This window comes from Colossoma macropomum, unplaced genomic scaffold (assembly GCF_904425465.1).
Source record: "Colossoma macropomum unplaced genomic scaffold, Colossoma_macropomum, whole genome shotgun sequence".
Classification (NCBI taxonomy): domain Eukaryota; kingdom Metazoa; phylum Chordata; class Actinopteri; order Characiformes; family Serrasalmidae; genus Colossoma; species Colossoma macropomum.
Window position 1 is genome coordinate 15256518 of NW_023494786.1, and position 67053 is coordinate 15323570.

Genomic DNA, 67053 nt, shown 5'->3' on the forward strand with positions numbered 1-67053 from the left:
TCATCTTTTGTTTTCTTCTTAAGTGTTGTTTTGATATGACTCAGTATTGTATAGGGTTTTATAGGACAAGTGCGTTTAGAAGCTAAACGCTGTTATCGCACCAGCCTTGGAGCCAATGACGTGTATGTGTGTGTATATATATATATATATATATAAGTGCCAAGTTTTTACTGGGCCAGGGTGCGGATTTGGAGACCTCTCTGGGGGAAATATATACCTGCATGAAACACGTGCATGAATTTTGTAATAGTGCAGCTTAGACAATAAATATAGGATCATACGAAGTAAATTAGTCATACATAACGTAAAAATATGTTTGTTCTTTCACTGGGTGAGGCGGTGGGGTTGGGGTAACTTTATAGTGGACGAAACCAAACATTCTAACAGGCCAACTTTGGGCCGCCCCGTTGTAGCTGAACTGAGTAACCAGGAACACTGTGTGTACTACCACTGTGAATAAACATGTGGTATGTAGGGCTACATAATGACATATTTGTCATTACAGAAGTACTGTGACCAGCAGCCAGTGCCATAGGTACAGGAAATAGTATTTCAGCATTAAGCTTACATCTTTTACTGTATTTTATTTTGCACCAACATCATAATTTCTAAACTTTGTTTGCTTTAATAAGAATTTCATGACTTTGGTCAACTCAAATAAAAAGCAGGACAAGTTGCTGTACTAAAATTATTTTATTACAGCCAATCCTCTCTCCATTATTCCTCCAACACAATACAGTACAAGCAAAATAGTTCATCAAACCCTAAATGTTTTTTTTTTCTCTGATTCATGAATACTTTAATATAATCTCAAGCCATAATCTTTTTAGACATTCAATAACATGTTTCACAATCTATACAGTTTGATACAGGTTACATATGAATTGTAGTGGTGATGCTCAGCCAGAAGACAATGAATACTGACATTAATTTTTACAGAAATGTACCCCTTCCCCTTTGACTAGCCTCCCCCCCCTTGACATTTTACTCCTTACAAGTTGGCAAGATAAGTGTTCTGGTCCATCAGATATGCTCAATTAAATAACCATAGCTGATTTCTCTTGAGAGAGGAGACAATGCAGTAGTGACTGGGCTTGGCAGCTCTGGGATGGCACAGTGTTCGACTGAAGGTTGAACCTTCAATACATTTAAAAACAAAAAAAAACAAACAAAAAAAACAACAAAAAATATAAGTATACACTTCATACCTGTATTTCTTATATATCACTATTACTTACACATCCCCTAAATTCAGTCAGTAGGACAAAAATAACATTTCTGATGAATCGATGCTTAATCCAGGTTGGTGGTGGAGATGCCTAGTAAACAATAACAAAGAAGAGGAAAAACGAAGTCTCTAATGTCCCTTAGCACACAGGATAACATTTAACATCAGACCAAACTGAACATAATCCCCAACAGTTAAATAAGACACTACTACCCTGCTATAAGAACTGTAACCTTTGCTGATGGGAGAGGTTTAAACTGAAGACTTTAGCTATCACCACTTTTCTGCAGAAGGTGCTCTTATAGTTATTGTAGAGCACAGTGGAAGCATTTTATCCAGAGACATTCATTTGAGTAGGTTTTACATTGAACACAATGGAGAAAACGTATGAATCAGGAGGAGGATGGCAAGTGCAGACTCATTGCTGCGAGGCAACGTCTGAACTCTTTAATGGAACTGGGTGAACTGAAAGTGTGTCGAGGTGCAGTGTAAACACACGTAAGTCCCTGAAGTCCAACTCCTGGAGGCCCCTCAGTGACTCTCCACCTGCATGAGCAAATCAAACAGTTCATATCTATCAATATCTTTCTTTCTTTCTATAAGAGAGGTTTCACATAGATGATGTTTTAAATCTATCTTAATGTACAATATGAACACTCCACACTCAACTGTGTGGATTACGTATCTGAAGTATTAGTTCAATAAACTATCAATAAACATCTGTTGTTTTAGAGGGGGAGGATAGCTTTTGGTATGAAAGGGTTTAGAGCATAAGCTGAAGAGACTTTCATATAAAAAAAAAATACCAGTGCCTCATCTCATTTGTCTTGCCTTGAAAGTGAGAGAGCATTCTGCTTTACTCACAATTGCACAACAGCAAAACAAATAAAACACAAGGGAAAAAAATTAAAAAAACAAAAATAAAGCGCACATCATAGTCCATTTAAAACTCTCTCAGGGTGAATCCAATCAGTCTCCAAATGAGCTCCACGCAGTCACAGTGATGTAAATGAAACTGGCTGATTTGGAGGACTTAAAACAAATTCTGTCCAAGTGTGTTCACTCATCCATCAGCTCGCACACTGGATCCAGGCAGAGCTTTAGTGTAATGCCAGAGAAGCACATAAAGAGGAGGAGGAGGAGGAGGAGGTCAGAGAGAAAGGAATGACAGGGGCATCAGCAACACCACTCATGTACCCAGAGCTCCGCACCCTGCAACCAGCTCCACAGAGGACGAGACCAAGAGAGGAAGCGGGAAATATGACGACAAAACTAGCACTCCCTGCCATGGTAAGAAAGCATTCTGCTCGAGCGCATACTCACGCCGAAAGCTTTTTAAAAACATTCTGAGCATTTTGTCATCATTTTTTGGTATTTACCTCTGGGGCAAAAAAAATTACTTGTCCCATGCTCATATGTAAACTAACCATTCATCTGCCTTTGTTTATTCTGAATGAGCGCATACTCCCATACAGATCTGCTCATTTACATTGCTAAGCCTGCTGTCATGGCCTTAAAGACTAAACACAACCAAAGAGAAATCCTTGTGTTCAAACCTGCATGCATTCTTTCTGTTAAACCAGATCGCAATGCCCTGATGTGACAACTTGGGAAACTACATTCATACCAGTTCTCATCCGCGTTTTTCTTGTTTGTACTGAAGTTCATGAGGATACAATCTTAACAACTATTCACTGATCACACGTACACAAGCCGTAAACACTCAGACAGACATTCTTTTGTTCTGAACTGTTCAGATTAACCAGCCACACTATTTGGCCATGAAATGTATAAACAGACTGAACACTCACTTGTTGACAGAATAGTACCTGTATTTGGCGATAGTTGGATATTGTTGTAGATTTCTAAAGCTGTGTTTCATTCTGTAGTCTGTGTCTTAGCCATATTAGGACCTCCTGGTATACTTATGTTTTGACCCAATATTTTTGTACTTCTACTCAAGTTGTTCTTTGGGAATGTACTTTTACTTTTACTTGAGTCATTCTTTTACCTAAGTATTATTACCTTTACTTGAGTATGAGTTTAGGCTACTCTACCCACCTCCAATGAAGTCGCATTAAAATAAGTACCTACTGAAAATTAACAAATGTTACACCAGTTACTCAAACTGTGGCCTACTACTGCAAAAGTAACTGAACTACCACATTTGACAAAGCTTGCTGGTTTGCATGGGGTATTTTGGTGATGTTGCCAGGCTTACTATGTCAATTCAAAGTGCAGCAGTGTTTGTAGCAATAGTCAATAGTATTTTGGCCCCTTAATGACCGTATAATTAGGAGGATCTACGATATTCTGAGGACAAATGTCCATACGGCAGAGCATATTAGCTTTGGGAACTTTTTGTTTTCCACAGGGTGCAATAGCTGTGATTTTCAAAAATGCCATTCATTTTTCTCATAGAGTAAACCAGCTTGGACCTGGAGTTCCTAATATGGGTGTGACACCGACGACAGAATGATGAATCAACTTCAGAGGTCTAATAATCCAGAGGTTCTGTATCACTATTTAACATCCCCATAGACAATGTACACGACACAGAGTAAAATCGCAAATCCCATTGAAGACAGTATTTGTAACTCAGGCTCATGGCATTTTTCTCAAAAGAACACAAACTACATAAAGTGCTCCTGCTAGGCAGCTTTTAATAAAGGCACTGCAAACCACAACTATGCTCTCCAGTGTGTGATAGAATATAGCAAAAAAACCTTAGTCTATATTCAGATACACACCTTCCTCCATTCCATCTAAACAACCTGCTCTAGTGTGACACATTAGATTCAAATGCAAAACTACTGTCCATTCATAAAGTCCATATATCTTAAGAGCCAGTTCACTACCCTTGTAGTTGAATGAGGTATGACTTATATTAGTAAGCTGTATGGGAGAGCTTTGTTTCCGGTCTATGTAAAACATTCAGACCTATGCATGTATGTACTGTACACTGAATACATACATGCATTAAAAGGCACTGACTGAACTCATACCTGATCTCTTTGGCTAAATACACTGCTAACCGAGATGGCAAGGCATTTATGAAGAAAATAAACCTGATTCACAAGTAAAACTAGTCATTAAAAAAGTATCAAACATAAGCGTAACTCGATCAGGACAAAATGTTAATGACTTGAACTCTACTTTCTCCACCAAGGTGCTCGACTCTTCAAACTGACAGCTCAAAATTTTTTATAGCGTTTTTAGACCTTGGAAGTATATGAGGGGGTAAATGTTACTTTGGTACATTAACACTGACATGTAAGGGGAAGCACACCATTTTATGAATAACTAAAACTACATTCCAAAGCACTGATAAACATATAATGTTTCGGACATCAAAACTGTCCTCTTGTTCTTATTCTACAAACACTAACAGCTGTAGCTTTCTATCACAGACAAACAGTACAAAACTAAGCAAACATCTGCAATCTGTGACAAATGAGATTTTTGCTCTTATTGGCAACAAAAGTGCAGTGTTTAATTCAACCTAGATCCAACTGTAATCTTAAAAAGCCCAAACATTAAAAATGCTAATAAATTCAAAACAATATGTAAAATCTCTGGCAGTATGGAGTGCATAATGGCACAACTATTACATGGGAAGACTACTGTTACTTTTTCCTTTCTCACCTGCATTAGAACATATACTCTTCATATTAAAGTTGTGTCTTGATAAAAATAATCCCTTCTTTATCTTAATTCTTTCAGATAAACTACATCTCAAATGCCAACGTAACGTTCCAACTCAACATTCATGTCATTTTTGGAGCATAACAGCAGGCTGGCAATGTGACAGCATGGGAGCTACGGCATCTCCAAGTCAGGTTCAGCTTGGCAAGAATATAGTTTGGGATAACATTCAGTAACACTTCTGTGTGTTAACCTATGTTGTCTCTCCTTATTCTTTTAAAACCATCAATTCAATGGATTTAAGTTGTAAAGACGAAGAAAAAGGAGTCACATTGATTGAGCTTTAAGTGAGCTGAGAAGTGTTACAGACACAGATGTACTCTAGCTCTGCATGTGGGCCAATTAACTGTCATGTAGATCTAGAACACCTATTAACCTGAGCAACATTTATCTATACGTCACACACATAGCTGCATGTGGAAAAGGGGAGGAAGGAGACAGAAAAAAAGAGGGGAAAGGGATGAACGGATTAGGGTGCAGTTTGGCTGATTCTTTCTGCCTGGTGGTCCCCTAAACTGTACGTATATATGTTTGTATGTGTATATGTGTAGGGCTGGCACTGGTACTCTGGTATTTATGTGTAGGACAGGTGGGAGCTGTTGGATATCTGAGAGGTGATGCTGGTGCTCCTGCTCATGCTCTGCTCGCTGTGCCCCCCTGAGGTGGTCCTCCTCAGCGCCTGGGGGCTGTTCCGCATGACCATGCTCCCGCTGCTCTTTGGCATTGCCCCCAGGGGCCCTCCTGATGCGTGGTTCCACTGTGGAGGCCCCATTCCTCCCTGACTAGAGTGGTAGTGGTGGCTGGAGCCTGAGCTGCTGCTGCCCCAGTGGGAATCCTGTGAAGTGGATGAGTAGCCCTGGGCCTGCTGCGGGGCCCAGCTGGCTGGTGCTCCAGGGAAGCTGTGGCTCAGCCCCTCGGGGGAAATGTTGGCCAATACCATGTTGCTGAAGCCCAGACGCATGCTCTCTGAGTCGAAGGCCTCGATCTCTCGAGCCTGGCGCTCCAGCAGGCTGCGAATGCGCTCCGAGCGCTCGTTTTGCAAAGATAGCATTTCTTCCTCAATCTGTGAAAAGCAGAGTAGAGGACATTACACTCTTCATTCAATGTCACCATGTCTTCCATTTAAGACAGGCAGCACTGAGCACATGCATAAAACTCAAGACTTTGGGAAGTCAGTCAAAAGCACAGATGAGGTACAACTATACACTAAAATCAGGTACTGTACTATACTTGTCCATATGGGAGAGATTATCCTACTGTCAGAGACTCTGGTGTGTTTTGTCTCTTAATGTGGCAGGAAAGGGCTGTTTGACTAGCAAACAACCAACCACAGACCACTGTTTATGTCTGATAAGTACACACTTAAAAAAGATGGTTCTTCAAGGGTTCTTTAGTAAAGAAAATGGTTCTACATAGAACCATGAACACTCAAAGAACACTCTGCGTGATTAAAGGGTTCTTTGCATCGTGAAAGGGGTCTTCAGACTGATGGAGAATGCGTTTTATGCCCTTTACTGCCCTTTTGAAAAGGGGTCTATATAGCACCAAAAAGGGTTTGTCTATTATGATGTTAAGCCTGTAACAATGGAAGAACCTTTTTTTGTACTATGTAGAACCCTTTTCAAAAAGCTCCTATATAGAACCATTCTTCATCAATAGGAAGAACCCTTTCACGATGCAAAGAACCCTTTAATCATGCAAAGGATTCTTTGAGTGTTCATAGTTCTACATAGATCCATTTCCTTTACTAAAGAACCCTTGAATAACCATATTTTTTAAGAGTGTAGCCAATTTTTAAAAGAGGGCCAGAAGAAAAACAAACCTACATGAAACACATTTGTGTCGGCAAACACTAACCATACAGTTACATTAGGAGGTGACAAGTCGCTTATGTCGCCTCAACTCCTGTGACTGCTTGTCATGTGTGGGAGTGTAATGTTACACAGTCGAGCTTCTGACAAGAAAACATAAAAATCTGTACTACACATGTATTTCCATTTTGTTTATAAGTTTCTCTTCTAATTTTAAGTGATGGAATAGGAACGAAATGCCGATAGGAACAAAAAGTTCAGAAATACACTGGACCACAGAGTCTGATTGATTTGAGAATTCGGTCTGAGTCAATAATTTAGATTGTCACTTCATGTCATAATCAGCACCAATTAACAACTCACTACAGTTGTAGTGTTGTTAGTAAGCTTGCAGCATCATGATTTTGTTTAAATATTATTTTGTCAACATATTTTGATCAACATATTATGAGAACACCAAATTGTGAACTCAGTATCACGAACCAAATCAAATCGTGGGGTGAGTGTTTTCTTAAATCCCTAGCAAACACAAAGTTAGAAAGCTAATAAATGATTCAAAGCTAAACAGATAAAACCTGCTGCACAGAAGTGTGTTCGCATGGATGTGCAGACAGCTGACAAAGATGACAAAATTGTCATAGTTGTGGCCAGCATAATGTGCAAAAGATATGAAGTGCACTGTTTACGTGTGGGAGGAGCATCAGATGCCAAGAATAAAAAGAGATGAGCAAGTTTGAATATTCTAGTTCGGCCAATTCTCTGCGCCCCTCTGCTGTTTGGTCAAGCTGGCCATCATGTTAATTTGTATTCTGCATCTTGGTGCATGTGTCTGTCTATGTGGGGATATAATTACTCTGGCATTACTCTTGTATTCATATTGAACAGGTATATCTCCTATTGTGGGTCCTAAAGCCAGCCCTGGAGAACATGGTTTCCATGTCCTAAGCTTTATCACCATGTACGTAATGAGTGTAGAAAACAGTGCAGGAAAGGACATCAACAGGACCATAAGTTTTAATTCCATTTTAATTTAGGTGTTTAATGTGTGCTTTTTGTGTCTATTTGTGGGTGTGTGCATGGAGTGGGACAGACCTTCTGTTCTAGCAGGGCTCTGCGCAGTGACACTCTCTGCTCCAGCTCTTTTCTCTCACGGTCCTGCTGTGCCTCTGTCTGCATCTTAATCTTACTCTGATACGCATTCAGCAACTCTAGCTCCTGCTGCAGCTGCATCCGCAACACCTGACACTCAGCCTCCTGTGCCTCATCCAGTCTCAGCTGAAGGATAGAGGGAGTATTTACATTCAGTTACATTAACCACAGTATATCATAGACGGCACTGGTAGCCTAGTATCTGTGTCCAACTCACAGCTTGTGTAGAGAGCATATCATTGATGGAGTGGTCGTACTGCTCCGCAAGAATGGCCAGCTTTCGTGTCTGCTCCTCCTTCAGTCTCTTCAGCATGGTCTTGTGGTCTGACTTGGGCGTATTCTCAAGGAGGTGGTTCCTCAGGGCTTTGTACTGTCGTGTTTGAATCTTACACGTGTCCTGGAATTGCTTCTTGATCTGGAGCTCTTTGGACTAATGAGAGAACAGTGAGAGAGGGTTGACATTAACTACATAACAAGGCCAGGGAAAGTACAATGGCAATCTCACCAATGGTTCAGTATTAAGCTAACCAAGACTGCTAGTCTAACAAAGGTGTAATGATGTAAACAGCATGGATTGTCATCTTTCTAATACAGTCTTACTTAACTGGGCATGATTAAAGCATGCGGTTCATGCAGATATTAGCTGGATATTGCAAGATAGATTTGGACATGTAAAAGCATAAATCCCTCATATTGAACATTTTGTCAGAAACATCATGTAATATTTAGATGGAAGGCAGAAAAGAAAAAAAAAAACAATATTTTCAAATGGCAGGGAACTCATAAATGTATAAACTTGATGAGGGTGCATCTCCTGTACATGAGATTATAAATGGACGGGCTATTGTGTGCGTATAAACTTACTAACTGATAAGAGTCTAAACAAGGGACCCCTGTTCCACATGATCAGGCCTACTGAATAAAACTTTCTTCTGTTTTGCCACCTTTAAATTTACCACGTGTAAATATCCTGCTGGATTACCTTGAGGCTCTTGGGCTGCTGGCGGACCTCCATAACGTGCTTGCGGCGCAACTCTCTCTCCCGGCGCTTGTTGTACTCCATCTGGTTGTTGAGCTCGGTTTGGTGCTGTAAACGGATGAGTTCAGCCCTCATCTTCTGGATGGTGTTTAAGTGCCTGAACTCCAGCTCCTGCATGGACTCGTGGTGCCGCAGCAGCATGGCATGCTCCAGGTCCTTCTGCGTCTGCCGCTTGTTTAGCTCCTTCAAAATCCACAAAAAGGAGAAAGACAATATTAGATGGACGTTACAGCGAATACTCACTGCAGCAGAGTTATAATAATAGGGATGTTACTTCTGGGGTAAAGCTGATACTTTAGTCACTCAGAACAGAGTTGTAGCCAGACAAACTTGCAGTCTTCATTTCTAAATGACTCTGCTGAAGACTAAACCATACCATAATATAATTTCTGAGATAAGATGCCTGAAAGAGGCACGAACAAACAGTGGTGTTCATGTCCTCTTTGCTGTAACTACTAGATGTGTCCAACTTTGATAAACAGTGTTCTTTTATTGTGATTTAGCAGAAGCCCAGGCTGGCTCCACTCACCTCTCTCACCAGATCCTGCTCCACATTATGGCGAGCAATAAGGATGCGCCGCTTGAACCTGCGACACTCAAGCTCCAGGTACTGACGCTGCCTGCGTAGAAGGTTGGCTTCCTCCTCGGCCTGGAAGTGCTGGATGTTCTCCTTCTGCTTTGACAGCCACTCTTGTTTTTCCTTCTTTGGCGTGGACTGATTCTCATTTAGCTCCTGCAGAAGGGAGAAATGTGGAGGAGTTGGAATTGTGGAATATATGCATACATACCATATTAAATTCTAGGACAGTTTCTTCAATACCAGGGCAATAAGACATTTTATTGTTATCGTGACAAATTACATCACATCATGTGAATATGGTCAGTAGCTAAAAACTGCATGTTTCTTTTTAAAGAGAGCATAATTAGGCCTATTTAACTTCATTTTAATTTAAGGTCGAGCAGAATGTAAACGCTGAACAAAAATCATTTTATTCATAGTTCTTGATAGTATGTTAGGGTTGCACCGATACAGTGTCAGTGTCATCGCTGATACTATCGCAGTATCGCTGTCGGCGATGGGGATACGGATGCCTACGACCAAAACCACAAAGCAATTTCTGATGTACATGCATGCTGACGTACATGTGTGCTTAACAATTCGGCGGTGTGGGTTGACAAGCAGCAGTAAAAATGCTAGAGAAAAATCTGCCAGTGTTTCATGGAAAGGCTGTAGTAGAGAGTGATACATATGGAATTCTTCCTAAGCTATTGGTTTCACTGATATGTCACAAATACATCCGCTAATGCAACATACAGTGTAAAACAATGTTAGCGACTTACATGAACGGCTGAGTCATGCTTCTTTCCGTAATCCCTCACCTCCCGCTGTGTAATCAGTTACGGTCTGAATTAATGTTAGTCCAGGTTGTCATTATGGTAGCCTTTAGTCTCGGTTTAGCCTTTAGCATATCAGCCTGCTAGCTGGACATGTGTGTACACTAGCCCTGCCAGCTCAGTTGCATCACACAACTGCATCACCTCGCAGCCTTTTGCTTCAACAAAGCCGAGAAATCCACGGCTCAACTGCTGCTACTGACAACATGAAAGACTAATATTTACTAAACTCTGGGAGAGGCTGGCACTCTAGCCAGAGAATGTTGCCAAGCCAGAGAAGCTGCTGCATGCTTACCATGTACAGACCACAGGTTTATCTATCTGTTGTTTAATTCTGCTTTTATTATTTTGCATAATAAAAATATTTTAAACAGTGAAACTGTATCAATATCATGACTTGAAAGCTAGTTAGGTCAAATAGAGTAGGAATCGGTGTTGATACTTGGTATCGGTCGATATTCAAGAATTAGGTATCAGTATCATATATATGATAGGAAAAAGTGGTATCGGTGCATCACTAACATTTTTTATATGTGACACTACTGAGGCTTTTTTTTCGGTTTCTACATGGCAAACCTCACAAAAGCAAAATATTGTCATACTTATTGTGTATGACATAAAAAATGTCTTCAAGTATGGGATATTATATTTTTGACTTATCACCCTCCTTTATTCAATACCATAATCTGCAAATATTATACTGTGCTGTAATTACCTATTATTATACAGTGACAATTAAATAATTAAAAATCTGTTTCAGTATTCCAGTCCAGATTTTTACATGCGTGGTTTTCTAACCTCTTTGAGCTGCTCCTTGCGTAGTTTATACTCGCGTTTCTGTGACTCCAGGAAACTGCTGAGCTCTTTCTTCTGCTGGCTCTGTATGTGCTGCTGGAACTTTTTCTCATCACTGGCAAAAGTCTTGGCCTAAAAGTGGAAAACAGAGTAAAGAAAAAAAAACAAACAAAAAAAACACAGTGGACAAACGTTAATGTTTGTATTTCTGCTGACAGAACAATGATTCACAGTGCTATAGCAATATATAGAAGTGCTATAAAGTACATCTTTCTCCATGGTTGCCTGGTGCTTCTTAACAAGCTTGTCCATCTCAGCAGTGAAACTGCTCCTCTGGCTCTCCAGCTCCTTGTCCAGTTTGAGCCTGTGTTCATCCATCTCTGCCTTCAGCTTGTTCTCCAGAGCCAACAGCTGCTTCTGGTGTTGCCGTCTCATACGCTTGTACCCAGACATCTGTTCTCGCAGCTCTGAATCCTGCTCATGTTCCTGGATCTGACGTGTCACCTAAAACATGCACACAGGGCTTACTGAGAAATCAAGCATTTTAGCTGTCACTATCTTTCAGTGTTACACATAAAAACCCAGTGACTTCAATGATAAATGGCATAACAAATGACTGCTCACCAGTGAGGCTGTGCGGAGAGTGGCAAAGTGCTCTCTGTTGCGGTACTGACGGCGAGGGGTCTGTGCAGGTGGGGACTGTGCCTCAGAAGGCTGGTTTGGAGACTCAGAGTCCTCCTGATAACTCTCCTCCTCCTGCAGAGAGAGAGCCAAGCAAACAATGTCTAATCGGGACAAACTCACTTAGATATGACAGACTGCATTTTGCCCTGCTTTGTTTTTAACGACCTACAATTGCATTTGAAAATTCAGAATCATATTAATGTTATTAATTTATGTAATATTAGTAACTAATATATATATATATATATATATATATATATATATATATATATATATATATAATATATATATAATATTTTTATTAATGACTTAAAATATTTTATTCCTTTATTGATATGCTTTACGCTAGACACCTGAAGGTATTTCAAGATTTTCTGGAGTTCCAAATTTTTGCAACACTGAAATGTAACGGTCAAATAACTTTATTGTAATTATCCCTTTATAGTAATTTCTGGATAAGTTATCAGCCTGAGATTTGATTACCATGTTTAAAATAAGTCATTCTAGATCTTACTTTTATTATAATTTTATTATCAATGTTTTGCAGTTTTATCAGTCATTATGAAATCAACTACAGTTCTGTTGATCATTCTGGACACGTACATTTTTTTCACAGTTTCCTTCTAATCAGTTGAAATTGGTTAAATTGTAGAATAGTAACATCATAACAGAAAAAAATTATGCACACATCTGCAACATTTGTCTTACTGAAAGCAGAGATCCTGAATTTTTGAACACTAGTGTAAATTATCAGTGTCTGTGCACCCACCGGTTTAAGGTGAATGACAGAACTGTTGGACATGACCGTGTGGCCTCCCTCCATCAGGTCCAGTTCGCTCTTGTTGTCCTCAGTGGCGTCAGGTAGGCTGTTGACGGAGCTGCTCTGGGAGCTGGCGCTGATGGACATACTGGGGATAGACTGGCTGCTGCCCACACTGTTCACCGTGCCAGTCCGTCCTGCGCTGTGCTCTGGTTCCTACAGAAACACACAAACACATTCATTGAAATTACTTGGAGAGCCTGAGAGAAGCTGTGCAAACAGTTATGATTAATAGAATGTAGCTTAATACTAGAGTTGGGTTTTGTCTGTCAATCTTTTTAGGAATCAGGAGAAAGTGGTTTGATTCTACTGCAACCAAAATTATTTTGCGGTTTCGGATGTTTTGCTCCATGAAAGACAGATTTTTCATCACAAACATTCTAATCTGACAAAGGCAAACAATACAATCTTGGTCAGTTTCATTTAACAGTTTAGTTTCAGTTGGACTTAGGCTTGACTTAAATTAAGGTCTGGCAAAATGGAGCTGAGGTTGTGAATGCTGATAAAAATGATACCAACTGTTTTTCATTTTAGTTAAAACTGTCAAGCTATGATGAAATCTCTCATTAGCATGTTTCCCGCACTTGATTAGTTAGACTACAACTAGACAAAGGCCATTGATTTAGCTAGCCAACTTAATTTGATGTTTAACTAAATAAATGTAACTATATCTAATAAATAAAACATGTAACCTATTTGTGTTGAATTCTCCTTTGGCCAAAGCATTACAGTGGAAGTCAGGACCAAAAGAAGAGGAAACAATTTTTTATGTTTTTAATTTCACATTTTTGATGTAATAAATGTCACATTTTTGGTGAAATGTTATTTTTTCTGATACGCCCTAAAGAGTTTTTTGCAAAAACTTTTAAAATCTATTTTTATCTGGTCATTAACATCAAAGTATACAATTCATTTTTCTTGCTGTGTTGAATAAAGTATCAGTTTTGGAATTATTGGAATAGTAAGGCCACTTCGCCTTGCACTTGATAATTTCCCCACTCATCACCATATCATAAAGTTTAGTTATTGAACATATAAATTGGCCATGAAGAAAACAATACATACAGATGGATTAAGGAAGAGTAACGAGAGGGATAAATTCTATTTCATGTTGCTGTTGATTTGCAGTCTCTTGAAATGACTGACATTACGCATTTGTCATCCCCACTTGGTACTTTGGGGGAATTAAGTTGGCGCTATGATTGGTCAAACTCTTCTTTTCTTTTCTGGAGGGCTAGATGCTGCTGCCTCTTGCTGTTAGACTTGAGTACTGCATGTGCACAAGCGAACTCACAGGCGTCACCGTGCGTAGTTTAGAGTGACAAATCGTACCAGCGTACTTTGAGAATGCGTACCTGAAAATGCATATTGGCAGGTCTTTATTTAGCCTAAATGTACACCTTTGTAACTACGTAGAGCGTGACACATCAGACTAAAAAGCACAACAAATGGTTGTGCTTTTTCAAACAGTTCAAACAGCTGTCATGTTAAGGGCCTCTGTTTTATTTTCTTAAAACACAAAAATGATTGCAAATGTAGACTGTTAGAAAAATTCGACATGAATTACAGGATCAATTGATTTCAATTTCAAGCAACTGAAGTTGCATGACAACTTTACTTTTTAAAGCCAACCTGAAGAGAATCAGAGAGAGTCAGCATACACAGTAATTATGATGGCTAACCTCTTCTTCCTCTGGTGCCTCTGCTGCAGGCCCATTGTGCGCCTCCGGGAATAGAATCTTCTTCATTTTGCGGTACTGCAGATTGTCCAGCTCTCTCACAGCATCTTTGGTGCGCTGGATCAGGTCCATCAGCACAGACTCGGCCCGCTCGCGCAGCACAAAGGCATGCTGCAGAGAAGATTTTACAAATAGAGGAAGTGATTGACTTATCCTTCTTATTTAAAAGGTGTTATCAAATACAGTAACAATGATAACTGGCAAATGCTTTAAGAAATCATACTACAGTATTACAAAGCATAAAACAAGAACAAGATATCTATAACGTGCACTCTAGTGGACTATATACTGTGGAAGAGTCTCAAAATAAAAAGCATAAATTTCAGTTTGCTCACCTGCAACAGTTCCTCAGAGGTGGGTCTGTCCTGGGGCAGTTTTTGAAGGCAGGAGTCTACAAAGTTTCTGAAGTAATCCGTCCTTGAGGGGAGAAGATACAGTGATTTTTAAACAACTGATACATCAATTCAACACAGAGCTGAAGACCTAGCTAAATAATGCATGGCCAAAGCATGCATACACTCAGTTTGAACTGCAGAAAATCAATATGCAATACACTCACCATTCACTTGACTGCAGTGTTGGGCTCTCGTTCTGTGCTATATGGTATAAGGCACTCATTGCGTTCATGTTGAAGAGTGGAGGTTTTCTCTCCGCTGCAGAGAAGAGAGGTAGACACAACTGAATAAATGCCAAAGTGAGAGAATTCACAGAAAAAAAGTAAATGCTTTAAAAATTTAAGCAAATAGCATCAGACAAACACAAACTCACCTAATTCAATACAAGTTATACCCAGGGACCAGATGTCAACTTTGCCATCGTACTGACCCTCATCCATAGCCAAGATCACTTCTGGGGCCATCCTAAGAGATAGACACAGGGTATAGAAGACAGCAGTACATTTGACTCACATATCACAGCAAACAAATCAGCAACTCTCCACACAAATGCCTTCCAAGCTAGATATCACAGATTTGACTTGTTAATCACATCAAAATCTGCAAAACACTCATCCAGCAGAATGCATATCCCTGCTGGACTATGCAGTAGAGATATGCATGTTGATTTTCGAGTGTCCATAACAGTTAATGAACAGATATTCAGTTAAGTGCGGGCAAGGACAAAAGGCTTTGGCTTACATTAGCATATTGCAGATATTACTCATATTTTACAAACAGGGTAAACTGGTACACTGCTGCAAGTAGACTTAAAAAACTCAACAGCACAAATTAACATTTAGCAGCAAACAGAGGTGTATTTTTAAAAATGTTTTACTTTAAATATTTCTTTTCACTATTAAAAAACACACATTGGCCATGAAGAGGTGGAATTTAATTCCAATATTAAGTTTTGAGTCACTAATCGAGGCAATAAAAATGAATGTCTTGCCTACGATATATTTCCTTCTTCAACTGAAATAACAAACTATTCAACAAATGAGATAAATTAATATCATGATACATTTGGCAAGGGAAAAACAAGGATAAGATTTCAAACTCTTCCACTGGCAAAGAACAAGGGAGGACTTGCAATCCTCTGCCTAAAGGATTATTACATAACAACTCAATTGAGGTACTTGTTTAGTTGCTGTAAATCTGACATCAAGCAAGACAGAATGAAATTGGGGAGAAAATATCCAGGAAAGTTCCAATTCAGGCTCAGCAAGAGGATAGAAGACTAATTTAAAACTTAATAGAAACAGGTTAAAAGTGGATCAACACATCTTTATGGCTAAATATCATCACCAAGAGAGGTCTGCTTAAAGAGATAAAGATTTTGAGATGGTGTGCTTACGACCCCAAATAAGTTGGATATGTGCTATAAGGGATGGTCTAGTCTGGGCCATCCAAGACTAGACCATCAATAGTGACTGTTTTAGATTTTTGCAAGTACTTCATCACAAACAGTTTTATGAAAGAGGGCCAAAATGGCATTTGAAAACAATTTATTAAACGTTTTTATTTGTGCCTACAGAGCAGATTCGGGGCTTAAAGTAATTTCAAGAATATACAGGAGAATTCAGGAGGTTAAAATAGCCATCTACATAATATCATACATAGGATATCAAGTTCAGCTTGATGGAGAGTGTTTGGCTGGAAGAGTCGTAGTAGATACTTTATCACACCTGTTCAAAAGTCTTACCACTCAGGTTCTTCCAGCTGCTGGAGGAATTGTGGCTCCCAGGAAGCCAATCACTATAATTTCTTTTGGGCCTGTCCAGAAGTAAATATTTTCTGGCGTAAGATTCATACAGAATTGGTGACTATATTCGGGAAAAAAAAATCACTTTTAATTAGAGGCAACTTCTTTTTGGGTTCTACACTCTACAAATAGAATCTACAAATATTTAAACTTAATACTTATTTGGAATACTGAGTGTTGTTGCTAGAAAAGCAATAAAGAAATGGCTTAAGACAGGCAACTAGATGTAGAATATTATTAATGAAATCTTTGTAACGGAAAGAATCATTTTCTCCATGATGACTGCTGTTGTACCATTATGTGATTCCTAATAAAAAAAAAAAATGGAATGAATGAATGAATGAATGAATGAATGAATGAAAAATCCTCTGGTTGGACAGATAAGGCTTAAGTGACAATGAGTCAATGAGCAAACATTACTACTACCTACTCACTCACATTCTCAACAATGAGCCCCTGACAATGCACTTACATTAAGGTACTCATGTTTTGCAGTAGTAAATATAACATACTTACTTAATTGCAAATAAGGCAAAACTATCGCACTTTACATCCCTGTTAAAACATAATGTTTTTCAGTGAATTGTTGGTACGTTTACTTCATGACTTTCAGTGATGCAGTATAACCAACACCTGAATAATGATTTCAGTATAACAGTTCTTGGTTTTGCCGGGAATTCATTAATCAAAAAAAAATTGTACATTTCTTGTGGAGTCCCACAAGGTTCAGTTTTAGGGGATTTGCTTTTTTTTTGTACATGTTACCTCTAGATGATGTCACTAGGAAAAAACAATTTTCAAAGTTATGCTGATTCCATTCCTCCTGAAAATCAAGACTCACCAGAAAATGAAGGCTTACAAGTTGTGTGTCAGATATTTGAGTTGATTACTGTAATGCTCTTTTTAATGGAGAAAACAATACATCCTCCTACACACAAAATGCAGCATTTCAGATCCTAACAAAAATAAAGAGAGCTCTTATCAACCCTGTTTTGAAAGAACTGCACTAATTAAATGTACTGTTTGGGATAGATTTGATAAAGGTCTGCTACTAGTTTTTAAGGATCTAAGTGACCTAGCACCTGCTTACATCACAGAATGTCTGTCTGTCTGTCTATGTTTCAACACTTGATTTTAGATCTGCAGACACTGGCCTTCTGCAAATACTTTCCATAAAATACAGAAAAAGTGGAGAGACCTCATTTGGTTATTATGCTTCTTAACTGTGGAACTTGATTCTAACTTTTATTAGACAGTCAAAGTGACTTAATTAAATTGGCAAGAACGTAGCAGTATAACAAATAAGTGCTTCTCTGAACTAATTAAGCTAACCATTCAGCTAAACAACCATTTATTAAACACACATGCACATATACAGCTTGAAAACTACCCTAACCTGAACCACTAGCCTGTCAAACTGCTTTAAATTGATGACTTCTCTCACTCCAAGCTGTGAGTTAAATGTTTGTAGTAGTAGCAACGGCTACTCATGGCAAACCTGTATCACCACAATGTGCTTTTTACAGAACTGAATATATATAAGGTTTTGTAGGATTATACAAGATACAAAAAAAAAATTGCAGCCTTAATAGAAAAAGCTGTTTAGGGAATGCACATTGTTTTTCATCCTTACAGTGCAAAATGTGTTGATATCTAGGTAAAGTCACACTGTTTTAATCATAATTTATTATTTTTCTCATATTGTTTATCAAACATCTCATTTAATGTCAATATCATGCAGCCCTAATGGGCAGTGACTGAAGGTCTCAGGGACTTGATAAAGACATCACGCTAGCCCACGTTTCTGGAGTCAGACTGCGAAAGAAAGAAGCAGCACTATGCTGTGGGATATGCAGGAGTGATGCAGAGTGAGGTGTTAGGCTAATGGCACTCACCAGTATGGAGTCCCCACAAAAGAGTTTGCAGGAGAAGCAATGGAAGCAGATCCAAAGTCAGCCAGTTTCACCTGGCCAGGCTCGGTCAGCAGGATATTCCCAGCCTTGATGTCTCTGTAAGAATGGACAAAACAAAGGGCTTTCAGCACATACAACACTACAAGAGCACTGTGTATGGGCAGAAAAGCTTTTTCTGTTGTTTTTGATGCATGCAGATATATTCCAATTCCTGATTTTGGATCAGGTTGAGACTGGTCTTACACAAAATGAGATCTTTGGTACATCTAGACCAGTCTTACCTCAGCTCATGACATATCCAGAAGACCAGCAAAATAGATGTGTAACATAACTGTCATACAGAGCAGTTAGAAGAGAGTGGGCGTTATAACAAATACAAATACTGCATCTAAAATACAATGGGATCTGCTGACACATACACAACGTTCACAATTCATTCCCAGAATCCAGAAATGGTTTGTACTTAAAGCACTCAGCCTCACCTGTGAATCATGTTGTGGGAGTGAAGATACGCCAGTCCTTGTAAAGCACCGTGGGTAATGGCTGCTATCTCCATTTCTTGTAAGGGCTTTTTGTGTACTGTAGAAGAGGAAATAAAAGATTTAAATGGAGTTTTCTGAGAAGAAAGCCATCATCTAAATCGACCATACAAATTGAACATACAAGCCTAATAAATAAATTCAGCTCATCTTTGTTGCTATGAGATCTGTATGCAGTTTGCATGTCTTTGCAGCGATCCGCACATTAAGTAGGCACAAAAACCTTCAAAGCTTACCCTCAAGGACATCTGAAGCAGAGCCCAGACAATACTCCATTACCAGCTAAATAGAGAGAAAAGACATGCGAAAGCCTTAAATGTTTATAACCAACATGACCGGATTTGAAACAGAATTAGCTATAGCAGCATGAAAAAGTACAGTACACGCACCAAAGCTTGTTAAACATTAATAATCATACAGACAATTTAAGATACCACACGTTGCTTTAAAAGAGATATATGAAACTTGTAGGCGGGGCCACTAACCCAAGCTGTGTGCTCTCTCAGGTAGCATCCTTTATATTCAATGCTGTTTGGGTGCTTTATCCTTTGTAGAAATTTCACCTCCTTGATTATGTCTTGCCATTTCTGTGAGGAAAAAAAATTATAAATCAAAGGCTAATGCAGAGAGTAAACCTGCTACACCAGGAACAGGAGAAACTTCAGTCACTGAACTGTCACCATTTAAGTGCCATTTCCTTCTAAACAGTAAGCCTGAATCTAAAGCTAAAAGCTAGGGATGCACTAAACTTTCATCCAGAATAAAAGACATGCTCAGTTTTCAGCATAAAGAGAAAAATGCCCAAAATTTTGCCCTCTCCCTGCAAACAAATAAATAAATAGCAATAAAAAAAAATGAATAAAAGGGTAATGAAAATAAGAAACGGTGATTAAAAATACTGTTTGTTTCCTGTTTAGTGCAGTGGTGTTCAAACAGTTTGAATAACAGCAGATAAACAGTAAAAAGGTTGGCTGTGTGGGTCTACTTAATGGTCTCTACAACAGACATTAAACAAGTAATCTGCAATCTCTGTTCATGCTATGTATCAAAAGGGGTACAACACTCTACTACAGCTTTGATACAACATGAAAACCAACATCCCGCTCGATTGGCAGAATTCAGCAAAACCGCAGGACGTCTTCTGTAGTCACTGTTTTTGTGCAATGTAGAAATTTTTTAATTTATATTACACAAGTTTGTTTTATGTATGCTATTTTATTTACTGTCAAATTTTGGGGTTTTTGCCTAGTGTGTCCTGAATTTTGGTTTCAGTTTTGGCTAAGAATCTTTGTTTTTATACTAAAATCTATGATACGTAAATTAATCTATGAAATAAGCATAGTGCTTACAAAGGCTTCACAAATTCAATTCGTCAAACTGTTAAAAATACCTAATACTGCATTCAAAGCATGCTCGAAAGTGGTTAAAGCCCTTTTCGAGAATGATCAAATGGCCTTTTTGCTCTGTCTCTGAGGAGATCTGCAGTTATAGTTCTGCACTTTCACTTTACAAATGGCAGACAACAAACCTGACAGCGATGTAATGGTAAAAGTCAAGGCCTATCATCAGGGATCTGTCTGAGAAATGAATCACAGTAATCATAGGAACCTCAGCAATCTTTAACCACCCACCTCATTGGTTTGTTTCCCACTATAGGACATTTTCTTGATGGCCACCACTTCTGAGGTGCGCACATCTCGTGCCTATGAGCAGAACACGATGAGCAGTAAGAAAACATGATTTTGACATTTTAACAAACATTCCTGAATACAATACCACGCTTTAGATTATGCACAATCGCAAAACAACTTACAGAGAAAAGTATTTTCTTATTTTTGAGCTGTGCATTGGGACTTACAAAATACACCGCGCCAAAGCTGCCATGGCCGATCTCTCTCAGGTCAACAAAGAGCTTTTCAGGGTCCTCCTTGAAGAAGAGTTCGGCGATTTCGGGGTCCTTCAGGCTCCCCGCACGAACAACGTTGGGCATGCTGGGTAGGGGCTGGGCCTGGGCCGCAGCCACCAGGGACTATCTGGGTCTGCGACGCAACCGCCCCCAGCGACAGCTCATCTGCAGGACAATGGCCTCATACAGATACACACCTACAAGCGCACAAACAAAGAGAATATAGATAAAGTTAAATGATGGATTCTTTAATTAGTTCATGTTAAACATTTTCTGGTTGCATTAACAAAGATAATGAACTAATGTTTTTCTGAGCACTGCTGCTCCATACTAAAAGAATGTCTGGTGCACAAAAATATAAATACAAATAAAAAATACACAAATACAACTGTATGGCAGAGGGGACACTGCTAATATATGGAACAGAATTTTAGTAAAATTTTAGATTACATTACATATTAATACTGCTAAAATCAATATCACTGTGCGACGCTGACACTGGTATGACGGTATTAGGAACTGTGCATGGATACTTGAACACTCAGTTAACCACTCCTGGCACCAGTGTTCGATTACTGAAATCGTTACTTGGGAAAGTCACTGATAAACTATAAAGGCTAACAATTAAGTGAAACCCTGTTAAGTGTTTGTTAGGTGGACTGTGAAGTGAGACAGATTTGTTCATATTTGCGATTAAGTAAGTATACTATACTCCGTTAAAATTAAACAGGAGTGTCATAACATGAGCACAATAAGAAGGCAGTGGTAGCGCAACTGTAACAAGGCTAACTACTCTGACTGACATTAATTAGGTCTAGAAACAATGAGAAGATATTTTTCTGTTCAGTGTTACTTCAACAGTACATGACAAAGGGCTGCTGTCATATGTTTCACTGACCAGGAAAAAGACTGTGTAGAAGACAATGAGTTTTCACCAATATTCTCACTACCGATTAGTAGTATTATTATTAATACTACTAACGGTATTAGTAGTATTAATAATAATATTAATTATTATTTTAATCATTACTTATTACTTATTAGTAAAGGTGTGTCATGCTAGACACATTTTGAGATTCAATACAATTTTTAAGGACCGATTCTACTTTCTAATTCTTGTGTTAAAATGTCTTAATTCTATAATTATACTCTAATAATGTATTACATAGACTGATTTGGCTCAGAATAATACAAATTATTTTTTAGAAATTACACATCTGCATGTCCTTGTGCAAAACAGTGATCTTATAAAACATGCAACTGAGCCATTAACGAAACAAAAAGCTTATCTGCCTCATATAAAACCTAACATACTATGTCTAATTTTATTTTCCTCAAAGTCTGACACTAAGCATTACATATAACTTCTACATCGTTTCTTTCATGTTTTGATGTTCCCATGAATGACACCCACAGAAGAGACACATGGATGTACTGGATACAATTTTAACTTTTGCTACACAGCTTTGAACATTCTTTTTTGATACTGTACTGAAACTGGTACACCCTTACTGGTTAGATCTGTTGTTAGTGTTTGGTCATTAGCTCATCCGAAAAGGCTGTGACTCAAAACTTAGCTGTCATTAAAATCTACAGATGTAACCTGGAGTGACTGAAAGATTTCCCTTAAATATTCTTAAACATACATGTCTGTATGCTGCTAAATTGCTGCTGATTTTTTAGCCTGCTAGCAGCTTACCATGTTTGTACTACGACTAAATCCTACAATATGTTATTCTCAAGTGAAGTCCCATTTTTTCTTAAGTATCATGCTTGAATATCAAAATTAGTCAGAGCGTACATCCCTAATCCATACTAACGACATTCTTGCTGAGCACTAGGCACAACCGACTACTGCATTTCCCACTAAGAGCAGAAAGGGTACTGGCACATTCATGGTGCATTTTTGCAATTATATTTTTTGTTGCACTTTCTTTTAGTACAACACCACCACCAATCTGGAAAGCCTTCTATTCTTGTGAATAATGCCTGCCATAGTGTCTTTTCAAACCACACAGCAGTGTGAAGTGCCTCAGCCATATGAGTGGCACACTAAGCAACTGACTCACCACATGATGGACGCAGCCATGCCTGCTTGGCTGGCACAGAATATAGGGACGGGGAAAAAAAGACTGCTGCCATCTCTCTCTCGCCCAGTGAGACTGGGATGAACTGTAACTTGAAATGGCACAAGGCACAGCTAGGACCTTAAATCAGTTCATGTTTTCCATGTTATTCTACATACTTTGCCAGCCCTCCACAAGCAACCTCTGAGACTGGTAAATTATGAGATCAGACACTCAATTCAAATGATTCTAACAACGACCTAAATAAATGCACAGACCTACTGGTTGTTTAACAGAGACAATATGCAAAGTTAAAGGACCAAACAACTAAGCATGTAAAGACTGCCTGACTCTCTGAGCTCTAATTACATATTACATAGATTGGTTTGGCCCAGACAAATACAAAGCATTTCAAACGAAAGATTTTAAATAAGCAAACTCTTATGCAATATTGTGCCATTATAAAACAGTGCAACTGAACAAGAAATAATACAGAAATGTCTCATACAAACCTAAAAAATGCCCACTTTCAACTGTCAAAATTGACCTAAACGTGTTCAAAGCACAATTAAAATATGTGCAAAATTCAAAAGTCTGGCACTAAGCATCACCTGTCATTAACTGTTTCAGCTTTTTCATGATTTGTGGTTTCCATAAAAAGATATCAGATCTCAAAAGACACCATTTGTACAATACTGTATTGAAACAGTTACACCCTTACAATTAACAAGCCAAAAGAGGACAGAAACAAATTTCTCTCTCCTGATACTCGAACATTAAATCATCAATAAAAAACTGTTCATGACTGTACTGAACATGTAAAGACACAGACTGAAGTTCTCCTTTCGGCAAAAGAAAGCATAGTTGGCCATTGTGGCTGAGCTGACTGTTTGTGCAGAACAGCATGTTCTCCTGCTGAGTCTCTGAGTGAGAGAGAGGAAGTGCGGAGGAGACACCCAGAAGCTGCAGCCACAACACTAACTGCGCTGTCACTCCCACAGGGCCTGAGCCACAGCCAGCCACGCATCAGTGCTCACTCTGCTGCCTTCTGCTGCCTACAGCCCTCAGCCAGGCCTCCAACACCGTGGAGCGCGCTGTGACTATGTATTGAAACGGATGAATCACTGCTAATCACAATCGCGACACCACTCAAAATAACTGTCATCATCATTTTATTATCGAAAATCGTGTGGCACCATCGGCCCAGTTAACTCTCCCACTGCTACAGATTACAGGGCAACAATGCGTTGATACAGACTGCTGCAATCAACAAACTCTGATCAATTTTCGGGCCCAAACCACCTGCTATCAAAGAGCACCTGCTGAAAATACGAAATGATTTGTGCCTTTGCTTGTGAAAATGTCCATTATATATAAAGCAAGTTTACAGGAGCTCACATGTTCAGAAGTGTCCTTAGAATTTTAGTCCAAGCTTAGTTCTGGTAGTGCTAAATTGTCAGAAGAATTCAACACAGCGAAAAAAACACGTAAAGACTCTGAATCCCATGATTTCACCACAAAATTATACAGCATATGATGTAATTTCCCCTTTACTGTTTCACAATCCTCTTCTCCCCAAAAAAACATCCACAGACATGATAAATCGTTAAAAACTGCAATGACTAGGTTCTAGACAAAAGGTCTTCAGTTGAACTACAGTGATGATATCTAGCCAATCCATTAGTCACTGTCAGGTCTTGCTAACTGGCAAATTCTTGATAACTAAGTATCTTCATAGAAAGAAATTTCCAGCATAAACCACTGATGGGTGCCAATCTAAAGTAAAGTGAAATGCAACACATTTTTATTACACATTGTAAGAAATAGGGTTGTCAGTCAAATTTGAAAAATTTTAGCAATTTCACTGGAAAAAAAATTGAACGTAGAAAAAACCCATTCAAATGTTACAAGCTAAATCTTCTGTGACTGCCAGCATATTTCAGGCCAGACGTTAGAAACATTATCACGCACTATTTTAAAACACAAGGAAAAATGTGCCTTAAATAAAAGAAACAATAATCTATTTTGGTTTTAATTAGAGTTTAAAAATATGTTTGGATATTTGTAAACCTGACAGCTCTTTACTTTCTCACACATTCTGAAATAAGTGATATATTTTTACTTTATTAGCAAAATAATTAAAAGATCTGTTTCAGATAACAAGCTTTTTCTCACAAGCCAACACTTCAAATGTGGCACAGTAAGCTAACAACCATGTAATGATGACAAACGTATGAGGTAGTTAAGTGAACTGCTGATTAGCTGCTCGGCTAAGCAATTCTTCATTGTGCAGCTCCCTGTATCTATATTCTGCTATAACTAAGTGCGAGCACCTTCGCTCATGCAGCCACTCTCAGCTTTACCTTAACAATAACAGGATATCACTGATGTAAGGCTGTCACTATTGGTTTTATGCTTAATAATGCATAAAACATGTGTCCACCAGCCTCTGTTTCTTACTGTAAGAGACACTAGTAGAAAAATCTATGCATGATCAGGGTATTTTCAGGTATCTTCACTTTATAAGTACCACTGCTATGATCAGAGGTGTGGAACAGGCCTGGAAGATACCTAAAAATATTTAGCACAACATTCTTACTTGCTTTCTTTTGTATATGTGTATACTTTTTATCTATCTTTACTCTTTTGATCTAATAATAAAAATATTTAATAAAACCATATGTTTAATAATACACTACTGAGTAACCCAACATCTTTTGAAAAATCCTTCACCTGTCGTTTTAATAAACGTTACTGCATTCATGAGCTTCTTCTGGTGCAGATTTATGGTGACTTGTGTGCTAACAGTGTTCAGTGCAGGAGACACTTCAGACTGTAAGTGATTTCCAAAGCCATGTCCATGTGCTTTACAAATTAAAAAAACAGGGTGTTTTCTACTGTTACAGCGTCGTTTTCATTATTCAACTATCCACCGGTGCACTGACAGCTGTACAGAAAATACTGCAAATTTTACTCAGTAAATCACACAGCGCAGAGACAGTGGGGAATTTATTCTACCACAACCTTTTAAGGCTCTATAAGTAAGAGTAAAAGTGAACAACATATTATTTATTACATGTTCTGATCCTGTTTTCCAGCCATAGACAGGGCTCAGAAGAACTTTCTCTCCAGGTTAGAGCTAGCTGCTCTACAGTAATATCAAGTCACTTTAGATAGTTTTTTTTTACTGCAGCGAGTGACTCTGAACAAGCAAGCTGAATTTCCGAAGCACAACGGCATTTATTTTAGATTTTCAGTTATTTTCAGTTTCAATGCATTCAAGCTAAACTTAATGTAAATTAAAGTTAGCAGAAGGTGAAGAGCCGTGCGGTAGGTAAAGCTAGCAGTACAGTGCATGGCAAAAAGGCCTTTTTTCTTAACAAACTTCAAACTTAATCTTTCTCACTCTCAAAAAAAAAACTACACTTCTTAAGCGTGAACTCCACAGGCGTATATGTCAAAACCGCATCAAAAGTATATTTGATCGACGCTTTTCAGCAACTTCACAATAACTACAGTTATGCTGTGCTTATTTCAGTGCTTAATTGACCTCCATAAGCTGGAAACAAGCGAAATTCAAATGGGGATCAAAAAGTCAATAAGCCTTTGCTCAACAAAAACTCTGGTTTTAAAAGAGTAACTTAAAAAGAAAAATCATCAAAATGATCACCTTCACCTATATTTTACTTTTTAGTTTGTATTTCATGCTTAGTTGCTCAAATCTCTGTGTACACTATTAAGATAAACTTCAGATTTACTCATTACTTGCAACTCAATGACTCATTCCTGCTTCTGGCTATAATAATGCTAATTTCCGCTAGCGACAGAGAATTTCAATGTCTCATTGGAGCCAAGTTACCACTGGCTTCTTCCACACAGGGCTGAATACTACATTGGCCAGCTTGTTGTCCCTTTTAGCCTGTTAGCAAATTCACTCAGAATGTGAATTTAAATGGATTCATTTTTTTGTGCCAAAAACATAGGCTAGTTATCTGTCATATGTTTTTTTTTGGCTTGAAAAACACTAAAAATCCAAATATTTTGACTATTTGAGAAACAAGAGAACAGCCCCTGGTGTGACAGCCCAAGTGACAAAATTGTAATTTCTTGTTTTTATTTATTTATTCATTTTTTATTAAATAAAATAAAACGCGTTGGCAGTTTCTCAGTATATGTTTGTGGGTGATGGTTAATATCTCACAAAAGAATGTTTGAATTTTGCTGATATCAGACCAGCCAATATGGTATGTGTCAAGGAGAATTCCATCTAAAAGCAAGTTTGTCTGTACATGTCTCAGCAGCCAGTAACATGATGTTTTTCAAGACTGAGAATGCTTACTTCCTGGTAGCAGCAGCACCAGGTCAGAAAACCTTTTTTCTCACCATATAAAATAAAAGAAAACTGAAATGAAAACATTCGTTTTGAGTGAAATTCCAATAATCAGTGAGGATGGGCAGTGTAGTCAGGCAGAACTCAGCAGAGATCCCTCATAACCAAAGTGCTCTTCTGAAACCCAGCTAGAACTCGCACCTCGGTTTCCATAGCAACAGCATCCACAGGCTGATGGGCAAAAGACCTGTAAACTCTCCTTTCAGCACCGGTCTCTCTCTCTCGCACTGCCTGTTTGCTTAAGTGCATGCTGCTGACTGACTGGCAGACAAAACGAGACTGGCAGAGCGAAAGATAAAGACAGCTAAACTGTAGCTGATCGTCATAGCTCTGGGCAAAGCATTCCTGTCATAGCATCAGCCTTTGTTCAGGCCTCTATCATGATTTTCTAATATGCAGTTGTAATAAAGTGGTACTGAAAGGTAAGCAAATCTGAAGAGCATCTGGTCACAATGGATGGGTTTGATGAGTGAGGCTGTGCAATGTTTCTTGGATTTACCTTTCAGTAGCAGTGCCTTCAGAAATGTGACACAGCAAAATGCAGCAATATGATGCATTCCATTAAGGAGTGAGCTCGATGCAGTAAATTCAAACAGGCTACTCAGCTAACGAGTGCTGTTACAAATGAAAAATTTCAGCTGTTTGCTCTGAGAAACCAGATCAATCTCTCGATGACAGTACTGAGAGAATTCTGATGAGCCACATGTAAAAACCTTTAGATTCAGATAAACAGTGTCTGCTTGGCATCTGAAGGTGAAGGTTTTCACATGTGGCTCATCAGAATGTATTCACATGATCTGAACAGTTGTCTTTAACCATCAAGTTAAAAAAAAAGAGATTCTCATGTTAACTGATATTGAGAAACCAATACTGCACATCCTTATAGAGTAGATGAAACATGCATTACTTGATAAACAGTGTCTGCCTGGCATCTGAAGCTGACATTTACTTTCACCTGCTTGGTTGATTAAGTAAAGACAGGTGTTCTAACACCAAGAAACAGCTTGGAAACAGGAACTGCAGGGATGGGAACTGCTGTCATAGACTAATCTTGTACACTGCAGACTTAACATGAATTCTACTGTAAAGAATTTCATAACAAGGCAAAGGAGCAGTAATAAGACAGAAAATATTTGTCTAATTTGACTGATTCTATACTAGATTAGGGTGTTAGGGTGTGCGTGTAGTAATGTGAAAAAATAAGTACATTCCATGAAAAGTTTAGACTTCTAGTCTTCATTTAAACAGTGTTGATAGATAAAGGTGACATAATTTAACAATTGCCAATAAGAATTAACATTTTTATATCCTTTATATTTCTGATGTGAATAAAGTAAGTACACCCTTACATATATCACTACTCTAAACGAGTCAAACTGAAATCAGGTGCACTCAGTCAGGTGCTAATGATCAGAACACCATTAGAGAATCTTGGAGAAACTTGTCTTATTTAAACCTCAGATATCTGGTCTGGTCTGCTCTTTGTTATTGGAGTGTGTGGTATCATCATGCCTCTGAGCTCTCTGACACTTTCAGAAAGAAAGTTGTAGATGTCTATAAGTCTGGGAAGTGGTTTAAGAAGAAATATTAAAAAAAGGGAAATCAATCATTCCACTGTCCGGAAGATCCTCAAGTAGAGAAGATTTAAAACTAATGCCAACATGTCCAGGCCAGGCTGCCCAAACAAATTCAGCCCAAGAGCAGATGACAAGATACTAAAAGAAATCTCTAAGAACCCCAAAGTTTCATCACAGGATCTGCAAGCAGTTCTTGCCACTGTTGGTGTCAAAGTGCATGCAACTGCCATTTAAAAAAGCACAAATTTGACCTAAATGAGAGGTGTTCCAGGAGTGTCTTTACTGTCTAAAAAGAACATCAGGTCATGACTAAAGTTTGCTAATGAATATCTAGGCAAACAACAGAACTTCTGGAAGAACATGCTATGAACATGTGCTATCAACAGTAACGCATGGTGGTGGAAATGTTATTGTTTGGGGCTGCTTTGCAACTTGCAATCACAGAATTGCCTATGAATTCTCTTTCATACACCAGAGAGTGCCTGAGGAGAACGTGAGACCATCCATAAAAATGTTGCAGCTGAAGAAGCGAACCATCCAACAGGATAAAGATCCCGAACATACAAGTAAATCCACCAAGGTAAGACTCAAAACAAAAGCTACTAAAGCCAGAGGCGTACTTACTTTTTCAACAGACAATAAGGAGGCATAAGAGACACCTAGGTTTCGAAACACTGCCTACTTTAACAAAATGGGGCTTTTTGATTGACATGCAAAATGACCAACTTCAACCTGTTGTTTTAAGGTGACGTGCAAAAAAACAAACTTGCGTGAAAAAGTGCTAGACCAGTTGACAAGTTTGCTAGTAACAGTTTCAACCAAAATTCTTGATTAACCTTTAAAGACAAAAACAATTATAAACAATTGTTCGTTTCCTATTATTTAACCTCTAGTTAGCATCGATACTAAACTTAGTAAATGGATCAGATATTTGCCAGATATGTTCTGTTCACGCTTGGTGTTTTGTAGCCATGGCCAATTATAACAGTGCAATTTTATAAAACTAGAATGATAACATAACAGTACCGGAATAACGTAACATAATTTCCACAATCATAAAAACAACATTGACGTTTGACAGTCTCCACTATGGCACATTAATCTATATTGTATGTTCATGTTCCTTGCTACCACGAAACACAAGTGCCTTGACAGAGCTTTGGGACCGGACTGATTACTTGGTATCAACCAATGTCCTTACTTCACATACCAGAATTAGTAATGTGTCTAGTACTAATTTGACAGTCTAAATCCAGTTACCTGATGTGGTCTGTCTGTGAGCCTTACTCAAATCTTGCTTCGTGCCATAGTTTGCCCGCTGTGCTATTATAGCCTCCAGTACAAACTTATTTATTAGTAAATGCAAGCAGAGGAGTGTATAGGAATGACCTCATTCTAAAACAGCGCTTTGTTTGTTGCTTGTGCTTGGGTCCGTATCACCCCCCTGCTGAGTGCTGCTCAGATGATCAGCTGCACAGACACAATGCTGAGAGCTGAGGGCTGATGGGCTGATGCGTCGGTCACAAGACTGGCCCGGGCTCCTGCTGCCTCCCACCACTCACCAGCTGCCTCACACCCTGGAACTGTGCTCCACTCTCTCACAGCACACACACATAGCACTGTACCACACAGCACATGGCTCACACGCTGCATACAATAATACCAACACACAGGACACAGCAGACAAGAGTAATAGATAACAGAGCCTCGCTGACAAACACGGCTCATAAATCAACAGACCGACAAAGTGACTTATGCAGTGACACACTAAGATGGCAAAAACAAAGACATCAATGACATGAGCTGGACTGAACAATACTAAGGGTGCAACAGTACAAATTTTACAATACAATATGTCTTGTGATTTTTGCATCACAATATGATAAAAGTCAAGTTGCCAAAAACAACAGTGGAGCACCTTCTTAGACTTAAAATAAATAAACTGAAATACTCACAAGGCTAGGGCTATAGGAACAGCCCTCAGGGATGGTAAAAACTCATTTACTGATGACTTACTTCATGCCAACTATAGCAAGATACTAGTATTCTCACGCGTGAACACAGCTGAAGTTTTAAACATGTAGGTTTGTGTGGTGTCCCACTGTCCATTTATACCACATTTATTGCACTTAATATAGATGAGATGGTTTTAGCAACCAGGCCGTTGAGGTGGGAGGTACTCTGTGTCACTGTGGCAGGCGGATATCACACCTGTACAAAAAGCTGCTTACATTATGGTGTAGGATATCGTAAGACCACAGCATCAGCTTTCAGACATCAGTTTCAGAAAAAATGCTGTTATGCCTCAGCTCTCGTACAACTGGACAACAGCCTCTGACAAAAAGGCATCAGGCTAAGCAACAACATTAACCATGGGCTCAGATGCCCCAGAGAGTAAAGTTTGTGTAACATTTGCAATTTTGTGCTTTCTTACTAGATTAATTAAAGCTTTATGGCCAAATTAAAAATGACAATGTACACGCTCCTGAGTGGCGCAACCGTCTAAGCGTTGGCCCTATCATCAGGAGATTGCGAGTTCGATCCCTGGTGATGCTACAGCCATCCGTAGCCGGGAGTCCAAGAGAGCACAATTGGCCTCGCTCTCTCTGGGTGGGTAGAATGGCCCCTCCTTCTCCCCCCATCACTCAGCGCGATGCTAGTCAGCGCAGGCGTCTGTTAGCTGATGTAACAGATCTGGCGGTTGGCGCTCTCCTCCGAGCGCGTTCGGCTGTCCAATGACGTTGCGTGAGCGGCAGCTCGAAAAGAAGCGGTGGTTGGCTTCACAGGTCTCGGAGGAAGCCTGTGTTAGCCTTCACCCTCCTAGCGTTGATAGCATCGTGTGATTGGGGGAGTCCTAACTAGCGGGTGGAATTGGAGACGACTAAATTGGGGAGAAAATCAGGTAAAAATTAAAATGACAATGTACTACAACCACAAACTTTACTGAACTGTGCAATTATGTTCATTTACTCAACAAACATTAAGCTTCAACTAACATGCTATCATGGTGTTTACTCACACGTCCACTTCAGTGTTTGGAACTGTAACAAAATTACTGGAAGGAAAAGTGTTGCTATTATCATTATTTTTGCTACGTGTATGAATGCGACAGGTGTAAAGACTCACCACTTTTATGGTTCAGTTTGATCCTTGGTTTCTGCGCCACCATAGAAAAATGAACCAACTTTGAAACACTTCAATTCAAATAACAAATGCTTTTCCTCAATACCTGTCAACTGACTACTGAACCGCTGTGTGCATGACTTCATTTGTTTTTGGCTCCATTCAACACTACGCTTTTAAAAAATCTTTCTAAAGGTTTTCAAAGACTCTAGCTGTTGAAAGTATGAGAGCATTTCAAATCAGCGCAAAACAAAAAGACAAGGCTAAATCAGCTTCTTATTGGAATTTTACCCTTCCATCTTAAATGGTGAAGTTATAGTCTGGTGCCTGAGGTGTTATAATAACAACTGCTGCACCATTGAAAGTGGAATGGGAAAATTCGAACAAGAAGCTGGCAGAAAGGAAGCCTACTTCAGCCTTGTATACCACAGCAGCACTAGCGCGATGTACGAGCACCTGAAAATAAAACACACAGAAAAGGCACAACCACCGTAAGTACTTGTCTATTCATGCTTATTAAACTACCATTAGTAAGGTGAGATTTTTTAAAATCTGTTGTCCTTGTAGCTGCTAAATATATTCATTATTAAAGCCATAAAGTCGTCTGCCTGCTACCTGAGAATTTCCACTGAATAAGTGTTTGAGAAAATGTTCATGCTAGAATCTGGGCTTATTCTATGTAGAGTGACGGTGCCAGTGTGTGTATGTTTGTGCGCATAGGACTTGATGGGACATACACCTTACCTATGTATTTTACTTCTGCGACTATTGTAAGCACATTTCTTTGTGTAGGAAATGCTATAATTTGACTTTCTGGAGGAAAAATGTAAGATTTAAGATTAATCGACTAATTGGTAAAATAGTCAATAGATTAATCGATAGAAAAAAAAACTTAATGGCAGCCCTAATCACTAGAAAACACATAATAAAAGATAAAGCAAAGAACCTCCCACCTCTCCGAAACCAGTTTAAACATTCTGTTTCTATTCTATTACCAGCACAGGCCTTGTTGCAGCACAGGGGAATTTTTGTCTCTTGCTTTTGTGGTCATCTGTTTTAGGAAAATCACTGACTTTTTCCTTTTTAATAGAGCAATGGAAACCATTTCAATTTATGCCAGGACATCAACAAACATTTCTATAGCACTAAATCTAGCTGTATTCTCTTTACATGACATACTGTATTGCAACGCAATTATCGGAAAAAAAATATTAGCGCACTTATAGATTTGTTACATCTGTTTGCGATACACATACGGACACAGTCTGACAGACCAAAAGAACCCGAGATACTCAGCAACACCCAGAGCTGACAGACTGTGGCTTATCACTGTGGATTTACTGCAGGGCCTCTGTTATTATGAAAAAGCGGTAGTTTGACCCAGACAAAATTACTGTAGGTGTAGGATGTTAAACAAGATGAGACCATGGCATACCATCCTACACATGCACACGGAATGTAGCAGGACAGGACAACAAAGCAGGAGGGCAGGAATTCCTTGAGCATGCGAGCCGTCTCACCATTCAGCTACTTCCTCTTCACTCTGAGAGGCACAAACTGAGCTCTAACAGACACAGAATCTGCAAGACAAGTCAACATTGACTTTTTTGTGACCGATTCACCACCTTCAGCAAATAATTCTGTATGATCTGAGATATTAAAATGACCCTTCTGAATGCATCATGACATGGAAAGATACACAGATGAGCAACCTGGTATCATTTTCATTTAAAAAACTGTGACACAGACAACTGGTTTCTATTGCTCTGACACGGTCCTATAGAGGCCATGCCCTGTTTCTGTTGTGTATTAATGACTGCCCTGATTTCAACCTTGTGAGTCACAGGGCAATGTGTGCTGCATAACTGTTGATCATGTAATTAGTAAATAATGGGGTCTGATTTATCAGATAATTCCTACAGACAGAATGTTCCATGAGAAATGAGGTATATTTTGATTACATTTTTTCAGGAGGTGTATGAACCATTCTACCAAGTTTGTTTGTGGTCCCACAGTAAAAATACTATTTAAAAAGACAATTAAGTGTGAAGACCTTTGATATTTACAAGGATTACATTGGAATCTATGTAAACACAAGGCATTAACTGGAATAGCAATAAGCTAAATGTATACAAATATATAATTTATACAAAATCATCATTTCTATTAGGAGGTGTCTGTCCCAAACCCTAACCCCTAAATTTCAACTTGTGAAAATAATACTTTTTTGTATTATCTTTTCAATTTTTGAAAAACGTTTTTAATTTCTTTTAAAGTGGAGGATAGATTTATCATCAGTTTAAATTTTAAATAAAAAAAAAAAACTTTTAAAAAATGCTCTGTCGTTTTCGTGGTAACGTTTCTGAGGTATTTATGTATTAGTGGTGACAAAACGGAAATGTTCTATCATTTATTTTAATAAAATAAACAGTATAGGGCCAATCAAAGCAAAAGGATTTTAGTCTAAAATCAGTTTACAGTCTGAAATGTGTTTTCACCATTAACAGAATAGTCCATATGATGGCTGAAATTCTTCTTAATAAATGTATCAAAACCAAATAGTTATGTTTCTATATATGCTGTAATATTCCACAATCAAAACATAAATCAAAGGAATTGCAATTATTTTCATCATAGCCTAGTAAAGGTGACTCTTTCTCATAAGCGAAAGTCCCACACTGTGGGCCAAGAAGGGGATAAATGATAAAATGTCTGGGTGCAGACCAACCTTGGCATCACAGTAAGATAAAGTAGAAGGCAATATGAATTGGATTATGGATTATAATGCATTTTCTTTCTGTACCATGACATACTTCCGACTAAAACATTGGGTCAAGAAAAGGGTCTGAGCCAGCTAAGTATTTTCGCTTAGTGATGTTATTTCTTCCCACTTGCTGGTGCAGGATGACGTAATGACAACTCAGAAGATTTTTTTTAGAGGCGGGTAAAAAGTCATTACATTATGACATACGATTGCGGAAATATTGTGGAAGAATTTTATCTTTTAAAGCAGATGACACAATGAACTGTGCATAATATGACTAGGGACAATGTAAAAAAATCTAATTTAATCTCAGGTGGGCTTTAAAGACGAAACTGCAATGAAGAACGTCCACAGACAATATATGAAAATGCTCACTATGCCCACCACGCTTAATTCAAATGGCACGAGTGTAAATCTCAGCTACACAGCGGTCTAATACAGAAAGAATCATGTCAGAAATGATGGGCTGGGGCTGGAGACAAACATTTGTTAATCGCTGCTAGACATCAATGCTAATCAGAAGTCAAATATGAACAGTGTGTGGGTGTGGAAAGATCCTGGAGGCTTCATACAAGTGATGCTGGGAGGAGAAGTGACAGCAATGAGGTCTGAAAAAGACAATTGCGGGGAGAAAGAGGACAGTGTCTCCCTTAAACAGAGGCACCATTCAGCCCCTTTCACACACCCTCACAGTTTGCATGTTTCTGTGAGGCAAACCCATAAACAAATCCAGTAGGCCACGGCAGCAGAGGCTTACGAGATTACAATTACTGCACCCTTTCTCTATTACAATCAGTGCGATGATAGAGCAATCACATCAGGTCACTTTGGAGACCTTTGAATAATAATGCCAGAGTGATGGAATTTGTTTTTCGTTCCTGCAGATAACAAAATAATTGTGAAAGACGCTGCAAGTGATGTACACTTACACAAACAGGTTCTAATCTACACATCTCAGTTCCACTTAACTGGAAAGGGACTTAAGGGAAAAGGGAGGAGAATACCAGATAGCTTCTTCTACCAATGTCAGTCTAACATTTTCATGCCTTCATTCCTTCAGATTCACTCCACTCAGGCATGAATCCAGAATGAAATGAACCCTACAGTGGTATCAGGTTTTATCAGGCCTTCCAAAGTAGAGTTAAGTGTGAAAACAAGCGTCTCTTCCATGGGAAGAAACAGCTGATCGCCTTCGGCCTGCGTTAACCAAAAAACAGTATAACACAGATCTTCATGCAATGGCTGAAAGTATCACTTTGTACGCCCTCTTTTGAATTTAACCAGCAGTGGAGACATAACCTTAGACGACTAACTTGGTCTTTTTGAAGTAAGAAAGCGATAAAGCACGAATAGGGTTGACTGGATGTCAAGCTAACGTTAAAGGACTACAAAACACAAGGCTCCAAGACAGCGATACGTCTCACCTCCATTCAGAGACGAGAGCAAAGAAAACCCACAACACAACGTCCTGAAATAATAACTTTTAAAGTTTAAAGATGGGTATATTAACACGAAGCACGACTAGATCGGTTTCTTGAATATCGTTATTAAAGCTGGCTAGCTCGTCAGTTAGCTGTCAGCTAGCTTCTGCGAAGTTTCCTCACAGCCACCAGTCAGAAACTTAAAGGCTGAAATGAGTCAAACAGTTATCTACTCGAAAATGTTTAATGACAAGCCAGAACCACTATTATATTCAGGATACAGAAGGTAAGGTTAGGTGACACAGGTGACAATGAAAGGAAAAGTCTGACAGGCGTTCACACTTGGCTAACAGTTACAGCTACTGTTACTGTTAATGTAAGACGCACAGTGCAGAGCAGATAGGCTGCTGTAACCTAACAGCTATCCAGTAATGTTATATGCCTAATTTACTAGCTGCAAAGTACAAAGTGGTACTCACCCTTCCTGCAGTCAGGTTGTGTGTTTCTTTAATCGTCGCTTAAATGGAAGTTACGACTGAAGTGCCGTCAACTCTAGAAGTAACGTTAAGGTGAACCTTAGTAACGTTAGTCCACCCGTTACTAGCAGCTGTTTAACTGTTCACGCAAGGTTTTCTGGAGATCCGCAATGACCTCTGAATTAATTTCTACAGCAGGCTGTCGTTGTTAAGCTGTTTAAACCGCTCTGAAGAGATAGTCCCCGATAGCCGAAACTCCACCCCGGCTCTATCGGCGGCCCAGCGGCTCGGCTCCCTCCCAGACGAGTCCTAAAGATGGCGGCGTCCCGGAGGTCCACTCCCTGACGAGCTGGACGGGCAAAAAGCGAGCGAACATACCGAAAAATAAAGCCCGAAAAGTCGCGATGACCGCACCCTAGACTTAGGCCGAAAGCTAAACCTACGCCGTTTGTAATCAAGCTATAGGGCGTAGGGATTTCGCTCCACAGTGAACAACATGTTGTGGTGGTTTTCTCCCCCCTTCTTCTCCTCCGTCTTGTTCCTGGAACGCCAGTTCCGCCCAAAACACTTTTGGGGGGGAAGCTCACTGCCCGATTAAAGAGCTTATTCTAGGGAAATAGTAAGAAACAATGCACCAGAAAACTACGGGGAAATTATACCGTGTTTTATCGTGACAAATTTCAGAGAACAAGTTCAGAGACATTTACAGCAGATTTTCAGCATTAGATCAACACACTGCTCATAATATTTTACTCCCTTGCTGCTGAACAAATACACACTCAAAGCAGATCTTTAAAGGAACTGAACTTTTAATCCCCCCCCGTCTGAGGTTTTGAAGTTTTTTTGAAGACACACATAAAATGTCTGAAATCTTTGTTTGTAGGTTATTAGATATTAGAAATTTGCCACTGAGGATAATTTTAAAACAATCAGCAAAATAGGTAAAGGACACACGTCACATGTATGTCTAAAATATTATGAAACATAAATGCATGGACGTTGAGGTTAAGCAGGCTGGGGAAAATGGCCTGAATTCCAACCAGGTACTATGTGAATTATATGCAATGTACTGTAGTAATGTGTCTCCTCTGTTAGTCTGTTGTTGACAGAGCTCTCAGCACCATGGGCTGAATCTATACATGAAACAAATGGAAAATTCTAATGAACATTTTGAGGAGAGCCCATTACCAGAATGTGGCAGTGCATGACTAGATACAGATCACCAAGAGGTTAAAAGTGAACAGCAGCACAAATGCATTACGGTGCTGTCCTCAGGCCTGAAAACAACCAATTGGTAAACAGACCAGAGAACTGCTGCTCTGGATTGGCCCAGAACCAACTGAGTCCGCAACCAATGGCAGAGCAGGATGTCTTCTCTCTGTATCCAGGCGAACAGGAGGCTTTGGAGCTTATGGAGGCAGTTTTATGAATGGCATTTAAAGAGCCCGGCTTCATTTTTATGTTTTATTATGTAGCCGCGATGTACTTCCCATAATAACATATATCAAGTAATTTCCTTTTGGACAGGATGTCTGACCTGACTTTCCTGCTAATAGGTAATTTATGGAAATGTGCACTTTATTCGGGTTGTTCTGTACTGCAAGTGCACATGATCCGGTTCACTAATCACAGTTTACACACTCTTAAGCCAGTATTCAGACCATACACCATAAGAGAGCAAGCAATTTAATTATGAGATGAGCACTCAAGACATGACACTGTTGAAAAAATAAACAAACAAGAAAACAAATTATAGCAAGCAAAGTGTATCCTGCTTTGGACTTCCTCTGTGGCATATCTCTGCCTGTTGGCATTTCCTGAGTAAGACCCCAGTGAAGAGGGAACCCTCCCACTGCAAAACCCAACACACTTGCAGTTATGTCTGGCAGGGGTGTGTTCAGCTAAAGCCCAGCACAAATCACGGTAGTTGCCATAGCCGTTACTAGACCTTAACATTGCACTTTTCTGTAGTTTTGTTTTTTTTTGCCACTTTCTAACTCTTCCATTACACTCTGCTCTATATAGACTTTAAGATTCATTAATGAAATTTAATTGGTGAGTTGATTCACCCGTTAAACGTGATTAAACCATTAGTGCCTATTATTACCCCTCTTAATTAAAGAAATAATAAAAAAATAAATAATTCACTTAGTTCCATGTGTACTTTTATTAATACAACTGGCCAGTAGATGGCACACACACACTTCTCAGTTCTGTGGCGTTGTCCGATGAGCGAATCGATCTGTTGAATCGGTTCTTTTCGACAAATCAGGCAAGATTGACCCATAGGGAAAAAGTAAGTAACGCTTGTCCTCATGTTTCGCTTAAGTTATCCAGTTTACGGAGAAATACAGCTATGTGAACCTTCATTGCTGACATTAGAGTCACTCGCTAATCTCCACAATATAAAAAGGGATGGAAATTGATCTCACTTATGAATCACTGATTTGTTGAGTCACTTGTGAATCAATGATTTGTTGAGTCGGACGTTCGATGAATTCAAACAAGGATAGTTCTAAAGAATCGGTTCATTAAATGAATCGATCTTCCCGTCAGCTCGCGCATGAATATGACGTAGTTGAAAGTTTACATGTGCAGCGTGAGCGAAAATGGTTGCTGGCAGAGAACAGCAACAGCAGCAGGCTCATCGGCCTGGAATTTACAAACAGAAGAACAAGCAGCACAAACATGGAAAGCATCGAACCAAAGGAGAGATCGAGCGTGAGAACAAGGGTGAGTCTGGTTCCCTGAGTTTCTTTCTTTTCGCCGCGCCGCGTTCGCAGCGCTGCCTGGCTAACAACGTTAGCCAGACACGTGTTTACAGTCCAGGCACTTTTAGTGGCCAAAGAAGGGAACTGGATTACAGCAGACTCGTTTGGATATAGCTAGTTATTTGTTTTGTTTGTGGCTTGTTCTCAGTAGCCACTTTATCAGGTACATTTACATTGTATCTACGTTTATTGTCTGATCATGTCCACTTACCGTTTTGTAGCTTTACAATTAGAAATTGTAGTCTATCTATTTATTTGCTCAGTGTATCAGTCTTCCTTAACCTCGTTCATGAGTGCTTAGAACTAAGGTACCACTGAGCAGACATTATTTTGGGGGTGGCTCATTCTCAGCAGTGCAGTGACGCTGACATGGTACTGACATTTTATTGTGCTTGTGTTCAGAGTGGATAACACACATGCATTTTTTAGGCAAAGGATGGTACACCGACCAAAAACAACCAGCCAACAGCATCCTGTGGCCAAAACCTGACCACTGATGAAGAACTAGAGCAGTGGTCACCATCCTTGTTCCTCTAGATCTAGGCCTTCCTTCCTGCAGAGTCTAGTTCCAACCATAATCTGCTACACCCACTCCTGCAAATTGAGTTTTTCAGACATTCTTGCTTGGTTGAATCAGAAGCATTAGTTTTTAGTAAGGCGGGGCAGCATCTTAGGCGCACATTGGAACTAAACTCTACAGAAAAGTAGATGTTTGGGAGTAGGGTCGGTTACCACAGGGCTAGAGAATGAGCAGCACAAACTGCAGCAATGAGGAGCTATCTCCTCCAACTTTACATCTAAAGGCTGGACCACTCAATTTTAAAACTTCAGCAACACTACTGTATGTGATACAAATCCCAATAGCATACCACTGCCTTGTCAGTGCCACTGCAATGCTAAGAAGGATCCATCACCTAAATTATACCTGCTAACCGTACCTGATGCCAGTGGTGGCCCTGTGGGGTCCTGACATTTAATGAACAGGATGAAGGTTAAAGGGGGATAACAAAATATGCAGAAAAAGAGATGGAATACAATCTGTAATTGTAGAACTACAATGCACCTATATGGTAAGTGGACCTGAAAAATTGGAAAACAAGTGAGATGCAAAGTAAGTGTTTTAGTAAAGTGACCAGTGAGTGTATGTGGGCTGCACAGTTGAATCTGTGCCATAGAATCTTAGAAACCTTTTTCTATCTGAGGAGAGCTTGTTATTTTCAAGTACACTTAGCTCTCCGTTCCTAGAAATGCAGGATCTAATCAGAGAGATGGTATTTGGTAAGGGCAAAATCAATTCACTTGCTTTCTGTGAAATGTCTGCATCATTCAGGCAGAGTTGCTGTGGTGGCTCTATCCAAAAAGCAGAAGCGAGAGTTGAGGAAGATGGACCGGAGACATAAAGCCAACCAACTGCGCCGCAACAAAAAAGACACAGTAAGAAAATAAAGAAGCTCACCTTATCGCTCTTAACTTGATGTTTACATGATTTTGTGAGCAGTGTCTCTCTTTTGGCTTCTGCTAGGTGCTGACAGAGAAGCGTCGCTTGGGCAGTAGGGATGGCCCTCCTCATCTGGTGGCTGTCATTTCTTTGCATGCTGGTGTGGATGCTGGAGCTGTGACGCAGATACTGAGAGGAGAGGGGGTTGGTGGGGTGCTACATGAAGACCAAGGTGTCAGAGGGGCTCAGGACAGTTTTGGCCTGGTTCTTCCTCGTTTTAAACAGAGATTCACTTTCTACCGCTCAGACACAGGTACCTCTTTGCCATGTGGTTCAGCTAGAATAGTAGCAATAATAATATTTGATTTTCAGACATTGACATAGAAGTGAGTTGGAAATAGATTATTGTGATGAGCTCCCACTGCACACAGACATTTGGTGTAATTTAAGATCAGTACTGTGTGTATATATATATATATATATGTATATGTGTGTGTGTGTGTTATATATATATATATATATATATATATATATATATGTGTATATGTATATGTATGTGTTATATATATATATATATATATATATATATGTATATATATATATATGTATATATGTATGTATGTATGTATGTATGTGTGTGTGTGTGTATTTCTATATTCCAAAATAGTGTCATACGTTTGTTCTCTGTTGTGCATTTTACACATGAAGGACATGTAATAGTAATGTATATCATTCGGTGGGTGCTTTAGATTTTGAAATAAAAGTTCAATGATACAGAATTTAAATACATAGTACAATAGTATCGTCAATAGCGTAGTACTGTTTGTGTCTTTTGCTGTTATTTTAGGTGAAGAAAACAGAACAAAACATCCAGTACAAGCAATATCAGATTTATAACATAGTCTTTTAGCAGTACTCCAAAAGAATGGGATTTTTAACTTCATTAATGCAAACAAAAGTATTATTAAATGCTGTGATGTATCTGGAAAAAATATTGAGATTGAATTTTGCCAGCACTGTCCAGTAATAATGATGCATTTCCTTTACAGTTGAAGACAATAGATTGCTTCAAAATTAGTGCTTTCCCTAATCTGCTTTGCTCTTTAATTTGAATACCTATAATGCAGTCAAACAGGTGTTAAGTTGTTTGGGTACAGTCCTTTATGATTTGGCTTGTTTTCAGATTTAAGCAGCTTATGTACATAAAGGCAAACTCATGGCATGTTACATCCAATTAATAGAAGCTTCAGGGCATTTTATTGTTCTTTAGTGCCTACTAACAAAATCCATCATACATGGGATTTCACCAGTTCCACACATTATAAAAACGAACTCCGGCCATATAAAGTAGATCACATTTCATCTGTGCAGCAGACTTATGATTTTATATTTATATCATATAAGAGATGAGTCCTACATTGGTAATACTAATGAATGTATTGAACTCAGGTTTGGCATATAATCAAGGTTGGCTGTGAACGATGATGCTGTTATATAAGCTTTAACAAATGACAGTTGCAAACACGAAAACTGTGGTTTACTTTAAAATGAGGTTCCATTGCTCTTTACATAGCCTGCTGTTGTTTTAAATGTAATATGTGCTTGGTAGGCAGTTGATGAAATACACATTACGGTAGATTTTGTTTGGTAGAGAGTAATAGTGACCAAGTGCCTTAAAGCTTCACTTGGCTGGTAGCACATAGAGGAGTATATTTGAAAACATGTTTTATTATTCAGAAATATCCTGCCATTTATAAAGGCATTAGTGAGAGAGTAAAGCTGTGTTTTTAGATAAGCTTAAAGCTAGATCTGGCTGTTGTAGCACTACATGGTAAGGGGAATACGTAGTGTGAATATGTAGTTTAGTAAATAAACCCTCTCTTATTGAAAATGCTAAACGTTGATTTATGTAGAAGGCTGCTCTTTAATGTTAAACTGTCTTTCTCTGTTTTCAGCTGACGTGCATTCACTCTTGGATGTGGCTAAGGTGGCGGACACTCTGGTTTTTGTTCTGGAATCCACTGAGGGCTGGGACAGTTATGGAGAATACTGCCTTTCTTGTCTCTTCGCACAGGGATTGCCAAGTCATGGTGAGACAAAGCTCATCAGAGAGTCAGAGACTGTTGGCTTGTATCTGAGTCGCTTAATTGTAGATTGTCCATGCCATGTTTGTTAGCTGGATGCACAATTACTCTGCTTCTGCTTTGGCCTCTATTAGGGATGGGATAGCGTAAAAGATTCCCATCGTGATGTTAGATGTCGCCAATATTATCATATTATTTGGATATTGTTGCTGCACTAATAGGCATTGAAATAATTTCAATTTCAAAACCCCAGGTTTTAAACTACAAACCCAGTTCCAAAAAAGCTGGGCCAGTATGTGAAATGCCAGGAAAAAGCACAGATTGCTAAGTTTGGTTTGACCTGTATTAAATTGATATTGGTATTTGATGTTTTACCGTATGCACTTCACTGTTTTTTGTTAAGATACACTGATTCCAAATTTGATGCCAGCAACATGTCCCAGAAACGTTAGGATGGGAGCATGTTTACCACTGTGTTACATCATTTTCCTTTTTAACAACACCTAATAGTCATTTGGGAGCTGAAGACACAAACTGATCCAGTTGTGAAAGTCTAATTTCTTTGCTTATCTTCAGTTATACAGGTCTTGAACTGTGCAGCCATGCAGGTCCTTTGGTGTCGTACTTTGAGTTTAATAGGTCTCATTATAAGTTTATAATTGGAGACAGTTCTGGACTGCAGGCAGGCCAGTCCAGCACCCACACTCTCTAATTACGCAGCCATGCTGTTCTAACACAGGCAGAAACTGGCTTGGTGTTGGCATGCTGAAATAAGTGTGGACGTCCCTGACAAAGATTGTCTTCTAGAAGGCAGCATATGTTCCTCTAAAATCTGTTTAGCATTATTGGTGCCTTTACAAATGTGCAGGTTACCCATTAATACTTCCTATACTATGACAAACACTGGCTTTTGAATTTTATGCTGGTCACCATCTTCATGGTCCGTCTCCTTTTTGGCCCAGGAAATATGACACACATCATTTCCTCAACAGACCACAATACACGTTTCCACTAAGCATCAGTTCATTTCAGATGAGCTTGAACCAAGAAAAGTTGGCTACTTTTATGGATTCTGTCTTCACTGTGGATAGTACAGTCTTGCATTTTGTCTATGCAGCAACAGACGATGTTTATTAATAATGGTTTTATAAAGTATTCTGGAGCCTGTGTGGTGACATCCATCACAGAAACAGGCTGGTTTTTAATGCAATGCTGTCTGAGGGGTCGAAAGGTCATGTGCATTAATTTGTAGTCTTTGGCCTTTTCCATAAAGCACAGAGATTTGTCCTGATTCGATGATCTTTTGATATTGTTATGCACTGTAGAGAGTGAAATACCTATAATCTTGGGCTGAGGAGCATTATTTTTAAACTGTAGAATTTTTTGCTGATGGATTTTTGGAAAAATGGCAAGTTTTGACTCATCCTTGCTCATTAAAGATGCATTCCTGGATCGCCTGCATAAGATTTATTTTTTCACAACGTTCCCAGTCTTTTCCCAGTCAGTTGCTCCTGTCCTAACCTTTTTGGAGTGTGTTGTAGGCATCGTTTAATGACTGAATGTAGATTTTCAAATAGAAATTAAACTGGAAAGGTGAGATATTTAATATCTCCTCTTTGTGCTATTATGTTCACATACCGGTCAAAGTAGATTTATTAGTTACTGCTTTCTGTGTTTATTGGCATTTTAGTTTCTATTAAACCTCTCTCTTTGTAATACCAAAGAAATCACCTACAATCCAAATAATCACGAGAACAACTGATATGTGCTGTTCAGATGATTAGATTCTTTGGCCTGGTGAGAATGATCTGTAGGTAGACTGTTGTAGTTGTATGTCAGTACACTTCATTTTCTAAATGTATTTTTTTTTCCCGTGTTTCTCAGCATTGGTGTGTCAGGGCATAGCTGACTTGGCGGTGAAAAAGCGGACTGAATCCCGGCGTGCACTGTCCCGCTTAGCTGAGGCTCGTTTCCCAGAGGCACGTCTCTTCCCTCTGGATTCTGAGCAGGATGCAGTGCTGCTTCTTCGGCACCTGGGGGCCCAGAAACAGCGGCGGCTTGCTTTCCGCTCCCGTCGCTCACACATGCTGGTTCAGAACGCCTCTTACACCCCTAATAACTCCCAGGATGGCACAGGAGGTCCTGCCACAGGACTGGGGACCCTTCGTGTGTCAGGGTATGTCCGAGGCTGCCCCCTGCAGGTGAACAGGCTGGTGCATATTGCAGGCCACGGGGATTTTCAGCTTAGTCAGATCGACGCCCCCACAGACCCTTTACCCATTATTACAGCTGCCCCTCGCCCTGTGAAGCCAGCCAAGGGTGGAGATGTGGAGATGATGGTGAGTGGAAGCTGGACTCTTAAGGTATTTTACAGTGTGCCTGTAAAAAATGTGCACAGTGATGATCAGATTCTCAATCAGATATGCTTGTGTGATATTGATTTTTCCCTGCTTGCGATTTGTAATGTTGTAATCATCTAGAGCAGAGGTCACTAATAGGCGAGTTCGGACCCAGACGCTGTCCTATGTGGTCCTGGACCTATAACCGATAAACTATGGAGAATTATTTAATTTCGACAGGGTGCTCCTGTTTTAATCGCCGTAACTTTTCTAGCCTTTACGGTACCGGTTTAGTGACGTGGGAAACTCATAGACCAATTGCATGCGTTGTACATATTACACGTGACGCTACTCAGCCAATCAGATCTGTGCATTACGGTGAGCACTGAGACTCGAGTGAGTGATGCACACACAGGGGAGGGACGAGGCAAGACACAGCAGTCGGAGAAGAAAGTGAGTCAGAGGGAGGTTATTTCACATGGCGTGGTCTAAAAAGAGAAAACTGACAATATACATTGTTGAAATATGACTGAATTGTACTTTATTTGATTTTACATTGTTGTTGACTGTATAAGATGTTTATATAACTACTAGGCTGCTTCAGTAAACAGTATATGGCACCGAATCATAATGCAAGTTAGACATTATGATGTTCTGGACCTTTGCTTGAGGAAATTTTCTCTAACTGGACCTTACTGAATTTTAATGAAATACCCCTGATCTAGAGCAAATGAAGAGAAAAATAAAACCTAAAACCACAGTGTGGCGCTGTTGAATGTCATTAGGTTTAAGAAACAGGGGCATCATGAGACAGCACATTTCTGTCAAGCCCCTTGTTATGAATAATGCCATCTTGGACAAGCTTTATTCAGTTATTCATAAATTGTAGAAGTAGTAATAATAATAATAATCATAATAATAATATTAATATTGATAAAAATAACTTCATAATTATTGTTATTATTATTATTATTATGTTGAAGCTGTTGTGAGGGCATGCTGAGGGAGATGAAACTTGTTTTGGGCCAACTGAAGCTGTTTCTTGCGCTGCTAGTTGTTAGAAAACGTTGACCAGTGCTCTTGGTTTATAGAGTTTGTCACTCCTAGATTTAAGTTGTGCCTGAAACAACTCAGCCAGGTCCTTTTGAGTTTTTCGACCGCTACAAATTTGTTAGAGCTGTTATTGGTTGTGATGTAGGGGAGGTGACTTTTCTCCAGCCTCCACTCCTCTGAGGAAGCTTGTAGAGCAGCAGCTATTGTTTCTCATGTGTGTCTCTGGGAAATAGCTGGTCTTGAAGTATTTTGACTCGTAATATTTTGACTGGCCACTGATATTGAGCAGTAACAGACATGTATGGCTGTAAATTAATACTTGAAGTTAGTGCAAACTTGGCGCCATGACTCATTTTTTCCACATCAAACAAAGTTCCATGAAAGTGTAAAGCCAGCCCTGGATGATTACACAGGTTCAGAAGGTTACCGTCTTTTGTGATGACTCGTTTGTTTCAGTTCCTGCATGTTGTATTGTTCGGATTGAGTGGTTGACCTTTTTCATCAGGTGGAACCTAAAAAAAAAAATTGCCGCATTGGAGTTTTTCTGAACTAGTTCCCCATTATCTTTCTAGAATTATAATCACAACAGATGGGTTTGTAACAAGCCAACAGTGCCTATTTAAAAAAAATTTAACAAGCTGCTTAATGGTAAATGCAAAAGTAGTGAAACGATATAAACATAGTCAATGTCAAAGCAGTGTGAGAGTGTGTAGGGATGGTCGAGTCACAATCACCCAAGCTTACAGTCACATTCACACATAAGGGCTTTGCACACAAGATGGGTATTTTCCAATTAAAAATTCTAACCAAACATGCTATTCCTACAGCAACTTGCCCAGAAATGCTGTTCTGCGACTGCCTGTGCAGTCAAGCTGAAATTTCATTTGTGTTTTAAAAGTTTAAAAAGATAGTCGTTAAAAACAGCTCCCGCTCTTGAGATAAAAATGGCTGCTAACATGTTCGCAGTGTTTGTTTCTGAGCATTCTACATGTCAGTGTCTAACATAGACCGTACTTCTTTCTACTTTTCAAAATGAAGTGGCTCCAATAATGACACTGTCCTCCAATAGTACGGGTGATCAGACACAGCAGTACTGCTGGAGTTTTTAAACAACTCGGTGTCACTGAGAGTGAGAATAGTCCACCAACCAAAAATGTCCAGACAACAGTCCTGTGGGCAGCGTCCTGTGACCACTGATGAATGACTAGAGGACCTAGAGGATGACTAACACAAAATGTGCAGAAGCAGATGATTTATTGTCTTTGACTGGACAGAAAGTGGACACAGTGTTTTAAAAACTCCAAGCTCCAAACGTTTTTTTTGTATCTGATTTAGTATGCAAATACTAAACCTTGCTTTTGATTCACCTAAAGACGCGTAAAAAGGTATTATATTATGCAGTTATGCAAGGCATGAATATTTTGACAGTGTACTGACCCAGAGTTATGTGTACCATGCAGGATGGGAGTGCTGCAGAAATGAATGGAGCTGGTGGGGAAGTGCGAGTGCTCATGAAGGCTGACCCTTCTCAGAGAGAGAGCCTGCAGACAGAGGCTGAGGTTGATCCCATGGAGGGTGAACAAACGTGGCCCACTGAATCTGAGCTCCAGGAGGCTGAAGGTATAGCAGTATTGAGCTTCCAAAAGCTATACTAACTATACTCAACAAGAGCTAGGGATGTGCCTGTATAACAATGTAATATCATGATAATTACTTAAGCTTTTGTCAGAGATTACAGAATTATCATGGTATGATTCTAAGGGATTAAAAACACTAAGGGTTTAGTTTCTTGGACAGTGTGACAGCTTAGTGGGAGCATGTTAAACCAGAGTTACTCTGTGTATCTTAAACAAAAACCTCTGGTGAACTTGTTTGAATGAATGCAATGATAGTATTTCAAAGTGTCTGCGATAACTGTGTGTGTGCTGAGAATCTTCATCCTGCTAAATGTGAGTGTGTAAGTGTTTATTGGCATTTAATTAGAATTTGAAATTGGAGACATGCTTCTCAAACTACTGCAGTATGGAGGACCAGATTTGCCAAATTGAAAAAAAAATATATATATATATAATAAAATAAATGACTTAGTAAATTTAATATATAAAGTAGAATTGCAAAGAATAATGGTGGTAAATCTAAAAATAAATTAATATACATAACAATTAATATGTTAATAAATAAAATCTTACATAATATGTGCATTTGTCTATTTAGTAATTTCCCCTTCTCACTAATTTTTGTATTTATTTTTATTATTTATATCTTTTTATTAACCTTTTTTCTGTTTTTCTATTGATTTATTTTATTACTTTATTTCCATAACTATTCATTTCTATATTTATTTATTTCTCTATTTATTTCTGTATTTCTTTGTCCTTATGCTAATAAAGGGGCTGTCAGTCAATGATGTCACAGCGTCTTAATATTCCTATTGGTTGATCGATGTCAGACTCTGTAGATCGATTGTACATGTCTTGCTCTCTCAGCGGTAACTAAGGACAAGACAGTACCGTAATGGCTTCTTACAGGCAGCAGACAGTCAGAGATCTGAGACTCTCGGCTGATCTGAGAATGCAGGCCCAGATTATTCACTCTTCCGTTGGAGGCTGTGGCGGACAGTTTGCTCCATTTTGCTGCCTCTGCTGATACAGAGGTCGACCCGTAGTGCGCAGAACTTTGGAGGAGGTGGTTCAGCCTCTTTTTCTGTAAAATTCAGATCACACTCAGACATTTGGACGCCCTTCTCACATACTGCCTGTGGAAGCCATTGAGAGTTATTTATAAATTAATAAATTATTATTATAATATTCAGAAAATTAACAGTAATTATTTAAAGTGTGCAGAAGTGTGTTCTCTGTCGAGGATGTGCTTACTTATTTTCATTTAAAAAATGAGCAAGACAAGTAGTTTGACCACGGTGCCCAAAATTTACGTTTGACTTTATCTACATGATTGTGAAATCGTGTTTTTTGAGATTGTGCCAAAATTGGTAATTTTTTAGCGACGCATTCTTTTCATGTGCTCCTCAGTTCTGCAGACAGGTAATGGTAGGGATGCATCAATACCGATATTGATATCAGGTATCGGTCTAATACCACATTCATGTACTCATGAAAAGCCACATCCGATACCAGCTGATAGCATGTGACACAAGCCGAGTGTACACTGTGCTTTGCTGATGAACAAGTGTGCACTGTGCAGTGCTAATGAGCAAACGATTCAAGTGGGCAGTGAACGAGGGTCTGCTCAGACAGGGAAATGTCACTGACTCTGCAGTGGTCGGTCACTGTAAACATTGTGCCTTGGTATATTCCCACCAAGATTACACTGTGTGATTTTAGCCTGTTTTAAACAGGGATGCAGATGCAATCAGAACCCCTTCCCCAGAGCAAAGCGCAGGCGAAAAAAGTCGTCTTTTCAGTATTAAAGTCTGTCTGTGCCGGCTTTACTCTTTTAATGAATAGAATAGCGAAGTATAAACATATAATAGATATAATAATAATAATAAAATAACGTAGGCTGTAGAAGTCATATTGTCTTACTGTGTACATCACTGCCTGGTTTTAGTGGTCAGCAGCACTGCTGTAGCTCAGTTGTTTGCCCATTTGCGTGTTTGCATTTCATTCAAAATAAGACCCTTGCTCAGGCTATAGAGGACATTGAACTACAGCTTAACCAGCCAAAAAAAAGACTTCAACAACAAGAAATGTGAGCTCCTCCGATTAGCCTTGGATGTGATACCTGCTCTCACTGTGCTACAGAGAGTGCTGTTGAGACATCAAAACTATGAAACGTTCTTTGCTAACATCTAATACAAAAGTGCTTTTCTCATATATAACAAACCCACTCTTCTCCACTGCAACACTGCTCGATTCAAGGTAACTAATGCAGCATAGCTAGCTAATGCATGTCATTAAAATGAGCTACATTTTCAATTCATTATGGTATCAGACTTGATATCAGTGAGTACTAAAAACAAGTAGTCGTAGTCGGTCTAAAACAGTGGTATTGGTGCATCCCTAGGTAATGGATTAGCTGTGATACGTCATTGTGAGTTCAGGTTTGAGTAATAATTTTAAAGGAATGAAATGACAATTCTGTAATGATCTTTATCCTGAATGTTTAGAGGCCAGGAAGAACAGAAAGGTGGTGAAGGTGCCAAAGGGAACCTCAGACTACCAGGCCACATGGATCGTGGATGATGCTGAAGAGGATGGAGACGATGAAGAGGAGGATGACATGGACAGCTGTGATGATGATGATGATGACGACGATGCTGATGAGTTAATGGAAGATGGTGAAAATGAGTCTCAGGTGAGCCTGGTTAAGGCTGTTACTTATTTTTTTTTTTTGTCCAATGGAAAACATTTCTGAACATGAAAATAAATTCTCCCTTTAAAAATGATTGTGTCCAGTTAGGCCATTTTTTTTTAAGACTCTCTAGAAAGAACTGTGAACTATGTCCAGTAAATAAATCACAGGGTTTTTTAAAAATAAAAATGAACTAGGAAGTATGTAATTAGGTCAGGCCTGTAAACACAGCAATAAACTATCCATACGTGACTCTTTGACCCTCTGGACAGGCATTGGCATTATTTGTTTGTGCGTCACCATGGTGTTGTCCAAGGTGGCAGCGGAAGAAGGCAGTGAGAAATGAGGCCAGAGCAGGTCAAGCTAAAGTGCTCCTTGACTTCCACCGCATTTTCACCGCACAAAGCTGACAATGCAGAGCGCGGGCGTAAATATAGGCGGTGGGAGCGGGCGATTGGCTGAAATGGGGGCAAGGGGCGGGCACGGCGCTGGCGGAACACTGCATACGTGACTGGCTCTTTGTGCGCTGCATGGTGGAGAGGCATTGTTTGTTTTCTCAGCGTCTGCCTCTCAGCCCCAGTGCCAGGCTGCTCACCGCAACAATAGTGTTTGGAGCTGGAGGCCTGTCCCGAGAGAAGCCTCCCGTCTTCCTGCTCTTTGGACAGGGCTTCCTGTCGGGACCTGCGGAGCGGGCGGCCATTTATTTATACCAGCTGGGCTTGAAAGAGCAAGGGGGAAGCTCCTCATGTATGGAGGCTCCGTTAGATTTATTTTCTTTCAGCGCAATTAGCATGTCTCTGATGTCTGGGTGAGCACCAAAGAGGGCTTCACAATGCAAGATGTGAACAAGGAGGGAAGTGGTACCTCAGATGATTCGGGGAGATTATTTTTATTAGCGCACCTGTGATTGTTCTGCAGGTTGACCCCTCCGGGGTGTGGATTCACCCCAGCAGCGCGTCTTGCCCCTTTCCCTTCTCAGTGGCCACATGCTCTCCTGAAAAAGGCAATGTATATTTAGGGCCCTAGGACATCAAAGAGTAGTCCTTTGGATGAAGCTTGAGCCTGGTTTAGGAGAGAGAAGGATTTTTGAAGGAATTCCAGTTGACAGAAATAATGTCAAATCTGTACATTTTCAAATGCTGAAACTTCTGCTCTCATTGTTGCTTGTTAAATTCATCAGAGCTGGGGTCTGTCATGAAGCAGGATTCGTGGCTAAGCTAAGCCAGCCAACTTAGAAGCTTAGCACAATCTAACCCAAGATTTTCTGTCTCACGACAGTGGATTACTTTTTAATAGAATACATTGCCATGGCAACTTATGCTGCACACCTAATCTGCTCAAGGCCAAGTTAAGTTCAGGGTTTTGAGTCATAAACAGCTCTTCAGAGTGAGCTTCTGACCATGAGGCATGAGGAGGTGGACCTCTCTGTTGACCTTTTTCTTTCTCAATTGTGGTGTCAATCATGTGAAGTCTTGCTTTTTAGCGGAGGAGGCAAATTGTACTATATAGGTACATATATAAGAAGAGAAAACAATTACCACTCCATTAAACAGACTATACACAATAATCAGCATAATTAGATCATAATGTAAAAATACTAGTTCAGCTAAGTGGCTGATTTTTTGCTGATGTCCCTGGGCTGGCTAATGTGTAAAACATCTGAATATATTCCCTTTCTTAAGGATGGTGAAGCTGGCTGTGACTCTGGAAACGATGATGCTGATGACGATGAAGAGGAAGAGGAGATAAGCTCGACAGACCGTGTTGGAGCTGAGCAGAAATATGATGAAGCGATGGACAAGGCGGAAGAGGAAGACGGGCTCAAGTGTTATCGAGAAGCTCGTTCTCACGAAATGTTCCCTGATGAAGTGGACACCCCCATCGATGTGCCTTCTAGAACAAGGTAAGGATGAGGGAAAGATGTGCATGCACTGCACTGTGTTAATGCCTGTAAAAACCACCAATGAGTCCATTACTTCCCGCTGCTTCAGCTCAGCCTGTGCGCAGAACTGAGCAAAGGAATATTTCCTTCCTTGCAGGGGGGTTTGACACACTTTCAGTGGTAACGCTAGTACAGATGCTGTTAGCACAGATGCTTTTTTTGCCCTTGTTTTGTAAAGAGCGAAGGTCTGACTCACGGCTGTGTTTGTTTGTTTGGGTTTGTGTCTCAGATTCCAGCGCTACAGAGGTCTGAAAAGTTTCCGCTCGTCTCCGTGGGACCCCATGGAGAACCTGCCTCTCAACTACTCCCGCATCTTTCAGTTTCAGAACTTTGAGCGCACCCGCCGCCGTGTCCTGGCTGAGGCTGCAGCTGAGGAGGAGGGAGCTATGGTATGAGCGTGTGCACAATAACAGAAGAAAAGTTTCAAAACAGACAATTGAAAATATGTTATTATGCTTAAAGTCTTCAAAACAAAAAATAAATAATAGGGCTGGTATTTAAAAAAAAAAAAGTGATTTTCAGTCATGCTTAAAACCAGTAATATTTACATTTCATAAATCAAAATTGTAAGTATTTAAGGCTGAAGCCCAGCTGCCAGTGTGCAGTATTTTGATGTGATAGAATCTGTGTATCTAGACATCAAGAGTAACGAATTACAGTTGTTGTTCGTCGACAGAATGCCAAGGGTGGGCCAACACTGCAGTCCATTTAAATGGGGCCGCAAAAATATAAGCTTGTTTTGATGGTCACTGTGTAATTTAATGTGTTACTTCATAGCTTTGAAATCTTCTATTATTGTAAAATGTGAAATAATAGTAAAATATAAAGTTAGTTTGAATCATAACTTACAAGACATTTTTTCGGACGGGACATTGCTCAGAGTATTACGAACATCCCAGAGCTTTCTAAAGCTGCTGTAGAGATGTTGATGTGCTGTTTGGTTCTGCAGGTTGGCTGGTATGTGACTCTACACATTGAGGACGTGCCTTCCTCAGTGATGGAGAGCTTTCAGGCAGGCAAACCTCTGGTACTGGTCTCTCTGCTTCCACATGAACAGAAGGTATCTTTCATCTTAATTCTAAATTGGTTTCAGAGGTGCAGCTGCAACAATGAAGTGAACCATGCTTTATGCAGAAAATGTAAACACTGAATGACTGCGAACATTTATATATTATTTAACTTGAAGTTATTGTTAACAACATTTGAGCAGAGGAAAATGTGCAAGTGAATATTATACATTTATGTGTTCTTCTACATGGGGAAATAGCAGAACTCTGATGCTATGTTTAATCACATCAGTGCTCAGATAATTATTTCTTGCTACGACTATTAACCAATGAAGTTTAAATAATGACCTATAATTATTTAAACAAGATGTTCTGCTGGGAGTAAAAGCCATGTTCCCTCACTATGTTCCCCTGTGTAGATGTCAGTGATGCATGTGCTGGTGCGGCGGCACCCAAGTTGCACAGAGCCTACAGCATCTAAGGAGGAGCTGATATTCCAGTGTGGCTTTAGACGCTTTCGAGCCTCTGCCCTCTTCTCCCAGCACACCTCTGGTATGACCCAGCTGCCATGAATTTCCTGCTGGTTTTATCTTGGACTACATTGTGTGAACATTTAATTACAAATGGACCAAAAGAAGTTTTATGAACCTTTTTTTTTTTTTCATCCTCCTATAAAGTTACCATTGTTGAGATTTTCTTACTACAGTAATAGTATGTTTTGGAGGGGAGAAGGTATTCCCTTATGTAATAAGCTAGTTTTCCCTGTGTTAAGTCCCAGTACTGGCTTGTCGCACTGCAGATGAGGGATTAGTGAGCGTTCACCCAAGGCTGTGAGCTGACCTATTTGTCTGTGTAGGCGACAAGCACAAGATGGAGCGTTTCCTGCGTGTCGATGCTCCTACGGTTGTCTCTGTGTATGCCCCCATCACCTTTCCCACCACTGGGGTCCTGCTCTTCAAACAGAGGGCCAATGGTAATTGAGATACTTCTACAAAGTTACAACAATGAGTTTATGAGTGTAATAAGTTGATCATTGATTGAAATCTCCTCCTCCTACAGGAATGCAGGACCTGGTGGCCACGGGCAGCTTGCTGAGCTGTGACCCCCGGCGTGTGGTGCTGAAGCGGATCGTCCTGAGTGGACACCCCTTTAAGATCAACCGGCGTTCTGCTGTTGTCCGTTACATGTTCTTTAACAGAGGTGAGAAGAAAGGCTTATTAAAGGGGAATTCCGTTGATTTCTCTGAATTTCATGCTGTGTGTCATGCAGTGCATGCAGATCAATGCAGAGGTTTTTTTAAGAAAAATTGTCCATTCTACACAAATGTCCTCCTTGTATTTCTTTATAACGTAAGCGATAGGAGCCAGGGGTCATGATGTCACCAGTGAAAAGATTTTTTGCTTATTATGTAAATCAGTGGTTTAGTTGGTCCTTGGAATTCCTCTTAATCTGCAATCAGTTCATATGCTCTAGAACAACTCATACAAGTCTGCATTTGTAATTTTGTGCAGCCTAAAGAACATTAAATGGCCCATTTCAAGGAAAATAAAATATTCCTAACTTTTTTCAATTAAGAGTTTGATGTAGTAATACGAAATATTCCTAAAATTTCACAAACATACAGATCACTCTCCAATCCATACAGCCCATTTATGGAAACTAGGCTGCAAAAACAGCCTATTTTGAATTCGTTGTTTCTGTGATGTCCCTAAAATCAATACATTTACAAACATCCTCCTATTCAGTCTACCACTTTTAACAGACTTGGCCCCTCCCATTCATGCTGAAGTTATAAGGAGTGTTACAGCCCAGACTGCTTTTTGAAAGAGGTATAACACAGGGCAGTTAATTAGAATAGAGCTCATTTAATAGATCAGTTGTAAAAAAAAAAAACTATTTAATATCAAGGGATAAAGAAAGGTGGGAGGATGGTCGTATAAAAATTAAACATGACTGCTTCTGGTACATAAAGCCTGCGATAAAGTATAATAAAATGAAGGATATGGGCCCTTTAAGAAAACTCTGTCTCTGGCTTTGGATGTTTACAAGTTTTGTTGCTTTCCTCCAGATGATATCTTGTGGTTCAAGCCAGTGGAGTTGCGCACCAAGTGGGGCCGAAGAGGACACATCAAGGAGGCCTTGGGTGAGGAGGGGGGAAAAGCATATACTAACAACGTTGTCCTCATCAATCATAATATTGAAATAAACTTAAAAAAAAAAAGTCTCAAACTGTTCACGTAGAAAAAGATTGTTGAGACGGCCTTAAGTTTGTTTTACAGAATGAAACTAATCCATATTTTTCTATGTTCCGTTTTCTATGCAGGTACTCATGGGCACATGAAATGTGTATTTGACAGTCAGTTGCGCTCCCAAGACACAGTTCTCATGAACCTGTACAAGAGAGTGTATCCTCGTTGGACATATGACCCCTATGTGCCTCCAGCTCTACCCTGGGTCAAGAAAGAGGAGCCAGAGAACCTCCATGACATTGACATGGAATAGAAGCAGGAGAGATAATTATGGACTGACAGGTGCAGTGGACATGATGTCCAGTGTGATGGCTACTAGCACACTATATATGGATATAAGAAGAATAAATGATTTGATGAAATACATTTTGTCATTTTGTTGTGGTTGAATGTCATTTCCAACGATGGCCACTAGATGGCATACCTGTATTAAAATGAAGGTGCTTGATGGAACTGTTGACTGGCTGGTGTCTATGCACGGTCTTCCTGTGGCCTTTTCTGAAAAGAATTTAATGAGGTCTGAAATCAGTGAAGACGTAGATAGATATAAAGCGTACAACTGATGAAGCCATCTTTAGGACATACCACCACAAAACCTGTGCAGTTGATTCTCTATACTCTGTGTATTTGCTGTATGTATTTGATGTGCAGTTTCTATTAGCATAGCAAGTAACACTGAGGGAGACTGAGCCAAATTCCTGCTGAAACCTCAAGTGATAGTGTCCCTGACTTTATGAGTGGATCATGGGTGAAACCGCATCTAAACACTAGTAGTAAATACTGTCATTGTGAGTTTTCATTTCTCATCCTCTAACTCTAGACCAAACCTCACTGGAAGATAATCGCCCTCAAAAATGTCCGACCAGCAGTGAAGCCTGCAGTCATTACCCTCGGCTGGCTGCTGTCGCTCGGACGCGCTGGAGTGAGTGAAGCATGACCATCACTGGCACATGTACATGCAGTGTCCCATAACTCACTTTTAACTGACTGCGGCTCTGCACTCTGTGGGTCACAGTGGCCCTCTGTGCGTCCTCACAGTGTAAGCTTATGGCTGCAGTCTGGAGCCGCTGGCTGCGATCACTGCTCCCACTTCCCGGTGGTCCATCTGACCTGAAGCCCCTTTTTCACCACCATTCACACTCGTGCACACACAGAGCATGGCCCCGCTCTTGTTTTCGCTCTGGATTCCCAAATGCTTTTCTGCATACTCTTTCTCTCCCCCTCTCCCCCCACCAATCCTGTGCTTTTTCAGTCTTCTGAGAAACAATGATTTATGGTTTGTAATATTTATCATAAAACAGTGCTCTTGCATGCTTGCAGCTACATGATTCATCCCAGGGTTCTGCTGGGACCCACACCACAGACGCATGCCAATATGTCTGGGAAAAGAGAAGGTGAAGACTTGGGCTTGGAAAGGCAAGCGCGGTCCAAGAAAAGAGAGGATCAAAAGTTCAATATGTGCATTTTTTTGCACACTGTGAATTTGATTACGGTGGAAAAAAGTCAAAATAATGATAAAACAATCGCACAAGGGTAATACTTCTTTATTGCCTGGGGGTGCGCTTGGAGCTCTGGACTGTTAAGTCGAGGCACTCAATTTATTTTCTTGTTCATTTTTTAGCCCTAGTGCACTTGGGGCATTGAGCCGGGATGTGTTAAACACATCTTTTACTTGAACGGGTGTGGTGCGCCCGGCCAAATGTTCATGATCTAGAGAGGAAATCTAATCCTCCCACGCTGGAGATTGTCCTTAACTTTAAGCAACACATGCATGGAATGTGAACGGGGAGCTTTTCCTCCAGGGCTGCACCGCTCACCCGAAAAGCATCTCTGCCAGTTTTGGAGGGAAATGTTCGGGTTCTGCGTGTGCTGAGTGAAAGTGAGGCAAGCTGAAGAGATGTATGGGATGCCTCATCCATACCGTGGCTGGACGGGGCCAAATCGGGGCCAGAAGGAGTTAACGCTGGTGGCTGTGGGCCGCTTTGGAGCAGGAATGTCCTGCGGTTCCTAGTTCACTGCCACCACACTCAGCTGGCTTCCACTGAAGATATAATGGGTGAGAAATTTTTCCGTTGGAAGGGGATAAGGAGGGGGTGGGAAAGAGACAGAGAGGGAGAGAGAGAAAAAAAGATGGAGCATGGAGTTGCAGAGAAGAGATAAGAGAAGAACCACTGCCTGCTTAAGGCTGGATGGAAAACAAAAGACCGAGAGCAAGAAGAAACAGTACTCGTCCTGCACAGATTGGCAAAGCAGGAATAAGCAAAACAGTCAAAGTGGAGGAGGCAGGGGGTGATGGAGTGGTGGTGATGGTGGGGAGGGGAGAGTGAGAGCAAGCCTCGACAGTGTGGGCGAGGGAGATGGAGAGCGAGAGTGGCTGGCGTTTATGGATAGCAGATGTGGCGCTGTGGGGTTTTGGCAGGGGCCCACTGCGCCTCAGTCCCGCACCGGCTGGGTGGCACCGGGGTGAGAGTGAGGTCAGCACACCGCAGCATATAGCCTATAAAACACACAGAGAGAGAGAGAGCAAGAGAGACGGAACAATCAAGAGAAGACAGCATGGAATGCTAAAATCCTCTTGCATAGCTTATGCAGAGCCCCTCAAATCCACTGCTGCAACACCTCTATAGCTCATTCACTGGCTAATGCAGTTTTAAGTGTACTGTAAAAGAGCCAGAGGAAGAACCTTGTAATCCATGTGGCTTTGCCCTGACCTCATGAGTTGATTCTTCCCAACCCCAGGCATTCAAATAGAGCCTATAAGTAACTTTGAATGGAGCTTGAGATGAACACCCCCTCGACCCTATTTGCTAATAACTGCCTCATTACCCAAGGCTCCTAGAACTGATGTTTTCAAACCTTCGCTGTCATTTTTTTTCTCCCCACCATTTGAAAAAGCCATCTGCCATTTACATTGAGAGAACATTTTACAATAAACGGACCGATAGAAATGGTCAGAATAAAATCTTGTTGCATTAATGTACACTTTGTCCTTCTAATATGAAGTTACTTTTTCAGAGATGCAAGGTTTTGTTACAACAATGATGATATTTTTATGTTTTCCCACCTATAACTAACTAATCATCTAAGCATACAACAGTTTTAACTTTCTTGATGCTGATTCCAATGTCTGAACATCTGAACTCCGATACTGGCCAATACTGATCCGATACTCCAATATCAGTGCTCTTTTAAGGCACTTATGTTTCGTCATAGCAAAGTGCATACACACAAATATACAGGATAAGCTAACATGCTATAGAGGAGACTATGTTGAAATTGAACTGTAATTGTGCCAGGTCTTTTCTCAGTGGCAATTCCCACCTGTTGGCTAGGTGTTCCCCAATCACATAATGCTACCTAGCTGGATGAAGTTTAGCACATGATTCCTATGAGACATGTAAAGCTAGCCCCCACATCTTTTCGCAGTGCCACAACATGCTTGGAGGAGAACGCTAACTGCCAATTCTTTTACCTCGGCTAACAGGGCCCAGGTTGGCTAGCATCACACTAAGTGGGCCAATTATGCTTGCTTGGACGCCCAGCTTTGGATGACTGCCGCATTAGCAAGGATTGAACTCCCAGATCTCCCAACAGTAGGCCCAATGTATTGGTGGTTCTGCCACTGTCTGTCTGGCCGATATCTGATCTGTTTATTAAGTTGCTAAGCTATCCCAGGACAAATCCAGTATACCAGATCAGCCCATTGCTGTTATGAGCCAATTAGAAAGTATTAAAGTGGGTGTGTTAAAGCCAGAGTGAGACACACTAAAATGTGCTGGATAGCAGGTACTACAGGACCAGGATTGGGAAGCACTGGCATGCAGTATTTAAAAAACAGTATTCCAGAGCTAAATCACATGTTCCACTATTTGTCTTTTGGTCACCCTTTCTACTGCCAGTTCGGTCGCCTTTGTTATGCAGCTATCTCTTTGAACCTCTCTCGTTCTTGTCAAACCCCTTTCTTTTCCTCCTTTAGCCTGGTCCTGACTCGCTGGTTTCCTGGGGCCTGGCCAAGGCGTGTGTCCCCGGAGGAGCCAGAGAGGAGATGGAGAGAGAGAGGGGGCAAAGCAAGGGCTCAGAGACAAGCTCCAAAACCACAGCTGCAGCAGCAGCCCTGCCTTTGCCTTCCCCTTCCTTTCCTCTCCCCTCACTTCACTAAGCAAGGGAACTGGCCTGGCACACTCCCCAGCTCTGCCATTAATCAGAGGGAGAGGAGAGGGGTAGTGTGTGCGTCTGTGTGTGTGTGTGTGCTGATAGAGAGCTGGCGGGAACGGGGGTGGTGGTATGGAGACCAGGACCTCCCAACAAAGCTGAAGAGTTCACCCAGCGAGCGAACGAGGGAGGGAGGGAAGGAGGCTGACAGACGAAAAAGCCTGGTGCACAGATTGCGACTTTGTCAGCAAGAGAGAGACTAAGAGGACGAGAGAGATACGGACAAACAGAGCCGAGCACTTGGACGGATCTGAGATGGAGCGAGACGGAGTGGGGAGAGAGGGAGCAAGAGAGCGAGAGAAAGAGAGAGAGGGAGAGGGCAGCGGAAACAGACCTGAGGTCCGCTGAGGAGGAGGAGCAGAGTGTCCAAGATTCTGTCTATCATAGCGTATAAACATGGAAAATCTCACGGTTCAATACAAACAGATGTAGAATGTGCACTTTTGTCTCATTAAGGCAACTCGGTGAAAATAGTTGTTCACATCGTGCCTCTTTAATGTATATCCCAGATGTCAGCTCTGCCCTTCCATTCAAGGTCTCCACACATTACTGTGCTGCACTTATCAAAACAGCTCAGCAAGCATCAAGTCCAACCTATACGTTACAGTGATGTGCATGTGGTTTAATGGCTTTCATCGACAGCGTTCTGAATGTTTCAAAACAAAAGCTATGTCCAAAAACCGTCCTGTTCACTGTGTAGTGCACTATTTTGGAAGTAGTGTCTGAAAATGTGGTGGAGAATCCGGCACAGTTTTACAATCCCACAAAGCACTGCAATAGGTAGAGTACAAACTGTGACTGAAATTTCATTTTAGGGCACTGTTACATACACTCTTAGGTTTAGTCCAAATCATGAAATGGAATTCCAGATTGAGTTTGAGGGAACTACACTATCCCACAATGCACTCAATTTCTAGTGAACACCATACATTGCTACATCAGCTGAATGCATAGTCTTGAGCGGCCAGACATGATGTTCATAAACAAGGGTGCAAACCTACACCAAAGTATCTGTTTTAACATCTGGAATACAATCAGTAATGCTAGCGAAACAAGCTAGCTAGCAAAACGCTACTGTTGCATGTAATGTGCACGTGACATATATCTATGTGCATACACGTCTGTATGTCCTCTTTTTCCAGGATAGTTTCACTTTTTGGGATTTTAAAAACTCGTCTGGCCAGGATTTCTAAGTTGCCTAAAATGTCTGGGATTTGGTTTTGCTTTCATGTTGACATTTCCCTTCTACACTCTGCCCTGTGGTCCCTCCTTCCTTGGGTTGCCACCAGTCCAGGATTTCCCTGGATTGTCCAGGTTTTTGGTTGCCTGTCCAGGAAAAAATAATTACAGCTTTATCATATGTTAGTATTTCTTATGATGTTTAAAGTGCTTCTTGCTATCCAGTCAGATCACTTATAAGCAAAGAAAGCATTTGGTTAGTTCAGATTACTCCTAATGCAGGGACAGTTGTTTGAGAAAGGTGTGCTGCTGGTGACATATTTAGGTAATAACAAGTATTTTAAGGCTACCTCAGAAGATTAGGTCCTATAGCGGGGCTCTACCTACTGCATTGTGAGCATAGTTATCTGTTTGCTAAATTTAGTAAAAAGTCAATCACTGATCAGTGTCCAGGGATTTTACAGGGCTGAAACCCTACTCCTGCCCCCTGTGTCCTGTTTTGAAAATGAAAATATTGTCTGGCAGGCTTGTTGTCTGTCAGACAATGTTGATGAGCGCACCATCACCCCCTACTTTGAGCTTCAACTTCAAGAGGCGGTGGACTGGTTTCGAAATTTCACACTCAATTGGTACCACCATAATAAGTCTATGTTCCCACCCACATTTACCCCAAAATTTCTTACGGTTGCCCCCTGACCTTCTTGTTATGAGATCACATCTGGCCCTGCTAGACTACTGAATGTGGCCTAAAGTGCATTGCAGGTCTCTTGTTGCTAAGTGAGAGACAAAGAAACGTTAGCTAATGTTAACCATTAAGTGAAACGTATCAAAAACGAAAACTTAAAACTAAAAACGAAACTTGTCACTCCTTTGACTCTCTGTTGAACTGTGAAAAAGGCAACTACAGTTAAAAATGAATGCGTGTACTTCCTGCCCCTAATCATATAGCAGAAATACTGACTTGTAACTGTTGGTTACTACAAACATGGACCAAGAGTTAAATGTGCAGCCTAGTCAAGTTTAGTACTTTTTTCCAGTCCTCCTCCTCTGTACAGTACACTCATGTCTATGGCTTTGAAAAGGAAGCCAAGTTCGGCCTCCTTCAAGCAACTATTGTTGGTTTGTTTATGTGACTGGTGAATACTGATGCACATGGATGATGAGAGAATGTCTGAATTCCTTTATTGATGGATGCATTTTAAAGTAATTGTGCAAACTAAATAGTCTTCCCCTATGTAGGTTAATACTAATGGCCGTGTAGCAAAGTGCTGAGCAAACTTTGTTAGTGTACCAAATCGTTTATCATGAATTCTCTTCCTTATAATAGCGCTCTATTTAGAGCTGCTTCTCCAAATATAGGAAATAGTGGTTGTGACTATTTTAAACACAGTGATGCTCTTCAAAAGTAAACAGTAATATGTTAGTCATTTTATTTTTACTTTTTGCAATGTGCAATGACTCCAAACATCTGATCGACTGCACCATCTGTTTGCCAGCTTGTGTGCAAGAGTTTCAGCATGCAACATTATCAACATGAATCAGCTGAAAGTTGGGCTGTATGCGACAGTGAGGGAGTACGGTTGTTTGCCATTCCAGTACAGGGACACTTCCCTGAAGGAAGGTAAGCAGTTCACGCAGAGTACACACACACAAACACACACACGCACACTTTCTCTGTGGGCCATGGCCCCCCGTCCTCCACATACACTTTCTGATTATCCAGGTGGGAGTGAAATCTGAAAAACCTAAAGCACTTCCAACCTGCTCCCCTCACCCCCAAAGGGCCTCCCAACATGCTTGTCTGCTGACATCACTGCGCAGGGACCTGGCAATGCAGTCTCTCTCTCTCTCCTCCCTTTGCTTCAGTTGCTCTCCCTCACTCTGTCTTTCTGCTTCCTGCCCCCATGATGTCACACGCCATATGGTTTTCAGCGAAAATCAAGCCGGAAAAGAGATTTAGTTGGTGGACTGGAGAGGAGAGAAAAGGAGGAGGTTCGACGAGGGCTGTGCATAGGACACTGAAAACAAAAGGCCGCTCTTCCCTCTTGTGTGTGTGTGTTGGGGGAGTGGGTGTGTGCAAACGGCTGGTGAGTGTTGGGCTAATGAGGAGAGAGCAGGCAACAGGCATTAGAGAGCACTCAGCGGGTGGCCATGTGCCGTGCAGATGCCCATCTGGCCGTTCTGCGCGCACCCAGAGAGCCAGCATCCATCAGCGCCACCGCCATACTTCACCAGCTCTGTACCAGGCCTGCTTTATTTGAAATAAGAGTTTAGTATACTTTGTAAAATTTGTTGAGTATATACTGTGCAAAAACAGCCCATTATGAGTGTTTTATGTTTGCGTTGACAACCATGAACATATTTACATATGCCTGCCCATTCTCATTAAAGTGCCATTGTATCACTGTAGCCTTCCACAGAGTCCAAACATCCAAAAGAAGTGGGCAAAGTTTATGTTTTTTGACATCCTTGAAGATTTTAGTTGGAACAGTTTAATTGCGTACATTTAATTCTGGACTGCTTTCTGAAGGAGGCTCAGTACAGGCTGGCCTATCAGAGGTCATTAAGTAATATCCACAGCTTAAAGCCACAGATACAAAAATAACCTGTTAAATTCTAAAGAACAGAATTTCTGCTACTTTAACCACATATATGCTCTAAGTGAATTTATACAAGAACAAATGTAGAATATGAGCTCTTTAAACAAGCCCCAATGACACCCTGAGACTAAAAGGCCTCGTTTCAAAGTGACATCTGGTAACAATAGATAGAGAAGGAATTTTGTGAGAGTCACACCACTGGGCTGTGCAGAGAAGTGGTTGGCTGGCGAGTGGCGTACATGCCTTTCCCCTCCGATCCTGGCGTGCCCGGTTAAAGCCCGCGTTCACATCATTGCTATCAATCACGGCAGCCTCTCAATTTAGGCTTTCATCTCCGGTGGATGGTGGGGGCTGCCAGTGCGGGACGAAGGCGGGCGTCGGCCAACGTTTGCGCACAAAAGGCTGGGGCGATGCAAATGATCTCCCTGTGCGTGCCCATGCACTAAAGCTGTCTCACAGCATCTCATTACAGTGACTTAGGACAGGGTGTGTGTAAATGTTGGGCCTACCGCTCAATTTCTGGTGAGATGTTGGTTCTCGGGGGTGTGTCTGGCAGGCAGCGACAGGACGGTGCTCATGTGGGGATCTCAACAGTGCTGACCACAAGGAAAGAGAGAGTGCTCATCACACTGCCATGAAGATTACACTCTGGGCCTGGGGGTGCGGTAGGGTTGCCAAGTCTATTGGATAGCAATCCAGAAAATTTTTTTTTGGACAGGAGGAGGTGTGGTGAGGGTTACTGCCACTGTTAGTCTGGCTGTTGATCTGGTGCTCCAATGACACCTTCTTATCATCAACATCTTGTTTAACAGCTATAGTACTCTAGTACTATGTAGGTGACTGTACAGTAGTACTACACAACGTTGGAAAGTAACGCACTACCTGTGATTTGGATTACATAATTTGATTAAAGCAATTATGAACTTGTAATCGGAGTAGGACACCTTAAAAATAGATGCAATGAGATTATATTTTTGAGGATTATTGTTTTTAACCTCTCAAAATCCCAGGCCTAATTCCAAGGCTTCTTATTCAGTAACTAATTTCAAAAAAGTTGGGACAGTATGTGGAGTGCTGATGGAATCAGAAAGCAGTGATTAGTTATCAGACATTCTGTTTGACCTGCATTAAATTGAAAATAGTACAAAACACAATATTTGATATTTTATCTTATGAACCAAATGGTTTTATGTAAATATTCCTTCATTCCAAATGTGATGCCTACATAAAGTTGGGACAGGAGGATGTTTACCACTGTGTTACATCACCTTTCCTTTAAACAACACTTGTTTAAATGTTTGGGAACTGAAGACATCAAGTGATCCAGCTTTGAAAGTGGAATTTTTTGCCATTGTCTTCAGCTGTGCCACTGGACAGGTCCTTCATTGTTGTATTTTGCACACGTTTTCAAAGAGAGACAGTTCTGGACTGCAGGCAGGCCAGTCTAGCACCTGCACTCTCTTATTAAGAAGCCATACTGCTGTTGTAACACATGCAGAAAGTGACTTGCTGTTGCATTGTTGAAATAAGAATGAATGTCACTGAAAAAAAAAAATGTTGTTTAGAAGGCAGCATATGTTGCTCCAAAATGTGTTCAGTATTTATGGTGCTTTCACAGATGTGCAAGTTTCTAAAACCATGACAGACACTGGCTTGTGAACTTAACATTAGTAACAATCCGGATGGTGCCATGACAGACACTGGCTTTTGAACTTTACATTGGTAACAATCCAGGTGGTCCTTTACTTCTTTGGCCTGGAAAACACAACATCCATTATTTTCATAAACAATCTGAAAGGTTGACTTGTCAGCACACAATACATGTTTCCACTGTGCATCAGTCCATTTTAGATGAGCTTCAGCCCAGAGAAGTCAGTGGTGTTTCTGTGTATTGTTGACATACAGCTTCCACTGTGTGTTGTACAGTCTTAGCTTGCATTTGTGGATGCAGCAACGAAAAGTGTTTATTGACAATGGTTTGTCAAAGTATTCCATGTGGGGAACCTCTATCACAGAGGCATGCCAGTTTTAATGCTGTGCTTTCTGAGAGGTCAAAGGCTTTCAATTGTGATTTTTTGCCATGCCCTTTATGCACAAAGATCTCTCCACTTTTGCTAATCTTTTGATGTTATTATACACTGTAGAGGGGGAAATACATAAAATCCTATCATCTCTTGCTGAGAAACATTATTTTCAAACTGTCAGTCATTTTTGGCAAAGTGGTGAGCCTCGACTCACCTTTGCTCATACAGGTCTAGACCTTTCCTGGATGCTCCTTTTATAACCAAGCATGATTGCCTCACTTGTTTAAGATGTTTTATGAATATTTCACAACGTTCCTAGCCTTAAATTGCCCCGAATTTTCCCAACTTATTCATAACATATTGCAGGCATCAGTTGCAGAATGTGTTCACAAAAAAACAACAAATTTGAAAAGGTTAAACATTACATGTATTGTTTTTGTACTGTTTACATTCCAGTACCAGTCAAAGTAGATTTATAAATCACTGCTTTCTGTTTTTATTTGCATTTTACCTACTGTCCCAACCGTTTCATAACTGCGTCTGTAAAAGTTATTCTTAAATTTTAAAAGTGTGTGATATAAAGTTTGGACTTGTTAGAGGGCCCTGGCCATTAAGGGGTTAAGGGTTGCATTTTTATATATAGGCAAAGAACCACAGTTTATTCATTCTTTCTTGACTGAGCGTGCCCATAGACTGCATAACAGCTGTGTCATGATGACTGACAACTGCTTGTGGTTTTTGAGGAAAGAAGAAAGTTGAAAGGGATTCTGGGCAATTTGTAATCAGTTACCAGATTAAAAATATTCTGATTACTACATTGTAAACATGTCTACGTACCTCTCATAGTGGTGCTGCAGTTGTCTCTTAAGCAAGATTTCCTGGTTTAAAGAAACGAACCCCCGTTCTGATGATGTAGCTTCGAGGTGGAAGTTGGAAGACATTTTAAGGGAAGAACAGAAATTTTGAAATAGATATACTTTGCTGTTTGATTTTTTTTTTTTCGCTACCTTGCTGCATTATTTAAAAATGTTTGATGACCAATTGAGTTTCGTGTTATATCACAAATGCTAGCAACCACCACAGGTGGATTTATTAGCCTCTATCT

At 40.2% G+C, this 67053-nt stretch overlaps 2 protein-coding genes across 2 annotated transcripts; one reads left to right on the plus strand and one right to left on the minus strand.

Moving 5' to 3' along the window:
* Positions 1-678: 678 nt before the first annotated feature.
* taok1a (TAO kinase 1a) lies at positions 679-37277 on the minus strand. The gene is made up of 20 exons (XM_036562025.1): positions 36743-37277; positions 20875-21119; positions 20648-20719; positions 19502-19603; positions 19253-19298; positions 18960-19056; positions 18460-18573; positions 15134-15225; positions 14925-15018; positions 14701-14782; positions 14309-14476; positions 12576-12782; positions 11747-11878; positions 11390-11626; positions 11126-11254; positions 9462-9665; positions 8876-9115; positions 8111-8323; positions 7837-8019; positions 679-5996 (listed from the first exon to the last, which is right to left on the minus strand). The coding sequence occupies exons 2-20, from the start codon at positions 21004-21006 to the stop codon at positions 5508-5510; spliced, it is 3033 nt and encodes a 1010-aa protein (XP_036417918.1). The 5' UTR covers positions 21007-21119; positions 36743-37277; the 3' UTR covers positions 679-5507.
* Positions 37278-39298: 2021 nt separating this feature from the next.
* tsr1 (TSR1 ribosome maturation factor) lies at positions 39299-56297 on the plus strand. Its single transcript, XM_036562034.1, has 15 exons — positions 39299-39472; positions 40841-40944; positions 41033-41261; positions 42904-43038; positions 44917-45371; positions 47885-48044; positions 50551-50738; positions 52418-52638; positions 52907-53066; positions 53627-53737; positions 54104-54236; positions 54541-54657; positions 54744-54884; positions 55753-55827; positions 56008-56297. The coding sequence occupies exons 1-15, from the start codon at positions 39349-39351 to the stop codon at positions 56184-56186; spliced, it is 2532 nt and encodes an 843-aa protein (XP_036417927.1). The 5' UTR covers positions 39299-39348; the 3' UTR covers positions 56187-56297.
* Positions 56298-67053: the final 10756 nt, after the last annotated feature.

Coding starts and splice junctions, on each gene's coding strand:
- taok1a (XM_036562025.1), bottom strand. CDS start 21,006: ATGCCCAACGTTGTTCGTGCGGGGAGCCTGAAGGACCCCGAAATCGCC. Junction 20,720..20,874: donor GCTTTGGCGCGGTGTATTTT/GTAAGTCCCAAT, acceptor TTCTGCTCATAG/GCACGAGATGTGCGCACCTC. Junction 18,574..18,959: donor TCCCACAACATGATTCACAG/GTGAGGCTGAGT, acceptor CCATTCTTACAG/AGACATCAAGGCTGGGAATA.
- tsr1 (XM_036562034.1), top strand. CDS start 39,349: ATGGTTGCTGGCAGAGAACAGCAACAGCAGCAGGCTCATCGGCCTGGA. Junction 41,262..42,903: donor TTTCTACCGCTCAGACACAG/GTACCTCTTTGC, acceptor CTCTGTTTTCAG/CTGACGTGCATTCACTCTTG. Junction 53,067..53,626: donor CTGAGGAGGAGGGAGCTATG/GTATGAGCGTGT, acceptor TTGGTTCTGCAG/GTTGGCTGGTATGTGACTCT.